Below are 72,089 nucleotides of genomic sequence, written 5' to 3'. Positions count from 1 at the left end.
TGCACAGGTGACTCTGTTCTTCCATAATGAAGCAACGGCTGCCGTGAAACGTCACGCGTCATCCTGCTGCTTGTTGGTTTACCGCATCATGATTTATGGAGACTCCGAATAAATTAAGCCACCGAGCATGCTTTATTTGCTTCTGCCGACTTTGTTTTTCTAATCTGCTGCAAGTTCTTGGATTGTATAGTCCCCTCACACTCCATGGGGTCATTTTGACCCCCATATAGTCAGCGGATATGGCTCGTGAAGCAAATGTATCTCAGCCACTACCACCCCACTGGCGCCATAGCTTGCCCCGCCATGAACTGCGCATGACGTCTCTCATATTGCCTACCATGGAACATGGGGTCTTGGATATAATCTTTACAGTTTGCTTGAGCTGTGTTGTGTGTTTGGTTTCGAATTCATATGAGAGTTACCCAAGGCAGTGTGGTGTGCTACGGTTTTTCCTTAGTTGTGTCATTGCTCTTCATGCCCTGTCGGAGCCGTGGCAATGAGCTTGGCATTATGCAGCGCCATGAGTGGCGAATGGTGGGGGCCCAGTAAGGGTTCCATTAAACAACTTATTGTAGCTTTAGAAACACTAATTGATGAATGTTTGCACTTTGTTGTCTTGCAACATAACGTCCATTTAACAATGTTTTTCACTGAATTTGATATTTTTTAAAGTTGAACTTAACATAATATACCTTTAATAAAAAAGTTCTTTCACTGAATTGTAATGTTGTTAATGATGTAAAATATAATTCCCATCGTACCCAGTTGGTATGCCCAGTGGCCACTTTAGCCGGGGAATGGCCTTCAGCAAAGCCCCATGCCGTTCAGCGCCTCCTCATTTACCCATATGACGGCCTCAAGCCGTGCCCAGGGGCCAGACTGTCGGGGCACCCTCAAGCCACACAAAGTAGCCACTGGCCATGGCATGTATTACGCCTAACCAAGCCCTGTGGCCTCTATGAACCCATTGCCGGTCCTCGGACCCTTTTGCTTATAGAATAGCCATACGCTGTACCAACATATCTTCCAGGCCACCACTTTGCCCTGAACTGGCAAATGGTTGGTGGAAGGAGCACCAGAGGGCTCCAATATATCTATTTCCAATGTTTTTGCAATGTGTATTCCAACTGTGTCCTGGGCAAAGTGACTACGATGGTTGGGCGTTACCGGGGCTCTGTGCTTGATAAAGCCCCTGGGAAAGTGGCCAGTGGGCACGGAAGGAGACTATCGACATTTGGCACAATAGGTGGCTTGGAGATACCTGTGTGTCTAGAATGGGCCTGCAGCGTATATCCAGGCAAACTGGTCACTGTGCATTGTTGTGGTCATGCCCAGTGTCCACATTTTGGCTGTAGGAGGAGCTGCATGTATGCTCTGGACAAAGTGCCCACTGGGCATGGACTACAGCTATGTCCATTCGGCACCTGGGATATCTAGGAGGTGCCAAGGACCATGCAGCAGGCATATTATTCACCATGCAGAGCTGCAGGCCAAGGCCATTGGTTTTATTGGGTGGCTAGAAGGTGCCGTGTACATGGACGGAGGCTAGGGCTAAGGCAAAGTGACCAAAGAGCATGGCCAGAGGCAGACCCAGTATGTACATTGGATGTTTATGGTATGCCTGGTGCATGGCCGAAATCCATGCCTCAGGCAAAGATACCACACGGTATGGCCTCAGGCCTTGCCCAGTGGCCTCATTCTGTGTCTGTAGGGAGCCCAAATCTTGACTTAATGCTCCAGGTACAACATACACATTGTCCATTTTCACATAACCTCAGCTATAACCTCGGCAATCTTTCACATTGAGAGAAAAACAAAAGGGCGGCTATTTCATTTTTAAAAAATATCCAGTTCTGTTAATTTAACCCAAGGTATAGCTATTTATTTTTGTGAATGGGGCACCCCCTTCTCCTCAAATATTTAAATAACTACTGCATGGAATAACCCCAAACCACAAACAGCACGCTTTTGAACGCTTTGTGCCCAAGTGGTTTTGGACCTGGTCCAAATCAATTCATCGGTTTGGGGTGTGCGCTTTGGCAAGAATTTACCTTGTTTTTCTATGGGAAAATGAATGGGGAGTAGGCTGCAACTTTGGAGAAAAAAAAACATTGTGTCTTCTTAATAACCTTTTCATTTTTTACCAAATCTTTACAAAACTGTGCCTTCTGGGGGGCCCACGAGTCCCTAATCACTTTTGAAATTTCACCTAAAATCGTTAGGCAAATCAAAAGTTATTAACAATAGAATTTGGTTTCTATGGGAGTCTGACTCACCTTTACTATAGGGCGGCTATCGACGCTCTAATATTTATATAAGGTAAATTGACTTGGAACACATGGCCGCTCACAAAGGTGGGCAGTTCTGCAATGAAAAATTATTCACTCCTTTTTATAAGTAAAAATATTAGGGTATTTAATGAGAGTGGGCCTAGCTTTGGGAAGCAACAGCGCACTTTCAAATTATAAGGGGAAGAACATGGTGAGGGAAGCAGAGAAACAAGGAAGCAGGGAGCTAACAGGGTGGGGGGCAATGCGCTGAAGGTGCAAATTCAGCGCTGCCAAGGGGGGTGCACATACCAATTACATAAGTGACGGGGGACTTACCAGGGAAAGAGAGGACTCACTTCTGAGGTGTGGACATCATTGACTGATGTGCTGTGTAACTTATGTGACTGTGCACCCGGAGAAGTCCGCAGGGAAATGTGAGATTGGGGGTACAGAGTGCGACATGGGGCAGAATAGAATGCAGGGGATAGGAATGAGGGGCAGGCCTGGTGGGTAGAAAATGTAGTGTGGCACAATGTGAACAACACAACAGCCGTTTTGGTATATAGGCCTCAAGTAAGTAAAACATTTGTCTGTTGGCATCCACATGCCTCGTGTCCTGGGTAAATTTCTTAAGCACTCAGCCACAGAAGTGCGCTGGAGAAATGTTGCAAGTTGGCAGTTCCCAGGAGATCATAGCTGCTGGGAATGGGACCAGTAGATATTTTCGAGGCAAGTGAGCCAGGCACATGGGTGCTTGCTGGGAAGTCTAGGTAATTAGAAATTATATACAGGCAATTCAAATTCAAACTATGGTGGGGTCCAAGGTTTCAAATCGCCCTAAGCAGATGAGCATGGAAAGAGGGCTGAGGGCCAACGGTGTGAGTAAAAAGTAACCAATCAACAGGAGAGTTTCAGTGTTTTGTGTCCTTGCTGATGTCCGTGATAAACCACATTGGTCGGATTCCATGTAAATCAAAAGAAGCTTTCCTTTAGCTGCACAGGAAATGCTTTACTTTTGGCTATAAAATGTCAAGCGTCAAAAAACCCATGGCTTTCTGGGTCTATGTGAATTTTAGTGCATCTATATTCAGACAAAGTGCTGCATACAAGGAACTAACTATGGGTACAGAACAATGTGGGAATCCAGATAGAAACCCGAATTGGAAAGGAAAATGCTGGCTTTCACCACATGTGTCAAAATGGGCTTTTGCAAACCAAGGAAGAAAATGCCTGTTTTTAAAGTACACATGTTGAATAAAACTGTTTCATTGCCTAGAAATGTGAAGGGCTTCTGTGATGTGAAACAGATAGGGGGTGTTTTATCCAACAGGCTTGTTTTTGCTTCAGGACAAAATAACAGAAAATAAAATAATAAAAATATATTGGCTGGATTTTGCAAGCTCCAGAACAGGTTTTTCCTGTTGGCAAAGCTAAGGCTTCTCCCAAAAGGGAACCACCATAAACGTTCAGGACACTAGGCCGATAATTACTAAGTTGGGAAACTTTGAATGACCAAGACAAAGAAAGTTCACATACTCATCAGACTTTTGTCTGGGCTGAGGCCTCTTACAATGGAACTTCTGGGACACCAACCTGTGAAGTCATAAACTTTCAATCAAACAGGGAATCCCCCTCTCCACAATGGGCTGAATTGACAGTTGGTGGTAGTGAAGAAAAATAAAATGGCCCAGTGAAGTATAAAGGATGCCCATTTGTTTCAAAATACTATTTTATTAGGAAACTTTAAAGACAGTTATTTTTGCAACAGAAATTCACAGGAATGTAAAAAGTTCACAGTTTTAATGTAATTGTGTGGGTTTTAATTTAAGATGTGGTAGCCTTCATTGCCATATAAGGAACAGAAATGGCCAGAATTGGGTATTCTAAGGAAAATATACATGATGCCATTGTAGAATGTAATACTGATATGCCTAATAATAATCTATACACATGTGTAAAGTTATTGAAGTTTAGGCTGAACATTTCATACTCAAAATGACTGAAAAGTATTAAAAGGGCGAAACAATGTCTCACAAACTGGAGGATTGGACTGCTATGCTCTACATATGTAATCTGCTCATGTGATTTGTTAAAGTGCCACAACTGTATGAATGTGTAAATTATGCTATGACTGATTTTTGGCAGAAAGGACTGTGGGAAGGCTTTTCACCTCATAAAATGCAACCTCATAAACTGAGACTCCTCCTCAAAGAGGCGATTAACTTAGGCTGACCTATCCGAGTATTGGAGGTAGGCCTAGCTCAGTTCTGCCCACCAATAATTCTGTGTTGTCACCATGCTTTATATGAAGGGTGGTTGCACAAACTCGACACACTCTTTCCTGAATTTTCTGTGCCTGCGTTCCTGATCTTCCACATTCATAATGCCAGACTCCAGATCCCAGCAAGGCCAAAGCATTGCTGACCATACCAGCAAGGTTTCAATCCTGAACCCCACTAAAAATCCCAATACCCAAAGGGAGGAGCTGTAGTATTCTTTTGGGAAGCATCCTGAAACCAGCCTGGCTTTTTTGCCCACTAACTGCATGCCCGCTCAACCCTGCCATCCAGCTGTCCTAATTATCCAGTGACCAGACCTTGGCCCAGCTGTCTTTTGCCAGGAGGGCCTGCTATCCAGTGACCAGAATCTTTTGTGATCAGAACCGGTTGACTGTCCAAAATCCAGATTCAAAAGTGGACTGTGAGTATCCCACATCCCATGACACATAGTCTAACCCATCATGACTTTTGTCTTTGCTCCGCTCTCTAAGCAACCTATCCATACCCTGATAACTTGTATAGACTGTTCTAATTCTCTGTGTGCCCTGTTCTTGTTTTCTAGTGTTAGCGCAAATCTTTCACTCATCTTCTCGAGTAACTCCTTAGTCATATTTTGAGTAATCAAACTAATTTCTACATAAAGATGTACGCTGGGGTGACAAGGTTGACGTTGCGAATCACCCTTGGATCTTACTGCATCCCTCTTTAACAATATAGTCTAAATAATTTAGTTTAAGTAAAATTTGCCTTTCTTTTAAAACCGATTTTCTCATTTTTTTGCCTTATTTTCCTAAAAACTAACCTCATTCTACCTTCCAAATCTCTCTCAATTCACCAGCTATAGCCCTCCTTTCACCTATACATTAATACTGTGCTATACATCTATCCCCCAGCCAAAAAACCACATTCGAATTCAGTGTTTTTTATTCATTTTTTGTAAAAAAACTTTTTTTATCATTTAAAGCTGAAAAAGTGTAAATGCAACTTTTCCATGTATGAATCCGGCTGCATTGGGTTTTCAATTTCAATCTGTGTTGTGAACTGTATGCTTTTGTGATACCTTACCTTATGGTTGATAGGGAGATAACATTCCTAATACTGTGATGAAACATCAGTTTATAATTATTTAAACACACATATAATTAATTAATTTAAACAAATCTGAGTGTCATTTTAGGCCTTAGCAAAGGGTTTAAAATCTGTTGTTGCCTCTTATTTTGTGAGGGTACATTGCAGGGGGAAACCTTAACATGGGTGCTCTCTATCCTCATTCAAAAAGTGCTCCATTTCAATTGTGCTTTGGATATGTTCTACTAGAAGGTTAACCAAGTGCATTGCTTTCATTTTCATTGTCATTATCACCCCATTGGTGATTGCTGCCCATTATTAAAATGTGTGTGATTTTGTGGATTTATAAAATAAATAAAATATTGTTTTTTCACCAACCGGCCTGGTTCATGGTCCATTGTGACCTGGGGTATTGGTAAAAGGGTGTGTGAGACTGGTCGGGTACCGGCTCAATTTGAATTCATTGAAATAAAAAAAGCATTCCTATTGAGCACCACATTCCAGGATAAAACCAAGTGTCCTGGTCCAGTGTGTGACGCCCATTTGGAATCCTTAACAAATTGAGGGCTCGTCCGGGATTGAGTTTGTTTATTCACCCGGGACAGCCTAACACAGCAGACTAACCTACAAGGTAGGAATACTTTGTGTGGTTGGTGGTTGGAATACTGGGTTACACTGTAGAAGCACCTCCCCAAAACAAAAATCCTAAGTACCAGGACTGTGTACAAAATTAAAGCTAAATCAACCCCAAAAATAGACAAAAAGCAATAGAATACAGATTAACCTTCTATAAATAATTTAATAAAGAAAGGACACTTTCCAAAATGGCCACAGTAGAAATCAATATAGCTAGGCAGCACCTTCTGCACAAATTATTTATCAGGGGACAATGGCCAGAACAAGATGAAAAAGTCTGGCTAGAAGAAATGAGGCAACAGGTCACCGCCATAGACATGGATACATGGCAAGACGGTGGCCTATTAGAACAAGCTTTGAGCCAATTATACATGACCCTGAAAATTAAAGAGGAGCAGATTAAAATAGTCAGAATTGCAGCCTATATGTATCCTCATATGGAGTGATGCAGGATAAGCATAAGGAAAATACAAGTCTTGCGCAAAATCATTCCGAACTTGTAACTCAGATACAGACTGAACTAAAATTAGCGGAACAAAAATTGCAAAAGAGCCAATATTTTGAGGCAGAATCTGGAAATTACATTCAAAAGCTAAAAGAGGACTTGGTTCTCCAACAGCAGAATAATGTAGACCATGAGACCCAATTAGATGCATTGAAAGAGGAGTGTAGGGAAAAGGTTGACTCCCTGCAAGAGAGTCAACAGAACTTAAATAAACAAATAAACTATAATAGAGTTTGCGCAGAGCAGATAGTTAATCTACAAGATCAGATAAAAACATTGAAAGAGGAAAATAATAAATTAATTATGAGTGACCTCCACTCCCAAGCTGAATTTGATGAAGAGTGCCAGAAATTAGGCACCATAACACAACAAAGGGATAACCTGGCTGAACAAAGGGCCGCCCTGTGTCAGTAGAAAGAGTCCCTCCACCATGAAATGTGTCACTTAAAAACCAATCTGGACAGAAGGGAGTCAGATCTTCAGGGACTGACTGGTCTAAAAAATTAATGGGACATAGGAGACAAATGGAACTCAAGTTAGAGCAGGCCATAGAGGCTCTAAATGTGCATTAAAAGGAGGCTCGCCTCCTACAACAAAATTGGCTCAGGGTGCCCAAAATATACAAGCAGCACAAAGAGATAATGACGCCCTTTGTGAGAAGAATTATGGGCTCCACAAACAACTGGCAGCTCAAGAGCAGGTCATAGAGGCCACTAAAGCCCTGGTAGCCGAGCAAAAGCCTCAGATCTCTGCCTATTATCAAGAGATAGGGGCTGAGAAAGAAAATCTAGCGAGGTTGGAGAAAGAGCATCCTAGATCTAATACAAGCTGGAGGGACCCCAAACAGGAAGAGGGACAGGGCAACCCCTGATCATAGTATGATTACCTCTGTACTAAGGGACTCAAACCCATGTAATACATTAAACACTGCAGACTTCATTTCCACTGGTCCATATGAACCGGAAACCATGAGGCCGGCGGAATTAAATCAGTCTAGTATGATGGATCTGGTAGGTCAGTGCCCCCCAGAAATTGATGGGCGGGCGTCCCGGTATAGGTACCAAAACATTAAGGCTGACTACTCTGACAAGGAAGTCTCTGGTGAGGGGAAAGTCAGGGAATTAGATCTACACAAATACTACCTGCCAAGGGACCAGTTGGGTCAATTTGATGAAAAACCGAATGAAATGAGGCCCAAAAAGAGCATTTTGAAGACCTCCACCCAATCATGGCAGTGGGGGAGATCCTACCCAACCCTTGAAGCAGGGAGGAGTCAGAAGACTACTCTCCTGTGTGCCACAGGGGAGCAGAAACTAGGCCCCACCATTTTGCGAGCCCCTCTCAAGCTCACAGAATCAGGGAGTGTCTAGATGATCACGAGGTGACCTCAAATAGCAGCGTCTCTGAGTCTGAGGGGGAGTGGACTCAGGTCACTCGGCGAAAGAATGTAGATAAACCAAAAAGAGTTCTGGTAAATGACCCCATTAGGCAGATTAAGGCCATTAGGAGTTTCATAACCCCATACTTCAAAAACACAAAATATTCTGTCGGGGAACATTTGGAACTCTACGAGCAAATGATGGACACTTTTCACCTTAAAGACAACCAGAACTGCATAGCGTATGCTAAGTGGACGTTCTCTCCAAAGTACTCAAGCTTCTTTGCTGGACTGGAGGACCAGAGCCATTCAAGATGGTCCAGCTACAGGGCATCCATCTTGAAATACTTTTCCGCCCACAGAAACCCCCAAAAGGCTTGCAAAGCCGCCTACAATTTGCTGTGCATGGAAGATCAGGCCACACGAGAATTTGTGCAGGAGCTAAAACGAGCCTTTGCACAAACCACTAGGAGGGTGCGCACGAATAGCAGGGAGTTTATAAATACCTTCTTTCATGCACTTCCAAAATATATCATGACCCAGATGGTAAGGGATTTCCATGACAAATGATCTCTAATGGGTAATAGAGCAGGCGACCTGCATTTATGAAGTCCAAAAACCTGCAGAAAATAAAACTCTGGGTAAAAACTCCAAGCCAGCCAACACCCCTGCTGCTGCTAAGGTGGCGGAGGTGAAGGTTGCCCCCATTTTAGACCTAGAGATGGCGGAGCCTAAAAATGCACCAATCCCAAACCAGCAAAACCAGATGCCAAGAAGGCTTTCAGGCCAATCACAAACAGGTGGCAGTCAGGAAGGTAATCCCACCAATGGGACCCCTAACTCCACTGATTATATAAGTTCCAGATACAAGGCCACCAACCTATCTTGGGGTATGTATGGACTCCTCCAGCCCAAGGGCGGGGTCCCACCAGGTAAGTACTCCCCCAGGAAACTTCCCTCCTAACTTCCCTCAGGAGAGCAGTAATCTCCCAAATTCCAGGTTAAGTGTCTTTCCCCAGTATCCTCAAAACCCCAACCTGCAGGGCAACCCTCCCTTCTTTCCCTGGGTTCAGAAGCCCAGACAACCCAATCCGGGAGAGGAGAGGCCATGGAGGGAGGGCTACCAAAATCCACCATGTCCAGGATACTACGGGAGAAGGGATAGTTATCCTTCCCATGAACAACCGAGGTATGAGCAAAGACCCCTGTAACAGCCAGAACAGGTGTCTCAACTAGAGCGCCAGGTCCAGAACCTTACCCAGGATCTGGGTTGCATGTTGAGGGCTCAACAAAACCCTCAGATGAACTTGGTGGCTCAGAACCCCACAAACCAAGGGTCTGCCAGGAGAGAACCCCGACAAGTCCCCGGTCCCAGAGGAGGGGGCACGGGGGGAAGGGGGGTGTAAAGCCCTATAGGAAGCTTCCTTCTTCACCCGTGAAAACCCCCTGGACACCCCAGAACCAGAACAGAAATCTCCTGCCTCTGAAAATCTACAACCCAGGGAACAGAGGGTGGGTAGGAGAAATAAATACAGTAAAAAGGACCATTTTGGGGAGGAAGTTAGTGTGCTCCAATTTGAAGGGGAAAACAATCTTCTCCTTAAGGAAAAGGGAATTCCTCCCAAAGAGAAATGGGTCTCAAGAGATCTAAATGAAGACTGGGTGGGTGTGTGGACTGATGCAGAGTCACCCATACCTGAACCCCAGAATTGTCATCCTGAGAAGAAAATAGTAATGAAGGGATACTCCCCACAAAATGGTTGTAGTGACTGCTACCCGGTAAGCGGGGGCAGCACAGAGCTAAGGGAAAGAGGGGATTCCAAAATCTCCACTATTTGAAGATGTAACATTTTTATTACAGAAAATGACCACCCAGTCTGCCCAAAATGCACATTACCTTTGCCCGCTTGAGGAGAAGGAGGGTATATTTTATGCCCCGGTCCAAGTGCAAGGGCAATGTACATTTTAAGCACTGGTGGACACTGGATCACAAGCCACTCTTCTGTCAAAAAGGGCCTTTGATCAGCTAAATTCAGGAAGGGGAGAGAGATACCAGATCCCTCTCACCCCTCTTCCTGAACAATTCCAGAACTTCAACGGGAATAAAATTCCTGTCAAGGGGAGAGTGGATTTGGAAATAAGAATTGGGTGACACAAAGTGACACACCCGGTCATAGTCGTGACTCCAGAGGGCACACCCTGTCTACTAGGGAATGAAATCCTGTGCAGGTTGTGCTCCCTAATAGACTGTGTGAACAAGGTCCTCTGGACTCAGACTAACAGGCCAATAAAATTAAAACAGAGTGTCAACCATGTTAGTTTAAATGGCACATGACAAATGGTTGAACAAAAACCTGATCATATTGAGTTTCATTTCCAGAACAATCAAATCTCTGACATGACAGTAATTGTTGTAGGACAATAAACTGGTGATGGGAACCCCTCTCAGTTCCTGAAAATCAACCTTCCTTCCAGTTTTAAGTGGCATTCCACAATGGAAGGAAATACTTTGAAATTTTTTACTGATTCACAATCTGAAAACCCCAATCCTATAGCCAAAAGTGATGAGAAACCAGCTCAAAGTTTTGCTGATATTCAGAATATTCGAGAACAGTTGTTCATCCCTATTCAGTTAAATGAGGGAAGGAGTTAGTTCTCGCCTGAGTGTGCATTAACAACAGTAAGAGCTGCCTAAGTGAAGCCATGTTCAGGCAGCTCCCAAAAGTTCCAGCTATTCCCACATTTAAATTGATCAATAGGTGGGAAATGAGCCTGGAAACTCCCAATTCCAAACATCTTCTGCCTAGCAGGTGTATGCTCAAAATTTCTATAGGTAACACAAATATAGAACATAATTGTTGGGTTGTGTGAGATGTCCCTGCTACATTCTATTTAGGCTGTGACATTCTCAATCGGTTTGCCATTAATTTGGACCTGATAAATTACAAAGCCTGGTCCCAACTAGGGGGAAATCCCATGGACTTTGATGATTCTGAAAAAAACATTTCCGTCAGACCAATTGATGTTGTATGCAGTTGAAGTTAAAATTGGTGAGGAAGTCACCATCCCAGGATGGACATGACTATTCCCACTTGAATTAAAAATTAAAAGAGGACAGAAACTGCAAAATCCTGATGCATATGTACACCTCAATGCCCACCTCCAACAGCCTGGGTTGGGGTTAAACCCAGCACCATTAGTCAATGTAGAACACAACACCATTCCAATATTGATGGATAACAGCGACCCTAGGAGTGTCACTCTGGGGGCGCAGGCACCATTATTGGAATGGCGGTTGATGACTGACATTTTTCCATGAATCTAGGTAATGAAATGATGGGACCAATCTCCAATGACTGTTTGGACAATGACATTGACAATGACTTACCACCAGACAGGATCTTCACCCGGCAAAGGGGGAATTTCCTTGTGTACTCTTCCTGCCCTTACAGTGAGGAAGAGGTGACTTGTGATATCAGGCAGGATGAGGTGATATTCCAGGTCAACAATGACTGACTCTCCTACCTGAAACCCTCTGTCCAGGTCAATACTCTAACCAGAGACCTCTCCACCCAATTGGAGGAAGCCGCTGAGATAGCAAAACTGGAAGTCTTTCCAGGCTTCAGGCAAATGGTTGAAGAGTGCGACAACCTAGCGGATACCTGTGAGACTCCGGAGCAAAAGCAAAAGTAGAAACAGGGGTTCTTAGATTTTCAAGATCTCTTTGCGGTGGACTCGTACGACTGTGGTCGCAGCAAAATCCATACTGCAACAATTCCCACAGACCCTGAAATGACTCCTGTGTTTGTGAAGCAATATCGCTTGCCTCTCGCATCCATGGAGTCCTTGACAAAAATCATCAGAACCTTGAGTCCCGTGGGATAATTTGTCCAGTCCAAAGCACCTTTAATAATCTGGTGCTGGGGATTTAAAAACCAAATGGCCAATGGAAACTCTGTGCAGACCTTAGGGAGCTAAATAAATGGGGCCACATGTCCCGATGGCCTCTCCCCTACATTGTCCAATGGATGGCCCAGATCCAGGGGTCAAAAGTATACACTGCCATTGACCTGACAAATGGGTACTGGACTGTGCCCGTCAGTAGGGAGGACCAATACAAGCTGGCCTTTACCTTCGGGTGGCAGCAGTACAAGTGGACCTGGACTCCCTTCGGATACATCAACTCCGGCAACAAATTCAACATCTTCTTACATAAGGCCCTGCCCAACTTGGGTGAAAGGGGTAACCTGGCCTATGTGGATGATGTTCTGATAAAAAGCTCAACTGTGGAGGAACATATAGAGGAAATCCGTTATGTTCTGACCCAGTTGAGGGTTGCCGGAGCAAAACTATCCTTCCAAAAGGCACAGTGGTGTAGGACCCGTGTCAACTTCTTGGGGCATGAGGTAACTCCTGAGGGTCTCTGTCCCCAGGAAAAGAAAATGGAAGCACTCCTAAAACTGAAAGACCCCAAAACACTGCGTGAGCTAAGAAGCCTCCTTGGACTGACTAATTACAGTAGGAAGTTCATTGAAGATTACGCAGTGGTCACAAGACCCCTGATCCATCTGTTGAAGGGGGGGTCAAGTGGGAGTGGGATCCTGAACAATCCGAGGCAGTAAAGCAACTCAAACGAAACCCCTCACAAGCGCCTTGTCTAGCTTAGCCTGTCAAAAACAAGGAGTTCTTCTTGGAGACAGGGTTCTCAAATACATGCTTCACAGCAGTATTATATCAAAAGCATGACAAGGTCAAAAAAAGTCATCTCCTATTAAAGTCAAATCATATTGAGTCTTCCTACCCTCTGCAGACCTTTCCAGATTCCGCAGAGCATATGCAAAAGCATGTTGAAGGTGTTTTCTTAGATTCTCAAAATACTCATGAGTTGTGGAGGCATTTATCAGGGTCTGCTCTTGTGTTCTGTACAGCAGATTCCGGGGTAGCAACATCATTCGCCCAGTCGTGAGCTCAAATGGAGACATCTTGGTCACAGAAGAAGGTGTAGATCTGATGGCCATAAGGAAAGCGGTAATCGGATGTCCCAACTTGGCCCAGAATCAGCCACAAACTTTTTTAGAATGCTCACAATTGTTTTGTTGTACCTCTCAACTCCCCACTAGAGGATGGGTGGCATGCAATGTTAAGTTTGTTTTTTATCCCAAGTATCTCACACATCTTTGTCATCAGTTCGCTGGTGAAGTGACTTCCTCAGTCTGACTCAATCCTTTGGGGTAGGCCAAATAGCGAGAAGATGTGGTTGATCATCAGGCCAGCTGCTGTTTCTGCCTTGCAATTTGGGGCTGGGAGACATTCCACCCATTTGGTAAATAAGCATGTTACTGTTAACATGTACTTGTTCTCCCTAGAGGAGCGAATCATGGGCCCGATGGCAGGGTCATACCGCTCTTCTGGAGGGGAGCTCAGTGTGTGAGTGAAGTTGGCTGAAATTGTGTACACACAAGACACCCCTTCAAGTATTGGTCGAGATCCTGCACCGTTTGTGGCCAGTATGCAACCTCTCGTAAGATTTCTAAAGCAGTTTGAAACCCCTGATGACCGGGTGTGGGCACGTCATGGACATGACTAAGAATCAGGCTTCGGAATGAGGTCGGTACCACCCACTGGTCACAGCCAGAGATGGATCTCCTTACCAGCAAACTGTCTTGGATTCAGAACATTTTTGGACACTTCATCCACACTCTGAGGTCCTCTTTCCCAATATAATCAATATCCGTCAAGGGAAAGTTCTCAGGGTCCTCAATGTATTGATAAAATATCCCAATAATTGGATCCCCTTTTTGTGCCATCATTAAATCATCATCTGGGGTATCCCTACTCCACTGGGCAATTGAGAGTTCATTGTGAGCATTTGTCTTCTCCTAGTGACAACAGTGACCTGGATTTCCGCCAACAGGGACTTGATCTCAAGGAGATCCCCCTGAATGGCTCTGGTTTTGGCCAACTGATCAGCTAGGTCATTTGCAGTTTTGTCTGGCCCCTCTATTCTGGAATGACCCTTGATCTTCTTCCAATAGATGGTCATCCCACTAGAGGTGACCAGATCATCTATATTTTGGATTAGCTTGCCATGTTTCAGCGGTTTATTATTAGCTCAGAGCATGCCTCTGATTTTCCAATTAACCAGGTGCTCCACAAACCCGTTCCGGACATAATCTGAATCAGTGATTATGAACAGTTTGTGAAGTTGGTGTAGGGCGGCAGTGAGGATGGCCTGATGAACTGCCATCAACTCTCCCACCTGACTACTGTGGTGCCCGATTTTGTACCCAGCGGAAAGTTGCGAGGCATCATTCACCCAGGCATTCCCAATGACAGCCACCAGTTCCTTTTCCCCGTTGTTGCCAACATGGTAGAAGCACCCGTCCACATAAACTGTGGGTATTCCCTTGTACTTTTCTTCTTCATAGACTTTGTGCAGGAAATTTAGGTATGCATCCATGTTGTCCTGGGTTTTCAGACTTTCGTCCTCAAGACAGTTTTCTCTGGCACAATCATGCAAGTCAGCCAGACCTTGCGAGAGGGGACTCTTCTTGTTTTGGCCATAGGTGACCTCCACAGGAAAGCTTTGTATTGACAGAATCCCAGAGGTAATTCTGGAAATACTCACATTTCCGGCCCAGATTCTGTCACTTTGGAGGTATTGCAAAGGCTGGTGTGGAGTCTCCACTATGATGTGCTCCCCCTGGATGAACGGGCGGTAATTATTCAATGCCCACACCGTTGCCAGGAGTGCCTTCTCACAATCGTTGAATTTTTCCTCCACAGAGTCTCCCAGCCCCAAATTGCAAGGCAGAAACAGCAGCTGCCCTGATGATCAACCACATCTTCTCGCTATTTGGCCTACCCCAAAGGATTGAGTCAGACCGAGGAAGTCACTTCAAAAGTGAACTGATGACAAAGATGTGTGAGATACTAAGGATAAAAAAGAAACTTAACATTGCATGCCACCAATCTTCTAGTGGGGGAGTTGAGAGGTACAACAAAACAATTGTGAGCATTCTAAAAAAGTTAGTGGCTGATTCTGGGCCAAGTTGGGACATCCGATTACCGCTTTCCTTACGGCCATCAGATCTACATCTTCTTCTGCGACCAAGATGTCTCCATTTGAGCTCATGACTGGGCGAAGGATGTTGCTACTTCAGAATCTGCTCTACAGAACACAAGAGCAGACCCTGATAAATGCCTCCACAACTCATGAGTATTTTGAGAATCTAAGAAAATGCCTTCAACATGCTTTTGCGTATGCTCAGCGGAATCTGGAAAGGTCTGCAGAGGGTAGGAAGACTCAATATGATTTAAAAACAACCAAAAAGGAATACCAAGTAAGAGACAGGGTTCTACTTGTACAATTACCAAAGGAACCAGACCAAAGAAGTACATTTTTGCCAAGTTGTCATGGTCCTTTTAAAATGGTAGATAAATTTCATCTGTCACCTATAGAATCTGCATCCCCAAAGGAGAACTGACAGAGGGAAACGGATCCATATTAATCAGATAAAGAGTTGTCACCCTAGGCACACTTTGCAGCAAATTGAGGAGCCCAGAGAAAACTAAATAGAGGAGATATGTGGAGAATAAGAAGAAGAAAACGAAAAACTAGAAGGGGTCAGATAGATGCATATGTATACTTATTTAACTTCTACCCACATCCATAGTATGTGTGTCTTGGGTGTGAGCATTTGTCTTGTTATCTGAATATTGTCATTATTAAATGTATGTGTTTCCCACTGCTATCAGGGAGGGCAGTCAGTGGGAAAGTGTAGTAACTGGTACTTTATTTTATAGATTTGTACTGGTATCGCCTATTCATAACCAAGGAGGACCTCCTCGTGGCCTGGGAAAGGAAAGAGCCAAGGAGTAGCTGGAGGTGTCGGTCCACACTACAACGAGAGACAATGGGAGTCTCATGGAGTACCACTCCCTGATGTTGGAAGAAATCCACTTGATGAACCCTGTGTGGTCCACCTGATGAATCCCATTTTGCCCTACCGATAAATCCCACTTTGCCCTACTCCCCCTTGACAAGCAATGTCAGAAGAGTCAGGGGGAATTTGTGGGATATAATTACACACTCAGCAGTACTTCCCCACATCACCAAGCTGCGTTTCAGCAGAAACAGCATAATGGCTGCGCTGGCTCCTTTGAGCACCACTGCCTCACACCAAAACTGCGTTTGGCAGCAACAAAATGATGGCTGCACCATCTTGCCAAGCACACATTGTGCAGGATGGAACAAGGGGGCACACTGAAAAATCCTGCCCATGTGTTGCTTACATGTAGAAAATAAAGGGAGTGAAATAGCACCGCTGCTTTGCTGCAAGTCCAAAGTTCCTATTGAAAAAGGGAAATATTTACATTTAAAAATGCTGCAGCTCTGATGCTCTTTCCCCCTGATTCCTCATCATAATACTTTTATTAATGAGACCCTGGCATGCCCATCCACATTCACATTGTGCTCCAGCAGACAAGAGCAGTATCCCTGAATGACAGGCTGTTGATAAGATCTGATGAAATCAAAAGAAGCTTTCCTTCAGCTACACAGGAAATGCTTTACTTTTGGCTACAAAATGTCAAGGATCAACGCGTCAAAAAGGCCCTGGCTTTCTGGGACAATATCAATTTTAGTCCATGTATATTCAAACAAAGTGCTGCATACAAGGAACTAACTATGGATAGAGAACAATGTGGGAATCCAGATAGAAAAACGGAATTTGAAAGGAACATGCTAGCTTTCACCACATGTGTCAAAATGGTCTTTTGCAAACCAAGGAAGCAAATGTCTGTTTTTAAAGTACAAATGTTGAATAAAAACATATCTTTGCCTAGCAATGTGAAGGGGTTTTGTGCTGTGAAACAGATATGGGATGTTTTATCCAACTGGCTTGTTTTTGATTCTGGACAAAATAACACAACATAAAAGAATTTAAATATATTGGCTGGATTTTGCAAACTCCAGAACAGGTTTTTCCTGTTGGCAAAGCTAAGGCCTCCCCCAAAAGGGAACCACCATAAACTTTCAGGCCACTAGGCTGATCATTACTAGGTTCTGAAACTTTGACTGACCAAGACAAAGAAAGTTCACATACTCATCAGACTTTCGTCTGGGATGAGGCCTCTTACAATGAAACTTCTGGGACACCAACCTGTGAAGTCATAAACCTTTAATCAAACAGGAAAACCCCCTCTCCACAATGGGCTGAAGTGACATTTGGTGGGAGCTGAAGAGGAAAAAAATGGCGCAGGGAAGGACAAAGGATGCCCATTTGTTTCAAAATACTATTTTATTAAGAAACTTTAAAGCGGGTTATTTTGAAAACAGCAATTTGCAGGAATGTAAAAAGTTCACAGTTTTAATGTAATTTGTGGGTTTTAATTTAAGATGTGGTAGTCTTCACTGCCATATAGGGAATAGAAATGGCAGAGAAATGGGTATTCTAAAGAAAGTATACATGATGCCATTGTAAAATGTAATACTGATATGCCTAATAATAATCTATACATATGTGTAAAATTATAGAATTTTAGGTCGAATATTTTATACTCAAAATGACTAAAAAGTAATAAAAAAGCGAAACAATGTCTCACAAACTGGAGGATTGGACTGCTATGTTCTACATAGGATATGCAATCTGCCCATGTGATTTGTTAAAGTGCCACAACTGTACAAATGTGTAAATTATGTTATGACTGATTTCTGGCAGAAAGGACTGTGGGAAGGTTTTTCACCTCATAAAATGCAACCTCATAAACTGAGAGTCCTCCTCGAAGAGGCGATTAACTTAGGCTGACATATCCGAGTCTTGGTGGTAGACCTAGCTCAGTTCTGCCCACCAATAATTCTGTGATGTCACCATGCTTTATATGAAGGGTGGTTGCCAGAATTCGACACACTCTTTCCTGAATTTCCTGCGCCTGCATTCCTGATCTTCCACAATCATCTTGCCAGACTCCAGATCCCACTGCAAAGCCAAAGCATTGCCAGACTCCAGATCTCAGCAAGGCCAAAGCTTGCTAGCCATCCCAGCAAGGCTTCAATCCTGAAACCCCACAACAAAATCCCAAAACCCAAAGGGAGAAGCTGTGGTATTCTTTTGGGAAGCATCCTGAAACCAGCCTGGCTTTTTTTCCCACTAACTGCATGCCCGCTGCAACCCTGCCATCCATCTGTCCTGATTATCCGGTGGCCAGACCTTTGCCCATCTGTCTTTTGCCAGGAGGGTCCTCTATCCGGTGACCAGGTTCGTTTGTGACCAGAACCGGTTGACTGTCCAAAATCCCACATTCAAAAGTGGACTGCGAGTATCCCACATCCCATGACACATAGTCTACACCATCTTGACTTTTGTCTTTGTTCCATTCTCTAAGCAACCCTATCCATATCCTGATAACTTGTATAGACTGTTCTAATTCTCTGTGTGCCCTGTTCTTGTTTTCTAGTGTTAGCGCAATTCTTTAATTCATCTTCTCGAGTAACTCCTTAGTCATATTTTGAGTAATCAAACTAATTTCCCCATAAGGCTGTACGCTGGGGTGACAAGGATGACGTCACAAATCAACCTTGAATCTTACTCTGTCCCTTTTAACAATATAATCTAAATAATTTACTTTAAGTAAAATATGCCTTTCTTTCAAAACCGATTTTCTGATTTTTAACTGCCTTATTTTCCTAAAAACGAACCTCATTCTACCTTCCAAATCTCTATCAATTCACCAGCTATACCCATCCTTTCACCTCTACATTATAACTGTGCTATACATCTATCCCCCAGCCCAATAACCACATTCGAATTCAGCATTTTTCACCCGTTTTTTGTAAAAAAACATTTTGATCATTTAAAGCTGAAAAAGTGTAAATGCAACTTTTCCATGTGTGAATCCGGCTGCACTGGGTTTTCAATTTAAATCTGTGTTGTGAACTATTTGCTTTTGTGATACCTTACCTTATGGTTGATAGGGAGATAACATCCCTAATACTGTGATGAAACATATGTATATCATTATTTAGACACATATAATTAATTAATTATCAAAATCCGAGTGTCAATTTAGGCCTTAGCACAGCGTTTAAAATCCGTTGTTGCCTCTTATTTTGTGAGGGAAGGTCGGATTTTGATTCTGTTTGCTGCCTCTTATCCCTGACTACCTGCCGCTTGTGGGTTGAGGGAACATTTCAGGGGAAAACCTTAACTTGGGTGCTATCTATCCTAATTCAGTGTTCCTATTCAATTGTGCTTTGGATATGTTCTACTAGAAGGTTAACCAAGTGCACTGCTTTCATGTTTATTGTCATTATCACCCCATTGGTGATTGCTGCCCAATAATAAAATTTGTGTGATTTTGTGAATTTTAAAAATAAAGAAAATATTGTATTTTCACCAACCGGCCTGGTTCATGGCCTGGTTCATGGTCCATTGTGGGGTATTTGTAAAAAAGGGGTGTGAGACGGGTTGGGTACTGGCTAAATTTGAATTTGTTGAAATTAAAGAAAAAGCATTCCTATTGAGCACCACATTCCAGGCTAAGACCAACAGGCCGATTCATGGAATAATTAGCGCGGCGCAAGTGGGCAAAAACGTGCGAATCGCAGTGCAATTGCGAAAATCGCACGAAAAGCAGCGCACGTCGATTCATGGAAGGCCGTGCGCGAGAAAACCAGCGGATGTGCGATAAAAAAGTGCGCGGCGCACGTTGGCGCACAGGCCATCTAACAGCGTGCGCCAGGTCACAGCGAAAATCGCACAGGCCACAGCGAAATTCGCACATAGCGCGGCGCACGCAACAAAAGTAGGCGGAACACGGGCGTAACACTCGGAATGGGGAACAACTTGCCAAAACGTGGGCGTCACGGGGGAAGTACAGGGCACAAGTGCGCGGAACGCCCACACGCTCGCCTACAACACGTATTCATGGAATAGAATAGGGAAAAAAAGCGCACGCTCAAACCAGCGCACAGGCACAAACACGACCGCCACAAGAAAGCAGGCGGTAGCGTCTCTGCGGCTGTAAGAAATGTGCGCCAAAAGGTGCGCCAACAAATAGCACCTATATACTGCCATGATGAATGTCCCATACTGTGGCCCTCCAGGAAAAATGACGTGCAAAGGGGTACCCACAAACACGGACACCCGCTGACAAAAAATACGTGTGCGTGTATACCGGGGTGCGCGGGAAGTCTAACACGCGATTACAGCAGGGTACGTGCATCACAGGGGTTCGCGTGAAGTTATTCACGCGATCGGGCCTAGGGGAGTGTGCTACGTGTATTTCAGGGGTTCGCGTGAAGTTTCACACGCGATCGGGCCTGGGGGAGCGGGCAACGTGTATTACAGGGGTTCGCGTGAAGTTCCTCACGCGATCGGGCCTGGGGGAGCGTGCTACATGTATTTCAGGGGTTCGCGTGAAGTTTCACACGCGATCGGGCCTGGGGGAGCGGGCTACGTGTATTACAGGGGTTCGCGTGAAGTTCCTCACGCGATCGGGCCTGGGGTAGCGGGCTACGTGTATTACAGGGGTTCGCGTGAAGTTCCTCACGCGATTGGGCTTGGGGTAGCAGGCTACGTGTATTATAGGGGTTCGCGTGAAGTTCCTCACGCGATCGGGCCTGGGGTAGCGGGCTACGTGTATTACAGGGGTTCGCGTGAAGTTCCACACGCGAATAGCCTGGGCGCGTGTATTTCAGGGGTGCGCGGGAAGTTCCACACGCGAATAGCCTGGGCGCGTGTATTTCAGGGGTGCGCGGGAAGTTCCACACGCGAATAGCCTGGGGGCGCGTGTATTTCAGGGGTGCGCGGGAAGTTCCACACGCGAATAGCCTGGGCGCGTGTATTTCAGGGGTGCGCGGGAAGTTCCACACGCGAATAGCCTGGGCGCGTGTATTTCAGGGGTGCGCGGGAAGTTCCACACGCGAATAGCCTGGGCGCGTGTATTTCAGGGGTGCGCGGGAAGTTCCACACGCGAATAGCCTGGGCGCGTGTATTTCAGGGGTGCGCGGGAAGTTCCACACGCGAATAGCCTGGGCGCGTGTATTTCAGGGGTGCGTGGGAAGTTCCACACGCGAATAGCCTGGGCGCGTGTATTTCAGGGGTGCGCGGAAAGTTCCACACGCGAATAGCCTGGGCGCGTGTATTTCAGGGGTGCGCGGGAAGTTCCACACGCGAATAGCCTGGGCGCGTGTATTTCAGGGGTGCGCGGGAAGTTCCACACGCGAATAGCCTGGGCGCGTGTATTTCAGGGGTGCGCGGGAAGTTCCACACGCGAATAGCCTGGGCCCGTGTATTTCAGGGGTGCGCGGGAAGTTCCACACGCGAATAGCCTGGGCGCGTGAATTTCAGGCGCGCGTGAATTTCAGGGGTGCGCGGGAAGTTCCACATGTGATTTGACAGTGTGGGTCCTCCCAGGTGTACCCTGTACACCCTCCACGGCCCCTGCAGGCAGCCCACACCACAGGGGACTACCCTGCATCCCTGGTCATGTCCCGCAGGCAGCCCACCCACCATGGGCATGCCCCCCAGCAAAGGCACATGTCTCCTTGAACTAATGAACACCAACTCATGTCCCCTTGCACCCCCACCCCCCAGCACTGTGGGGCACCTGCCAGCAGGCCCCCACCCATGTCCAACTCATGTCCCCCACCACCCCCACCCCCCAGCACTGTGGGGCACCTGCCAGCAGGCCCCCACCCATGTCCAACTCATGTCTCCCACCACCCCCACCCCCCAGCAGTGCAGGGTCACCCTCCACCAGGCCCCCACTCATGTCTCCCACCACCCCCACCCCCCAGCCACCAGGGGCACCCTCCACCAGGCCCCCACTCATGTCTCCCACCACCCCCACACCCCAGCCACCAGGGTCACCCTCCACCAGGCCCCCACTCATGTCTCCCACCACCCCCACACCCCAGCAGTGCAGGGTCACCCTCCACCAGGCCCCCACTCATGTCTCCCACCACCCCCACCCCCCAGCCACCAGGGGCACCCTCCACCAGGCCCCCACTCATGTCTCCCACCACCCCCAAACCCCAGCGGTGCAGGGGCAGCCTCCACCATGCCCCCACTCATGTCACCCACCACCCCCACCCCCCAGCCACCAGGGGCACCCTCCACCAGGCCCCCACTCATGTCTCCCACCACCCCCACACCCCAGCCACCAGGGTCACCCTCCACCAGGCCCCCACTCATGTCTCCCACCACCCCCACCCCCCAGCAGTGCAGGGTCACCCTCCACCAGGCCCCCACTCATGTCTCCCACCACCCCCACCCCCCAGCCACCAGGGGCACCCTCCACCAGGCCCCCACTCATCTCTCCCACCACCCCCACCCCCCAGCAGTGCAGGGTCACCCTCCACCAGGCCCCCACTCATGTCTCCCACCACCCCCACACCCCAGCCACCAGGGTCACCCTCCACCAGGCCCCCACTCATGTCTCCCACCACCCCCACCCCCCAGCAGTGCAGGGTCACCCTCCACCAGGCCCCCACTCATGTCTCCCACCACCCCCACCCCCCAGCCACCAGGGGCACCCTCCACCAGGCCCCCACTCATGTCTCCCACCACCCCCACCCCCCAGCAGTGCAGGGTCACCCTCCACCAGGCCCCCACTCATGTCTCCCACCACCCCCACCCCCAGCAGTGCAGGGGCAGCCTCCACCAGGCCCCCACTCATGTCTCCCACCACCCCCACCCCCAGCAGTGCAGGGGCAGCCTCCACCAGGCCCCCACTCATGTCTACCACCACCCCCACCCCCCAGCAGTGCAGGGGCACCCTCCACCAGGCCCCCACTCATGTCTACCACCACCCCCACCCCTAGCCACCAGGGGCACCCTCCACCAGGCCCCCACTCATGTCTACCACCACCCCCACCCCCTAGCCACCAGGGGCAGCCTCCACCAGGCCCCCACTCATGTCTCCCACCACCCCCACCCCCCAGCAGTGCAGGGTCACCCTCCACCAGGCCCCCACTCATGTCTCCCACCACCCCCACCCCCCAGCAGTGCAGGGTCACCCTCCACCAGGCCCCCACTCATGTCTCCCACCACCCCCACCCCCCAGCCACCAGGGGCACCCTCCACCAGGCCCCCACTCATGTCTCCCACCACCCCCACACCCCAGCCACCAGGGTCACCCTCCACCAGGCCCCCACTCATGTCTCCCACCACCCCCACACCCCAGCAGTGCAGGGTCACCCTCCACCAGGCCCCCACTCATGTCTCCCACCACCCCCACCCCCCAGCCACCAGGGTCACCCTCCACCAGGCCCCCACTCATGTCTCCCACCACCCCCACCCCCCAGCAGTGCAGGGTCACCCTCCACCAGGCCCCCACTCATGTCTCCCACTACCCCCACCCCCCAGCCACCAGGGGCACCCTCCACCAGGCCCCCACTCATGTCTCCCACCACCCCCACCCCCCCAGCACTGTGGGGCACCTGCCAGCAGGCCCCCACCCATGTCCAATCCATGCCCCCCTGCACCTGGGTCCCAACATTCCCCAATCATGTCCGTAATGCCCATCCTCCCCTGCCAAAAGGCCCAACCAACTATCACACCCACCCACATATCAAAGGCAATTACATGTTACACCCCCAATTTAAATAATGCAATTGAACACATGTCTGTCACACACAATGGCTGCAAGTGAATGACAAAACACCCAACATGACATGCCTGAAAGCAATGAGATGATACGACACATTGAAGAATAAAAAAAAATATGTATTGAACAGCAAGTACAATGGAAATGAAATAAGAAAAAACACAAAGCAAATCAAACAAAACAAGATGAATGTCCAAGAAAATTATCTGAAAAATTAAAATAAGCCAATGAAGAACCATGAAGAAGATCATCCTGGGTCCATGAGCCCAACCAAATTAAACCTAACTATGACTACTAACTAAAAACTGAACTATATACAAAAAAGTGGTGCATTGTCCAATCGCAACCAAAAAAAATTCAAAAAAACAAAGGAAACCTAACCCTAACTATACAACTATATACAAAGGCAGCGGGCTATTCGGATGGCTCACTGGTTGTTGTCATGGGCCAGGGCATCATCGAACTCCTGGTCAATGGCTTGGAGGCGGGCATGTTCCCTGGCCCCGAGGTCCCGCAGGGATAACGCAGTGTCAAGCTCAAACTCCCTGCGAAGACCCTCGAGGCACTCAGCCCGCCTCAGCGCCCTCCGCATGGAGTCCTCCGCCCTGACCATCGTGAGCCGTTCCTCCTCTGCCCGCTGCCGCTCCGCACCTATCCGCTGGCACAACCGCTCCCACACGGAAGCCACTCCCATTCCAGGGTTCTCCTGCCCTCCGGCGATGCCTGCACCCCTGATGTTGATGGCCCCGAGCCATGATGCCTCCCACGTTGAGCCTGCTGCTGCCTCCGACGCAACTGCCTGTGCCAGCACGACGGCATCCAGGCTGATGGAAACCACCGATGCCGTCGTGCACGTGCCCTGCCCGATGATGCCGTCACATCCTCCATCTGCTGGGGTCCAGTTGCTGTGGTGTCCACCCCTGCTGGATCTCTGACTCCCGACTGTGGCAGGGATGGGATCCCCACCGAGCTGGCTGCATTGGTCGGGGCAGGTCCACAGGGGGCCCTGGTGGCATCTGGGCTGGAAGACGGCAAGGAGAACGACTGGTGGATAGCCTGCACAGAGGAGGAGAGGGCCGCCACATTGGCCAACACATGCAGGAAACCCCCGAACATGGCCGATCCCAATTGGGCCACGTCGGCACGGTGCACTTCGTGATGACGTGCGTGCTCCTCCCGGGAAGCACGCACGGCATCACGAATCACAGCCGTGCGCATCGCGACCCCAATCAGGACCTTCTCCGCACGGCCAGGGGTTCCCACGTCCGCAGGTGGAGGGGAATCAGGTGACATGGACATCCCCTCTACCTGCGGACAGGCCTGGGACGGGGCATCCCTGCTGGTGCATGGTGGTGCACTCACAGGGTCAGGGACAGCGACATGCACAGGCCCCTCCACGGTGACCTGTGCTGCCTCCTGGCCCTGGACTGCACCACTTGCACCAGCAGGGATGCCCCCACCAGGCCCCATGTGTGCCCCAGTGGCGGCCTCCTCCTCCTCTGTGCAAACCACCAACCTGGATGGCTCCTCACCGTCTCCCACCGTAGCAGGCCCCTGTGGGGGCTCACCCACCCCTTCCGCTGCAGCCGTGGGCGCATCCCCGCCGCCTTGCTCCACAGCGCCGTCTCCGCCCTCTTCTTCACTAGCCGCTGCGTAGAGGGAGACAAAGAACACAAGCATCAGGGCACTGTACAATGGTCCCCTAGACAGGAAGCAATAGCAGATGAGCACCACTGTCAAAGTACACTTCCATCATGTCCCTCCACAACACATGGGTCAGTCCAGGCAAAACACACACAGTAACAGGCATGGTGCATGCCATGGACATTTCCATGCATGTCCAATGGACTCTTGAAACATTCAATGATATGTAACTCACATGCATCATGGCTCATGCCTATCACATGCACACACTTCACCTCAGTCACATCCATCTGGCCCCAAACACACCAAACACAGCGGATACAAGGGTAATTTGGCTGCTTTACTGAATCTGTGCATTGTCACACACATGTGTCATGCATCCATGGCATGCACAAGTCACAGACACGCAGGTCAGGCACACAGACATGGCTACCATATATGTACCTGGCATCAGCACCCATCCCTCACCCCCACCTATGTCCAGGTACAGAGAGTGGCATGCTCTCATGTTCAAAATCTGCATAGGGCTCCCCATGCGGCATTTCAACACATGCAACAACCATGTGCATCACACATCACTGGTCGCACATGCATTACCATGATGTCCCTGCACACATACATGCATACATGGCCTATGGCACACATACAGGCAAGTATCATAGAACCAGCACACCGCAACATGCCCTGTCTCACACAGTAATGCATGGACACTTACCGCTCAACTCCAGACGGGCCTCCCTCTCAAGGATCTGGGCGTGGAGCGCTGGGCGTACGCGTTCCAGGACCCTCATCTGGATGGAACTCATGCGGCCCCGGCCCCCCTCCACGAGGCGCCGGGCCTTCACAAGGGTCCTGGACCTCAAGTCCTCCCAGCGCTTCTTGATCTTCAGGACGTCGCGGGTTGCCACCCCCTCCGCGTTGATGGCAACCACACAGTCGGCCCAGATCCTCTGCCGTCCTTCCTTGCTGGCGCGGGATGATCCAAAGAGGGCATCATACTGCCCCAGGACATGCTCCACCAGGACACCAACTTCGGTGTCAGTGAAGCTGGTGCCCCTCTGGCCTGGGGTTGCCACTGGTGCCAGATGTGGAAGTGCCCGACATGGCAACCCCAGAGGCAGGTGTGGGTGGGCAACTGGGTCCTGGGGCTGGGCTGTGGAGCGATGTAATCCCAGTCGGGAGTCTTCAGTTCCAGCAGGGGTGGACACAGCAACTGGACCCCTGCAGATGGCTGATGTGCAGGCACCAAATGGCAGGGCACGGTGGCAGCAGGCAGGCAGGCAGGCAGCAGCAGATGGCACGTGGGAGGCTGCTCGGGGCACTGGGGGGCAGTAACTCGGCCTTCTGGGCAGGAGCGTGGTCTTCCGTGTGTTTTCGCGTGGCCAGCTTGATACGGAGTGATTTGGCACGTGAAAATCGTGCACGTCAGCGTGAAATCCGAGGAAAGGCCCTTAGCGCGTAAGCGCGTCCGCACGCATACGCGATTCTATTGGACCAGAGTCCCTCAGCGCATAAGCGCGTCTGTGACGTGACCCGCACGGGTGTTCCCCACTCAGCACGTGATGACGGGGCACACGTGGAGATACTGCACGTCAGAGTGTCACCGCGTGTAATTGGACAAAAGTGCGCGTACACGCGATTGGCCTATGTACGTGTATTTAATGGGTGCGCGGGCACTTACACATGCAAGTACGTCAGCGAACCTGTATCCCGTGGTGCGTGTGAATTTCCACACGCTATTGGACTGGGAACTGGATTCCAGGGGTGCGCGGGTCACACGCTGTATCCCGTGGTGCGTGTGAATTTCCACACGCTATTGGACTGGGAACTGGATTCCAGGGGTGCGCGGGTCACACGCTGTATCCCGTGGTGCGTGTGAATTTCCACACGCTATTGGACTGGGAACTGGATTCCAGGGGTGCGCGGGTCACACGCTCGCCTAGAACACGCGCAAAGCATAAATTTGCGGACTTTAACAATAACAAGCTCAGACGCCAGGATGAACATACCGTTCCTAGCAGCAGTGGCAGTGGGCTACCAAAGGAGGAGGAGGAGGATAGTCAGGGCCAGAATATTCACACCCAGAACCAGCCTTTTCGGGATGCCTGATGACCAGGTGTATGGGAGGTACAGGTTTCCACCACACATTATACTGGACCTGGTGAGTGAGTGGGAGGATGACCTCACATCACCCACCCTGTGCTCCCAAGCACTCAGCCCCCTGGAGAAGGTCCTCAATGTACTGCACTTCTTAGCCACTGGATCATTTCAGCGGACAAGTGCCATAGTGGGTGGGGTGTCACAGGCCACCCAGTCACGCTGCCTACACCAGGTCTTGAACATCATCACTGCACGCCCATCAGTCCGCAGGCACATATACCTGCCCAGAACACCTGCAGAAAGGCATGCTGCCGCCCTGGATTTTTACGCTGTGGCACGATTCCCCAAAGTGCTAGGTGCCATCGACTGCACCCATGTGGCTCTACGTCCCCCCAGGGCATCTGAGCACATCTATAGGAACCGCAAGCACTGGCATTCCATCAACGTGCAGGTAGCATGTAATGCCAAGGGAATCATCGCCTCAGTATATGCCAACTATCCCGGCTCCACCCACGACAGCTTCATTTACCGAATGTCCACCCTAAGCCGGGACCTAGAAGCTGGGCAGCATGGCGATACATGGCTGCTTGGTGAGTATGTATGCCACTGCACATGCATGCATGTTGGATACTGAGCAAGGTCACAACCCCACCAATGATACCAATCACCACCTCCACAGGGGACAGTGCCTACCCTCTCAGCCCACACATGATGACGCCAATTCGGAACCCCACCACGCCACCCCAGGTAAGATATAACACAGCCCACATTACAACCAGGGGCATAGTGGAGCGCACATTCGGAGTGCTAAAGTCACGCTTTCGCTCCCTTGACCGTTCTGGCGGGCAGCTGTTATACGCTCCCCCAGTAGTGTGCAGGATCATAGTGGCAGCATGTGTCCTGCACAACGTTGCAACACGCCGGGGCCTGGCCGTGGACATGGTGGTGGCCCCACATCCCCAACCACATGCACAGCCGCTGCGCATGGGAGGGGAAAGGGCACGGGGGGAGGCAGCCCGTACACAGCTAGTGGCTAATTACTTCACATAGAAAGCACACCCCTGTGGAGTGCACACTGCCCTGGCACATTCCATCTGACAATCAATGATGACTCAACCTGACACTGATCCTGAATGTCTGGAGAATGAACCGGGAATACCATGTCAGCCTGAGATTGTTCACCTGGAAGTGTCACAATGTGTGCATCCCTACCCACACAGACACCACCAATGCAGTTTTGTGAAGTTACACATTGAAGCAGCTAAAATGAATACCCACTTGCAAAATGCAACAAGAGGACAGTGCCATGTCAGCCAACCCAACCCCAGCACCGCCACACGACACACTGTGCCATGTCATGCTAATTGCAGGTAAACAAAGTAATCCCCACAACATGACATCAGTCTCACTATGTACAGTGGCACTATTAGAAACCTGCAACACCTGAAATGCTCACAGCAATGCCGGACCAACAACATACTTGAGCACGTAGTACCATTAACATGACATCACAAATGTTACATATTAGTAGTCTCACCACCTGGAAATGCCTGCACTCCCACCACTACCAACTGTGCAGTGTTGTCGCCATGTAGAGTTGTAGGTGCACTGCTGCCAACATGGACCCCATCTCCAGACTAGAGGTCCTTGTGTGGACATGAGGAAGGGACCTGCAAATTGGGAGGTAGACACAGAAGAAGAGTTACACATCAATGCAACATGCAGTGTACAACACAACAGCAATATGCACTAGGAATGTATACACAGTATTGTCTACAGACTGGCCACACAGCTCATGGGAGTCCAACGTCACTGTGTAATTCACTGTCACTTGGGCACACCCTTTGCAAGCCCATGGAAACGGGAAGCAGGAGGGGTGTATGTGACTCAAACCCAAGCATCTGAACCAAATACATTACAAGCCTGCATGTGCCCAGCCACAATGCAGCGTATGCCCACAGGAACCACGGAAGCCAACAGATCATCCCAAAAAAATTGGGAATAAAAGAAATAAAAATAAAAATAAAAATAAGAAACAATCAAAAATGGCCATTGATGGGCCCGGGGGGGTTGGGGAGGCCACCCAGGAGGTCCGAGGACAGGATGCACACCAGAACCCACCTGCGTGGATCCTGGGAAGATAAAACACCTCCATGGGCTCATGGCCCACACGGCTACCCTATTGTGGGAGTATCACTGCTGTCACTATTATCACCCTGTGCAGCTGCATCCGGAGGTGGTTGCACTATGGGAGGCAGCCCACGCAAGGCCCTAGTCTGCTCCTCCATGGCTGCAAGCATGCGGGTGTGGTAGGTCTGGTTCTGGAGGATGAGTGTGCGGAGGTCCCCATGCAACAACTCACGGGATGCCCGGACCTCCGCCCTCGTTGCCTGCATCTCAGCTGAGAGCGTACGGGTGAGACGCTCCAGCTGCTGTTCTGTCCTTTGGTGTGTTGAAGCCTCAAGCTCAACAAGAGTCGTCCTGAGGTGAAGGAGCTCCTGCCTCAGGGCTTCCCTGTGGCCCTGGGACTCAATGGAGATGGCCTCCTGCAGAGTCGCCAGTGCCGCCCGCCTGTCCCTGTTGGACCCCAACATGTCCTCCCTGTGTGACTGGCAGATGGAGTCGGTTGCCTGCTCTAGTCGCTCCATCAGCCTTTCTGGGGGGACAATGGAAGTGGCCACCCTATCCATGGCCTGAGCCATCATCTCGGATGATGCAGCCTGTTGGGTTGCCATACCGTAAATGGATTGCTCCCATGCAGTATTGCCGGGTGGCGTACGGCCACCACGTCGGCAGGCACCACACCTGTCTGGGGCAAGGCGAACTGCGCCTTGCTGTGCCGGCACTGCCTGAGGCTGCAGGACTGCATTCCCCCTCTGATCTGCTGGCCCAGGAACAGGATCAGATGTCGCGGAGTGTGACCCTGCATCCGTAACCACCGAAGGCGTAGCTGCCAACACTGACATCCCCATGGAGGGTTCTGACCCTGGTGCAGGTGAGTGAGACAGAACATAATCTCTCCCTGGAACACTCACCTGCGACGGCACGTAGGTCTCATCCGAATCAACACCTGAGTACAGCTCGGGGGAGGTGCAGCCAGAGACACCCCTTGAGAGCACTACCTGCAGCACTTGTGGGTTCTCCCCCACCACCACACCACGTCCCTCACTGGTGGTTGGTCGGCCCTCGGACCCCTCCTGGGTCTGCACCATCTCCACAACCCCAGCAGTATCAGGTGCGTCTTCCCCTGCAAAGACATGAAAACAAAGAAATGGAAACAGGCATTAGCACCATGGCACACATTGAGGGCTGAGAAGCAAGAGAACCAGTACTTGATTGACACATGTCCCACATGACTAAAACCCTCCCATGCATGCACCCTCACTGCGTATGAAGTGCAGGCAAATGGCACACACTGATGACACCAAGATGGAAGATGAACACATTTTCTGCATGCTGCCTGGCAGTGGCATCACACATTGGCCTGTGATTGGCAGGTGAAACACACATGCCATCACACAGATGGCATGTACCATTGCTATTGAGTGAAGATGGAGAGGAGGGCAGCACCTATTCATTCAGTCCAGTTCCCGCATGTAATTGCTTTTCTAATTCTAACAGGTCAGATTTTTCACCTGGAGCTGCCAGTCTGAAATGGTCCAATTGCACAGGGACATGTGTGTACTAATGATATCCAGGTAACAAAGTCACTCCACTTTACCATACCCATGTCAGACATGTGACTAGTGGACAGCGACATGCCTAGTGAAAGTGGTGGAATGCAAACAAACTGACTGAATGAACAGTGAAAAAGAAGCAAATATTTTGTGGCAAGGTGACACTTCAAGGGCAACTGGCGTGCAGTTGGGCTAGATGTCTACTGTTGGCAGAAGGGATACTGCTATGGCCAAATGCAGCTGCGCAGGAAGGATTGCATGAAGCACATGGCTGACCCATACGACTCAGGCGCACACACTCTCACCTGGCACCCGAACAGAAGCCCTCACACACACACCATGCACATGGATGACACACACATGCATGTGCACTCACCGGACAATGCCTCGTAATCAGCCAGATCTCCCACGCCTTGGATCTGTTCCTCCGTGACGTAGGTCCCAGCAACTGACTCATGTGGAGTGAGTTCCATGTCTACTACTGGAGACCCACCTCCAGTCACTAGAGTTGCGGCATGTCTTGAGGCCAGCTTACTCTTTGCCCTGCGATTTAGGTCATTCCAGCGCTTATAGCAATCATTGGCTGTGCGCCTCACGATTCCAAGGGCACTTACGATGTCCGCAACGGTCTGCCAGTGTGCCTGGCGTTGTGCAGGTGTGGTCTTGGATCCTGCAACAATGACCATCTCGTTGTCATGTCCGGACACATACTCGACAAGTGCATTCAGTTCGTCATCCGTGAAGCTGGGCTTCCTGGACGTGCCGGACTGTGTAGCCGTGTCTGGGGCATCAGCCTGTGCCGGACGAGCACTCTTCCTCTTCCGCTTGGAAGGTGGTGGTGATCCTGAGTGTCCTGCGCCGCTCTGGACACTAGGGGCAGGAGCCCTGGTGGACTCTGTATCAGGAGTGTGGGATTGCACACTCAGCATGGGAGTTGGTGCAGGCATTGGCTCTAGTGTGATGGTGTCAGGGGGAATGTCAGCAGCATGGACTAGGACCGACATTGTCCTGGCTGGGTGTGTGAGGGCTGGGGTGGATGGAGCCGCAGCTGCCCCTGCAGCCTCTCCGCCCTGCCTCCTTGGTGCAGCAGATGACCTTGCTGCCCCAGATCCGCGTGGCATGATGGCATCAACGTGCACCAGCGCACGTGTCGTAGCCCTGCTGACCTGGAAGTCAGCCATGGAGTCAGCCAGGTCTGGTGCCAAATTGGGCTGGTCCAACAAGGGCTGAGCATGGATGGTGTCAGCCACATCAGCCTCAATGGGAGGGGGGGGGGATTATGGGTGCCCGTGACTGGTCCTCCACACATGGGGGGACAGGCTCACCCTGCAAGTTACGACCACGTCCCCTACCGGATCCACCACGGCCACCACTTGTGGCTCTTCCACCTTTGCCACCCTTACGGAATCCTCGCCTCCCAGCCATGGCACTGATGTTAATGTGCGTATGGGAGTGGATGTCGACTATTGTCCTGGGCAATTGGGGGTCAAAGGGGTTGGGTACCAGATGGTAATTGTACCCTAGTGCTCTAGCAAGGCTGAATGTAACCCCTGGGGAAAGATGACGGGTCACGCAACGCACAGGAGGCCCAAAAAAGGGAGATGACGTGCACGCAACCCCTCCTAGACCACGTGTGCAGAAAGAAAAACCTGCACTACGCTGTGGCACCCAGAAACACAAGAATGAACGTATGCGTGTCACACGCAGCCTAGAATGACCTCTGAAGGGGTAGGCTACACACGGGGCAAGCACAGATGTTAGATACGTGCGTGACTCACCGTCTGCCTGGTAAACGAGCGTGTAAAAGGAGCACGTTTGGTTGGCAACACCCCCGCCAAAAGAAAATTTGTCCGCTGTCTGAGGAGACAGGACAACAGTAGAAGGGAACACTGTTTGAGGGAACAGGCCCAGGTAAACCAGTAAAAGAGAAAAAAGAGAAAAAGCTGTCAGAGGTAACAGGGAATACGAACTTGAAACGCTGTGAAGTAAATCGCGTTTGAAACGACAAGAAGTACAGAATTCACCCACTCGCTCTCCACGAAAAGCACGTACAAGGAAAACGTGTTCTACACGTACCTTTTATGCAGGCCCACACGTCCAGCGTCACTTACGCGGCGTGTACGCGCTAGGGCCATTTCCACCTATTACATGCTTTGTCACTTCTGCGTGTAGGGCCATTTCCACCAATTACACGCTTTGTCACTTCTGCGTGTAGGGCCATTTCCACCAATCACACACGATTACACTCTGACGTGCAGTCTTTCCACGTGTGCTCTGTCATCACGTGCTGTGTGGGAAACACCTGTGCGGGTCACGTCACAGACGCGCTTACGCGCTGAGGGCCTTTCCTCAGTTTTCACGTTGACGTGCAGGATTTTCACGTGCAAAATCACTCCGTACCAAGCTGGCCACGCGTACGCACACGGAATACCACGCTCCTGCCCGGAAGGCCGAACTACTGCCCCCCAGAGCCCGAGCACGCTCCCACCTGCTGCTGCCTGACTGCCTGCTGCCCCTGCACTGCTGGGGGGTGGGGGTGATAGGGGACATGAGTGGGGGCCTGGTGGGGGCTGCCCCTGGTGACTGGGGGGGTGGGGGTGATAGGGGACATGAGTGGGGGCCTGGTGGGGGCTGCCCCTGGTGACTGGGGGGGTGGGGGTGATAGGGGACATGAGTGGGGGCCTGGTGGGGGCTGCCCCTGCACTGCTGGGGGGTGGGGGTGGTGGGAGACATGGGTGGGGGCCTGGTGGAGGCTGCCCCTGCACTGCTGGGGGGTGGGGGTGGTGGGTGACATGGGTTGGGGCCTGCTGGCAGGTGCCCCACAGTGCTGGGGGGTGGGGGTGGTGGGAGACATGAGTCGGGCATGAGTGGGGGCCTGGTGGAGGGTGCCCCTGGATGGTGGGGGGTGGGGGTGGTGGGTGACATGAGCAGGTGTGCAGGGTAGTCCCCTGTTTTGTGGGCTGCCTGCAGGGGCCGTGGAGGGTGTACAGGGAACACCTGTGAGGACCCACCCAGCCTAATCGCGTGTGTAACTTCCCACGCACCCCTGTAATACACGTACCAAGCCAAATCGCGTGTGAGAATTCCCGCGCATACCTGAAATACACGTACCCTGTTGAAGTCGCGTGTAAAACTTCCCGCGCACCCCTGAAATGCATGCGCCCAGGCTATTCGCGTGTGGAACTTCCCGCGCACCCCTGAAATACACGTAGCACGCTGGGAGACATGAGTGGGGGCCTGGTGGAGGGTGCCCCTGGTGGCTGGGGGGTGGGGGTGGTGGGAGACATGAGTGGGGGCCTGGTGGAGGGTGCCCCTGCACTGCTGGGGGGTGGGGGTGGTGGGAGACATGAGTGGGGGCCTGGGGGAGGGTGCCCCTGGTGGCTGGGGGGTGGGGGTGGTGGTAGACATGAGTGGGGGCCTGGTGGAGGGTGCCCCTGGTGGCTGGGGGGTGGGGGTGGTGGGAGACATGAGTGGGGGCCTGGTGGAGGGTGCCCCTGGTGGCGGGGGGGTGAGGGTGGTGGTAGACATGAGTGGGGGCCTGGTGGAGGGTGCCCCTGGTTGCTGGGGGGTGGGGGTGGTGGGAGACATGAGTGGGGGCCTGGTGGAGGGTGCCCCTGGTGGCTGGGGGGTGGGGGTGGTGGGAGACATGAGTGGGGGCCTGGTGGAGGGTGCCCCTGGTGGCTGGGGGGTGGGGGTGGTGGTAGACATGAGTGGGGCCTGGTGGAGGCTGCCCCTGCACTGCTGGGGGTGGGGGTGGTGGGAGACATGAGTGGGGGCCTGGTGGAGGCTGCCCCTGGATGCTGGGGGGTGTGGGTGGTGGGAGACATGAGTGGGGGCCTGGTGGAGGGTGCCCCTGCACTGCTGGGGGGTGGGGGTGGTGGTAGACATGAGTGGGGGCCTGGTGGAGGCTGCCCCTGCACTGCTGGGGGTGGGGGTGGTGGGAGACATGAGTGGGGGCCTGGTGGAGGCTGCCCCTGGTGGCTGGGGGGTGGGGGTGGTGGGAGACATGAGTGGGGGCCTGGTGGAGGGTGCCCCTGCACTGCTGGAGGGTGGGGGTGGTGGTAGACATGAGTGGGGGCCTGGTGGAGGCTGCCCCTGCACTGCTGGGGGTGGGGGTGGTGGGAGACATGATTGGGGGCCTGGTGGAGGCTGCCCCTGGATGCTGGGGGGTGTGGGTGGTGGGAGACATGAGTGGGGGCCTGGTTGAGGGTGCCCTTGCACTGCTGGGGGGTGGGGGTGGTGGAGACATGAGTGGGGGCCTGGTGGAGGCTGCCCCTGCACTGCTGGGGGTGGGGGTGGTGGGAGACATGAGTGGGGGCCTGGTGGAGGGTGCCCCTGCACTGCTGGGGGGTGTGGGTGGTGGGAGACATGAGTGGGGGCCTGGTGGAGGGTGCCCCTGCACTGCTGGGGGGTGGGGGTGGTGGAGACATGAGTGGGGGCCTGGTGGAGGCTGCCCCTGCACTGCTGGGGGGTGGGGGTGGTGGGAGACATGAGTGGGGGCCTGGTGGAGGGTGCCCCTGCACTGCTGGGGGGGTGGGGGTGGTGGTAGACATGGGTGGGGGCCTGGTGGAGGGTGCCCCTGCACTGCTGGGGGGTGGGGGTGGTGGGAGACATGAGTGGGGGCCTCGTGGAGGGTGCCCCTGGTGGCGGGGGGTGGGGGTGGTGGTAGACATGAGTGGGGGCCTGGTGGAGGGTGCCCCTGGTGGCTGGGGGGTGGGGGTGGTGGTAGACATGAGTGGGGGCCTGGTGGAGGGTGCCCCTGCACTGCTGGGGGGTGGGGGTGCAGGGGGACATGAGCAGGTGTGCAGGGTAGTCCCCTGTTTTGTGGGCTGCCTGCAGGGGCCGTGGAGGGTGTACAGGGAACACCTGTGAGGACCCACCCAGCCTAATCGCGTGTGTAAATTCCCACGCACCCCTGTAATACACGTACCAAGCCAAATCGTGTGTGATAATTCCCGCGTACCCCTGTGATACACGTGCCCTGGCTAATCGCGTGTAAAACTTCACGTGTACCCCTGTAATACACGTACCCTGGCCAATCGTGTGTTAAACTTCCCGTGTACCCCTGTAATACACGAACAAGCCAAATCGCGTGTGATAATTCCCGCGCACCCCTGTAATACACGTACCTGGCCAAATCGCATGTGAGAATTCCCGCGCACCCCTGTAATACACGTACCCAGCCGAATCGCGTGTAAAACTTCCTGTGTACCCCTGTAATACACGTACCCAGCCAAATCGCGTGTGATAATTCCCGCACCCCTGTAATACACGTACCCAGCCGAATCGCGTGTAAAACTTCCTGTGTACCCCTGTAATACACGTACCCAGCCAAATCGCGTGTGATAATTCCCGCACCCCTGTAATACACGTACCCAGCCGAATCCCGTGTACAACTTCCTGTGTACCCCTGTAATACATGTACCCAGCCAAATCGCGTGTGATAATTCCCGCACCCTTGTAATACACGTACCCTGGCCAATCGCGTGTTAAACTTCCCGCGTACCCCTGTAATACACGTACCCTGGCTAATCGCGTGTATAACTTCACGCGTACCCCTGATATGCACGTTACCCGCTTTGCGTTCCTTGTTTGGAAGCCCTGCAAACTGGTCCAGGGTTAGCGCAGCCCTTTGCGATGATTTAGCGATTTTGATGGCTTTTCCTTGCGCGAGGGCGTTCTTGGGGGCGTTACTGGCGCTGCTGCAGGGTCGCTGCGATACTCTGCGCCACGGCTGGTTTGGGAGCCTAAAATCCATGAATACGCTGTGCGCGGAAATCGGTTTTAGCGCACGTGCCTGGCGCAGACAATCGCACGCGGACACTCTGCGCCAGCCGCTTGCGACACTTTTCTGCGAAATTCTATGAATTACCCTGCAAGTGTCCTGGTCCAGTGTGTGACTCCCGATTGGAATCCTTAACAGTTCAATGGGAACTGATCAATGGCAGATTAATAAAGTTCCAGTGGTCATCACAATCACGTAATGCTTTGTAACATAGTTGTGGGGTGGTGGGGGAAGGTTTGTGATGTCACGATGAGTGGTTTTGTACAGCTGGAGCAAGGGAGGCATGAACCAATTACAATCATTGAATGCATTTTTGATTATAGGGAACTGATGCAGTCCCACCAATCAGCTCTCGCAGGGTTTACTAAAATGTTTCAAATGGTGTGTATGCAAATTATGTTATGTATAAAATCTTTGCCCACTGTGGGCGGCTTTAACAGCTCTCTTCAATCAATTCAGTTCCACAGTGCTGTTTAAAATGTGCTTTCCCAGCTGGTTATCTAGGCTGAAATAAATTGTGTTACTTCTTGCTTGGTGTATGCTCCTGTTTGGAATGCTGTGGTGTTCCAGGCCTTACTTGCCAAGGATGTCATCTTCTACAGCAGTTTGGTAGCAAAGGATCTACAAGCAACCTGAGGAGGAAAGACTGAGGAGGGGATCACACAATCAGATGACAAAGAAAGATAGAACGTGAGTGCAAAGAACACTATTTTTCACGGAACTGTCATCACACTTTTACAATGATACAAAGCCCCTGAAAGAATTTACGTGTTCAGTTACTGCCTAATCGTGATCTAAAGACCATGTTAAAGACTGTGGTATAGAATGGATAGCCCAAGGATGAAATATGTTGCATAATCAAAGATGGATTTGATATTAAACTCATATTTATTTTTTCATATGTGTGTCTGTTTTCCATGTTCTTACATGGGTTCATGTTGTGAAAGTATGTTAACCGTGTATCATTATTGTGCGTTTCACTCCTTCTGAGTGTGTACCTTGTAACAGTAAATGTACAATTATTGGTGAATCTAGATTAGGACTTTTTTAAATCCAACATCTGCTTTGAAATCGAATTTTATCTTTTCATACCTTTCTTTCTTGCAATACCTCTTTGATGCCTGCCACTAACATTAAGTCTATGTCTTACTGATTATGTTAAGTTGTGCTTGTGCTGTAATTATGCCACTCATGTGAAACCACTTCCCAATTGGTAAAATGCAATACAATATAGAGGATACCAGAAATGGTGACTGACACATAGATCTTAGGTTCTGCACTGTCAATAAAGAGTTTAATGTTGTCATCACTGTGGTGGTCCACCAATTAACACAACCTACATAAATTGCAACACACTGCTCTGCAACCCCTGCGACACACAACACTGGCACCCATATTTTCAGTAATTCCCAAAAATGTTGAACTCACCATATACAAATTCGTTGACAGCTGCTTCAATCTTAGCCACTTCCCTGGGGATGTTAATGTTAAAGGATATTTGTACCGCGCACTATCACCACCGGACCGGTCCCCTGGGGATGACTTAAATGTCACCATATCTCACCTGAGCACAAGACCTGTGCAGTGTATGAAATGCTGGCCAGAATTCTCTGACATCTATTCACCGAATACACCCTGGAAAATGCTGCTGAATGTTTAGAGACGTGCACAGTTCCATCTCTCTGCGAAGGTTGTTTCTTAACAATAATGAGGCGTAGCAAACTAATGGCGGCCGTCGCTGCCGCTGCCCTGGGTGCCATATTTCTCTGCCTGGTGAAACAGTTCATAAATGTGTCGGAAACGCTTGTGGGTTCATGCGATCGCTCACATTTACACATGTGCGGGTTCCCGCTTTGCAAGAAAACCATCGCAATGGAATACATGGAGATTGGAACATGGCATGTGTTTAAAATGTAAGATCCTAAAGCGGTATGAAATATCAAAATTGTCACATTGTCAGCAACATGTGCACCTCAGTCATTTACTCACTTGAACACACAGCCCTAGGGCGGAGCCATCCTCAAAAGTATGGGGGAAGGAGGGCTTGCTCACAATTTTGAAAGCTAGTCATGAGTAGGTCAATTAACCAATTGGGCTATCGAGCACCCCATTTCCCCTGAGCCCAGGAGGCTGAACATCCATTGCGCCTTCCTTTGGGCCAGTATGAGCACCTTTCACCCCAATGTTTAGGATATTTAGTTTCACAAAGAGAAGCTACTCATTGGTGGCTTGGAGCATCTGAAAGCGGAGCCCAATAGTTAAGCCTCATCATAGTTGGTGTATTGATGGTGCCTGGGAGGGCTTTTCTTCGCTGTCCCTGTACTGTTTCTGCTGCGGCCCCATTAATGATTGTTATTGTGAATGATGATAGCATTCCTTATATATCAAGCATGTAATAGCTGTTCAGGAACTAACACTGATCAGAAGATTGTAATGAAAGCAAGTATAATCTGATTGCAGCACATTTGTTTGTCTACCATGCATCATTTTGCTAAATGTTTTGACGTTATGCATTATTTAATTGAGTAAATCATTCTTAAATTGGTCAAAAGTACTAGGACCGCTTTTTTGAGTAGAGCGCATGAGTCTTGGAGGTTAATGATTTACCAGATTAAATTTGAAAAGCAGTTGTCATGACCAAAGTTGAATGTCCTGTGCACATTCAGCAAAACTGAGGGGATCCATGCCAGCCAATGGTCACTGTGACCCAGGCGCCGTATAAAATAAACATGGATATGGCACAGACAAAGGTCTGTGCCCTCTGACATCTCCCTGCACACACCATGGCTCTCTATGTTGCGTGAAGTGAGCATAGCTGAAAGTCATGCCTTTTGTGCCACACATACACATAGCATGCCTTTAGGCCATGCCCTCTGCATGCCTTGCATGTACACATAACAAAGACAATGAAGAAAGTAGTAAGAATGAAGATTATGATTGATATTGAATCTGGGCTGGAAACCAAGGAAATGACTTACGAACAGATCAGAGACTGTATAAAGGCCAGTATCCATGCACATGAAGGGACAAAGTTCCTTTAGCCGAGAGACGACAAGAAGTACGTGGGAAGATGGATCTACTGCAGTCTAAGTGGACAATGCAAGGTTATGACCTGGAGTGTTGATGACTATGTAAAATCAGCAGGATCTTTGAAGGGTGTGATGAAGATATGGACCCTGAAGAAGCAGTTCTTCAAGAGAGGATGTCTAAATATGGAGACAGGTGAGAGAGTGGTTGATGAATTAACTAGAGGGGGAATGTAGAGGAGGAGCCAAAATCCTCTACCGCAAAACTGCACCTAAGTTGCCTATATGTTGGGAACCGGAAATAGTGACAAGCGAGACACCTGTAATGATGCCAATAATAAGAGCAGCCTTTGAAGCCAAGTATCCATTTAAAAAACCTTTCTTTATGTATCCTTGAAGAGCTGACAGCCTCTCAAGAAAGATTCCTGAAGTACGAGAGAAGGTGGATGAAAGAGCTAACTGATGACATCACATGACGCAAAGTGGCACACCAAGAAGAAAACAGAAGAGAATGTCAAGAGCACATAGAGAATTTGGTGACAAAGTAATAATTGAGTAAACATTCACATGCAAAATGCAAATTACACGTGTGAAGAGCACAGAAGAAAATACAAACCATTTAATAACTGTACAGATTCTGGAAACGCAAGTAGACTAAGTAAACATAAAGGCTTGCAATATATAGTGAATAGATTGTGGTGATATGCATAGGAAATCTGGATGTTTCACATCATGTTTTAGCAAACTGAGACCCCATGAGCAGAGAAGCCGAAAGAGTGGTGCAGTTTTATAAAAGTAGCTGACGAGTAAGAAAGAATTCAAGAGGGCTCGGTTGGCCCAGTAGCAGAAGGCCACTGCAGCCGAGAACTGATTGTCGAGCTTCAGGAGATACAATGAATTCAAGAGACGGGCTGAGCCCCTGCCAAGGTACAGCAAAAAGGCAATGAGTGCCAAGTTTCCATTAATTGCAAGAGAAGAAGCTCGAAACATGGTCTCCAGTCACGTGACCTACATGGAAATAGACTTGGGCAGACGACGCTGAGTCGAGAAGATGAGATCATGCTCAGACTCCCATTTCATTCCCTGGAGTTGTGAAGTTTGCAAGGCCATGTTCAAAGGCCAATTGAATGGCAGAAAATAAGAGTGATGACAAATGTTAGGCTAATTGGATGGGGAGGCATGGTCAAGTCCAACCCACATGTTACCCTTGTCTCCATTACCAGACACTGTATGTTTTCACCCATTTCTCCACCTACCGGCATAACAAGAACAACATCGACAGGCTAGGCTGCATGACTATGGCCTAGTCACACTCTCACTGTAGGTTAGACAGAGTTGCTACAGCACTAGCATCACATCTAGTACTACAGTCACATCTTTCATGGCATACTAGAGTATTGGACAGGACCTTCCTGGACACGTCTGGCCTGTAATAAGCTCCTAGCTGGTAGTGTCACAACACTCCAGCATGCCGCTCCACATCCTAGTGCTACTGACATTACACAGCTCTTCAAAGCGTCTAGGAGCTGTCAGCCACAACCACCTAGGACCCTGTCAGAGCATTTCCACATGCGTTTATATCGCCTTAAATGCACAGGCGAGAATGTACCCTGTAGGTGGCCTTTTTTGCGCACACGCGCATTAGGAAGCGTACCATGGGGCATCCGAAGTACCATTCCTCCAAGCGCACACTACACTTCTGTAGTGATGCTACCTCACACATGCGCACCAGAACGATCGGCTCGGGAATGGATTGACTGCACACATGCGTGCATTTAATGCATTTCCTCATCGAGCCGGTCTCCACAGCAACCCGAACACACCTCAGGAAGCAGACCGGCTCGACAGACACTGTATTCACAGTTGGGCATCATTCAGGGTGCCCAAACTCGCTTGGTAAATTCACCTAAATGCACACAGGATTTGGCAGGTCCTGATCCTGCCCCTGCGCTAGCAGCCAGGAGCCTTAGCACCCGAGGGTTCAATCAGAGCACACTCTCTGCAACCCTTTCCAATGCTTAGTCAACAACCCTAGTAATGTTACTAGAGCAGTATTTTTATGCTTTCTTACCCTTGTTTTTATTAACACCCTCTCGCTAACCCTTGATGGTGTTTTTTCTTATTTGCATTCACAGAGGCTCCAGCACATTCTGGGCCCCCGCGTGGCAGACAGTGGTTTTTGCTTTGGAACCTACCTCAACACAGGCTCCACACTCTGCGTGACATCTTAGGCCAGAGGTAAGTGCCACGCCGCATGTATTTCCTTCTCTCTAGTCCTTTACCTGCCTACTCATCCAGGCCTCACTCTGCCCTCTCCTTGCCTCCTCTCCAGGCTTTCCTTGATTTGAATACTCCAGCCCTATTCTGCAACTTCACTTTCTGGATTTCGTGAGCCCTGAAGTACAGTGGCTCTACATAGTAGCACTACAATTGGGGCTCTTTCTCTCCAGTGAATACAGAAGCCCCCCTTTTCAAGGTGGGTGTAGCCAGCTTTAGGCATCCTTGCCACCATATGTCTTTTTAATTACTTTTGGATGAACCCTCCCTCGTTTAGTACATGACCCCCTTACGAAAGGTGCAAATATGTTTTCCTCTCCTTGTGCCCATTCTTTACTCAGCGCCCTGTTTTCCTTTTTTTAGAGCGACATCCGTAGGTCCAGATAAAGGTAGCCTTCATTGCCCGCCGAAATGTCTTTGGACACGCAATCTAATTGTGGCCCACCACAAAACACCAGGAATATATCTACCGACGTTGACCTAGAACTGGTCTCTACACACCCACAGTACCCAAAAACGGACTCTTGAGTCCACCAGGACATAAGCTCTTTCCTTCCTTTTGAACTGGTTCAATATTAGTAGCAGCTTATTTCAAGGCCATAAGACTAAAACATTTATTTTCTTATTTACCATTTTCCAAGTGGGTGGACTCCTGTGGGTGGTGAATTCATTTGTCTTCGTACAACACACATGTCCACGACAGACTTAGACCATCTTTTATTTTTATTTTTATTGATATAATTGATGTACAACTTTTCAATAGTTTTCTTATTTAAACATTTCATTATACAATGTTAAAAAAACAAAAAAGAAAAAGAAAAACAGATAGAAAGAAAGATGAAAGTAAAATAGAAGTGCTACAAAATATATCATTTCATTTCAGACTTAAAAAGGGCTAAAAAAGTAAATAAGGAAAACAAGATAAGTCAAGTAAAAAGATAAATCAGTTTCAAAAGTTCAAAATAAAAAAACTGTTTCATGATTACAACATAATTTTTAGGACGGGTGAATATTATAATATTACAATCAAGTAGTCTAAGAATATAACATACTTAAAATGTTATCAACATGAATGCTTTACACTATAAGTCAGAAACTCTTGATTCTTGTAAATGGGGTTATCCCATTAATCATGGCACTAGGCATAGACTCATCTAAATGGCACAAGATTTAGAGTGTGTATTATGGGCCATACATGAACTGGCACAGTTCATTTGCAGTGTAAAGGCTGGCTTGATTTTTGTTGAGATAACTAAGAATCAAGATCAAGTAAAAATATATATTTCACAATTGCAATTTGCAAGCGAACTGATTTTGTGTGGAAAGGTCTTTTCCAGAGCTCCTCTGAGGTAAGAATTGTCTGACCTTGGAAATGTGTCTGGAATAAAAGAATTTGTTGGTTTAGCAAAGAGGGGCACTCACTCAATACATGTTGTATAGTCTCCTGAATTGATGTATTAGCACAGAATCAACAGAAATTCTCTTGTCTAGATAACTGCTTTCTAGGGGCACATACATCTCAAGTAAGACAGAGATTTAGGCAAAATCGTAAAAATGTATTTCTCAAGTTTTGGTGTGGAAATTTTAGTAAGTACATTTCAGTCGTCTTGAATTTCTTTACTTGAAAGGGATTATTCTGAAAGTTTTTATATAGTTTACAACCAGCCATGGTACTACTCCAATCAGACCAGCATAGCTTCAATTTTGCTCGTATGGGATTTTGTTTCAAGAGAATTTGAGAGATGCTTGCTGTAACCATCAGGGAGCTTATTTGATTGCACCATGATCGAGGGTATGCATGACAAGACTCCAACATGTACTTCGCAGGTTTTGATATTAGTAAGTCAGAATTAAGATCAGGCATGAGTATAAACTTACGATATAAGGGAAGTAGTTTCCAATTGGCCATACTGTATAAGGATGGAAGACCTAATTCATGTCTTAAAAGGCACATTGGTAGACTCTTGGGCAAGTTTAGGACTTTTTTCCAATAATTTCCCTCGAGTTTGGTCCAAAATAGCAGTTCCTTATTGGTTTAGTTTCACTCCCATACAAGATTATCACAGACACTTTCTGCATATAAAAGGTGATTGCAGATTGGTAGGAAAACTTCCCATATTTTCCTTGTATGTGAATCGCTTGCGAAGCGTGAGTGGAGGATTTTCTCTTTAGCTGAGTGACATATGAGTCATCATTCAAATCGTTGTTAATGCTGACACCTAGATATCTATATTCGTTGACAATTTCAAGTGAATTACCATCTAGATGCCATTTAAAAACTGATGACTTAGAAGGTTTTTTATTTGACAGGCATAAAACTTTAGTTTATTTGTGTTTATTTCCAAGCCATTTGTTTGGGCATATTGCTCTAGTGCAAAAAGTAGTTTTTGGAGACCAATTGGGGTCTTAGACAACAAGATGAGGTTGTCCGCGTAAAGGAGCCAGGAGACATCCTCAGTACCTAAACGCAGGGGGTGGGGTCTGATGTAAGATGTAAGAAACTACATCGTAGTTCATGAATGAAAAAATTAAATAAAATTGCTTCAAGTACACAGCCTTGTTTAGGCCGCGATACCTCCATATTGGAGCAGACAGGAAACCTTGCATGTTTAGTCTTACACAAATTGACGTGTCAGAGTGGAGTTGTGCAATCAAGTCCACAAGAGTCGCTGGGCATCGTGCGGCAACTAACTTATCTAGAAGAAGTTCGCAACTGACCGAGTCAAATGCAATTTTTCCGGTATCAAGGACATCTGTAAATATGTAATTCAAAATCATAGCCCACAACTTGGGGTTTGATTTGATTATTACATTTGACAGGCCATCTGGGCCTGGAACCCTTGACAGTTTGAGCTTGGAGATGTAAAATTGTATGTCTTCACTGTCAAATTTTAAATCTAGGCAGGGGCCAGGAAACCACCTCTCCTTTATAGATAACAGAGTTGCATTCAGGAGTGCATATAATTTTAAAAAGTGAGTTGTCCATTTCTGCTCACTTACAGGGTTAGCTTGTAAGGCGAGCTGAGGGGCTTGGGTAGATTTATTTAATAACAACCAGATTGCTTGCCAATTTTTAGCAGAGAGAGCCCTCACCATATTTTCGCTGTCATTTTGGAATAAAAGGGATCTCCTTGCAGTTATCCAATTTCTATAGGTTGTTTTTAAATATCTAATCGTGGTCAGGTATCCATAAGATTTAGACTTTTGCAGAATTCTTATTTCCTTCCGCAGAATGGACTTGCAGAGTTTTAATTCAGGATCAAATACATGTTTGTGTGTAAAGGATACATTTTTTGGGCCCTTGTTGGTTTCCACAAATAATTGAAGAGCATCAACATATGACCTCTCATTCATCAATGTGGGACAAGATTGGGCAACTCATTCATCAATGTGGGACAAGATTGGGCAACCCTACATTTCAGGCAATAGAAAAGGCTATGTAAAGAATCATCCTTCAGACATAACCTATTCTGTCCACTATTGATCACATAAGACGTTTTTAGGTGTTCTACTTGGGTCATCGCAATACCATAGGACCATGTAAAGATCAATTGGTCATGATCACTTAAGGTTTGGACTTGTACTTCAAACTTTTTCGCTAACAAGAATGTCATAGAATCGACATATATGTAATCTATAGTGGAGTTTTGATTTTGGCGGTGCCATGTCGGACGATGCAGGGTATCACCTTCAATAGAACGATTTGCCATAAGTAGATCATTATTCGCCATAATGGCTGACCACCTCAGAATGATATGTGATTCTTGTTGTGAATTTTCTTGAAAATAATGAAAATTTAAATCACCCACAACAAAAGTCGTGGAGATGGTATTGTCTAGAGCAATTAAGTTGAGTAGAAGCTGAATATCAGCAAGAAAGTCAGCAATTGGCATCGCCACGTGATTCCAATAAACATTAATAAGTGCAATATTATAAGAGTTAGTATGAATTTTAATTAGATGCACATAGTCATTAGGAGTGGCCCATTCAGTAATTGCAAGGCCTGCTGACTTTCTTACTGCTGTGAGCAACCCTGCCTTCGGTCTACCCTTAGCTTGCTTTACTGCTTTCAGGGCTACAAGTTCAAAATTATCCCAAATGGAAATTTCTGTCAACCAGGTTTCTTGTATAGGAATAATATCATAGAGGTGCAAGCCAGATTGCTTGTTATTGAAAAGGGCAGCATGACCTTGCGAGTTCCAACTAAGAAGTGTCAGTTGGGGTGTCATGGCAGGATGCAGGGATCATGATCATGACTCATTACCTGGGATCCTAGAAGACACTAACTCAGAAGTTGTCAGTTTTAAATTTCTTTGATATGGATAAAATTGTGTTTTTTGATTGGCCAGTTGATTCTGATAGGTTTCATACAATAATGTGAATCCCAACTCAAAAATTACCTGCCTTGCTTGCCAAATCAGGTTTAAGATAACCCCTGATTTAATCCACAACCTTGCACTAGTAAGCTTTGAGTCATCTAGAAATTCCACTCTATCAAGTGTGGTACAGCTTGGGCATTCAGACCATAGGTCATTGTTTGAGGGTGTAATGTCTCCAGGGGTCTTGTATCAGAAACCCTGGGGTGAGTCGAAAGAAGGCTTAGTGCACCAGTTTGGCGATCAGAATCAAGGATGGCTGATGATGATTTATGTAAAGCTTGAGAATGTATGGATTTTTCTAGATGTTTGAGACGGCTTTCTATGTCAAATGACTGGTTATTTGATGTACCATTTGGTAGTATATTAAGCTGTGCCTGCGAGGCAGCTACAGAAGAGCTAGATTGTTTGCTTTGAGCATCAATAACATCCATAAAATCATCTAATGGTTGATGATCATTGACACTTTGGGGTTTCAATGTTGAGCTTCTCGAGTAAGTAGCTAATTTAGTAAGCTTAGCATATTTTTTTGTTATAGCAGTCGAGATTTCTTTCAAACCTTTCTTTGGTTTTGTTAGTTTTTTCAAAAAGGCTTTCATAGCGGCTTGCTCAGATGATTTTGTATTCTTCATATTTTTAGACATTCTCTGAGCTGGGGAAGGAGCAAAGGATATCGTTTTCTTAGCAAGGAGCTTGTAAAATTTGCTAATATCCTGTACCAAGTTTGTGTTTTCTGAGGTTTTTTTTTTATTTTATTACTAATTTGCTGTAAATTGCTTTTTTCATTTTCAGGAACAGTGAGATCTATTACAACTTTAACAGGTAAAGCACAGGAAATCACAGCAGGTTGGTGCAAGATATCATGATCCATCACATCAGAGGGACATAGCGGTGCTATACATATATATAATTTTAGTTGGGTTTTGATCTCAGTAACAAAGGATTGAGTCAGAGGGAGGTGCCCAGAGATGTTTGGCACAGTGGCCGTTCGTTCGGCAGGAAGCTGTTCTTTATTCAGTAGTATTGAAGCTAGCGAGTCATAAGAAAGTGATTGTTGATGAAGTAAATTTTCAATTAAATCATTTTGATACTTTAGTCGAGCATCCAACATCTCATATAGCCTTAGAAGTGATGTAATTGCCACATTTAGTGAGTCCAACGTGATTTGTACCAAGGGCGGAATATCCAATGCCGGTACAGCAGGCACATTTAAAGGCGATAGAGTTCAACTTTGGGAAGGTATATTCGAAGTTGAAGAGGAGCGATATTGGGATGAGCTCGAAAACATCACAGGAGATTGTGATAAATTAAAGTGCGGGACGTCTTGAGTTTTGAAACTTCTTTTCTGGTAATTACTCTGCGTCGATGCTTGGAACGAGGTGCCTGCCTGCATAGATATATTAGCAAAGCGGGCACCCTCAGCCTAAGCATCATAACACTTCGCTTCAGTCGGAGGATCAATATCTATTTGCCCGTGAATAGAATCACATGGCATATTGATACTACTTGAAGGAACATCTTGAGGTAAATCATGTGTAAGGCCTTTAAGAGGTTCAGGTTTAGATGTATATGAAACGTTGGCCATACCTAACTGAGAAGGGCCAGCCAACGGAACAGTTACCATAGTCATATCACTCACTAAAGGTTTGAATGGCTCTGTGAAGTCAGCCTGTGAGGCTGCCAAGTCTATAGCACTAACTTTAGGCATGGACAGCTTCCCCGGGACAGGGACATAAAACTTGCGGATATCAGCAGAGCGCAATTGAACAGAAGGCCGCTCACAAGCTGACGTTATTTTATGGGAAGAGAGTGAGTGGTTAATAATCACTGGTGTATTCTTGAGGTGTTGAACTAAATTCAAGATCTGACGCATAGGCGGCATGTCAGTTGTTAACCTATAAGGTTCGATAGGTCTAGGGCTTTAGGAAAGCATTAAAAAAAACAGAAAAGAGTTCAGCAATACCAAAGCTAACAATTATCTTTAAATAATAAATTAAAGTAAATACCAATATAGCTGTGGTGGTGGCTAGGCCCTATACAGCCGTAACAGCCACAACAGCTCTTGCCAGAAAAGCTCTTCACGGAAAAGTGCACGCGCAAAAGCGCGTGTCTCGTGAAGATATGGACTTGTGGGTAATAGGGGAGGGTCTTTGGAAACGAATACAAAAATAAACGTTTCTTTCTTCGCTGCAATGTTTCTTTTCTGCTGATATAAAACAGAGAAAAAGAACTGAGTACTTTAGAGCAGGTATCCACAAGTCCAAAGGAGGGAATTGTCAGCGTACCAAGTTCGTAGCAGGTTGACACCCGAAATGTAATCCAGAGAGCCCAGCAGCACAACAGCTCTTGCCAGAAAAGCTCTTCACGAAAAGCGCCTTAGACCGTCTAATGTATCATGTTCATAGAACAAAGGGTGCTGTTCTAGAGTTGTGGTTTTTTGTGTATTTGAAATTAATCTGTTTACAAATACCTTTCTTTGTTACATTTGGGGCATTGTTTGTGACACTTGATTTGTTCTAATCAATGCCTATATGAATTTATATGTTTGTTCACCACCTGTTGGTAAAAACATTTTCGAACTTAATATGTACACCACCTGTCGGTGAATACCTCTAATTTGTAATTGTCTTACATCGATATATGTTTGCCTTGTTTGTACATTTCAAATTAAATAATGACTACTTAGTCAATATAGTAGTCAGCCAGTGTTATTACTCAAGCACTCCAGATTGGTGTCTTTGGGCCTCATTACACGGTAGGCGGTAGGGGTTTACCAGTACCGGTAAGGGCACCGGTACTGGTAAACCCCTACCGCCTTACTACGAGTTCCCTTTGCGGGACCCGACTTTAACGGCTGGTTTTACCAGCCGTTAAAGTTGGGTGCCGCAAAGGTCCTCGGAGCTAATTACGGTACCGCAATTTGCGGTACCGTAATTAGCACCTTCCCCATTCCCATTATGCCCTAATGGGGCAAAAATGGGAATGGGGAAGAGCCTTGGTGAATGGGGAATTACCGCCCCTGCTCACCTTGGAGTAGGGCGGTAATTCCGCCATCCACCAAGGCGGACACAGTAAGATACCGGCGGCAACCATGGCGCTAATAGCGCCATAGTTACCGCCTAACGTGTAATGAGGCCCTTTGTCTCCAAATGGGTCAGCCAAGGATATAGACTTATAGAAATATCCAGAGCTTTTTTCTGGGTTCAACATTTATTTCTCGTGAAGGCAAACTTTATATGAGCCTCTCCTCTAACTAAGTAATCACACAATAATAGGTAGGTCAGTTCTCCCCTTGTGTACCAGTGTATGATGCCCTTTTCTGACCTCCCAAGTTTATATCCCTTTTGTTTACCAAGCCCAACCCACCAACACCTGGGGTACCAGCTTGCATGCTACTAGCAAGTGGAATATTCCAGAAGGGTACCCACGTGCCAACCAATTATAGAGGACCACATATCAAAGAGCTCTATAGTTTGTGAACCAATAAATCGGTGTGTATTTTATGACGATGAAGATGACTTGCACTAGAGGAGGGCTTAGTTGTCCACCTGACAATAGATGTCCTATCACAACCGCACACCCCATAGAAAGTATATGTAGATATTTCACATAGACCAACCACAATCCAATTTAAGTTTTACAGTTTGTCACCTAGTGTGACATCAATAATGACGACTATATATATGTGGGTTTTTTGCTGAGATCTTACTATGAGACACCTGTGGATGTCCGCTGTACTCCCTGTTTTAGATAATTGTAAATAAAACAGCTTACATTTTGTCAACTTCATGAGTCGATCTTCTTATTGATGTTTGAGTAACTTCTGCATCCCCATCCATCCCAGAAGAGTGCTACCTCATCTTAGAGGGCTCATACGGGTTCAGGAAAGATCAGGAAAAAAGAAGAAGATTTGGGTGTTGTCCATGAATACTTGGTACAAGAACCCAAAGTAGAAGATTAGTGCCCAAAGAGCAGAGGTGTAGGGTGTAAAGAGGAGTGGACCCAAGCAGAGCTTTGTAGAACACCAACAGTTAGAGGACATGAGTTGAAAGTTGTTGTTGCTCAAGAAAACAGAGAATTGGTGAAGTGTGAGGTAGGATCCAATCCATGCAAGGGCTTGATCGTGAATCTCAAGAAGAAAGAGAATATTAAGGAGATCAGTGTGATCGGCAGTGCCAAAGGTGGAGGACAGTTCAGGAGAATTAGGATACAGGATAAGCTGAAGTGTTAGGCTGAGGTGATGAATTTGGAGACATTGATGAAAACAGTATTTGTGGTGTGACAAGAGGCAAAACCTGGTTGTAGGGGGTCTCAAAGGTTGTGGATGTCTATGAAATTGGTAAGACGGTTGGACACAGCCCTTTCAAGCACTTCGTAGCAGTGCAGAAGAGACACAGGGCAAATGTTAGCTGGTAGGTTTGGGACATCTCCTTGCTTTTTCAGGAAAGCAATGACTGTGGATGTTTTGAAAACAGAGGGAAAGCGGGCAAAGACAAAGGACAGGTTGAAGAGTTCAGTGAGGTGAGAAGCCACTAAAGGGGCAATAGATTTGACTAGCTTAGGGCAAGAGGATCTGATGGGGCACAAGAGGGGTTAGCCTTCAGTAGAGATAAAACGTATTCAGTATTACTGTGACTAAAGTGAGAGACAAAGGCAGAAGGTGATGGTAGGGTAGGCAGAGTGTAAAATGTAGGAGGAGGAAGTGTAAGGAAGGTCAGAAGAGGGACTCTAATTTTTGAACATTTTTGCAGTGAAGTATTCAGCTAGGTCATTAGCTCTGAGAGTGGAGTTGATAGTCATAGACTTAGGAGAAGTGAGTTTAGGGTGCCTTGCAGTCAGCAAGGATGGTTGTAGTATGAGTCAATCAGGTTTAGGTAACATTCCCTTTTTGCTCTATCAAGAGTGGACTTGGGAGAGTACAGGACAGAGAGGTAGAGTTGCAGATCCTCACGCAAGTGGGTATGCCTCCTTTTGCAGAGCAGCCAACACATGTCTGTGCGGAGAGAGAGTATTTGGAATGGGGTGACCCATGGCTGAGGATGCTGAGACATAGGGGTGAAATTAAGCAGTAGGAAGTGAGAAGAGAATGAGTTATATTGTAGGCATTGTAAGCTGGAGAAGGCATGGTTGATGGAAGAGGCATCGGGTGTGGAAAAGGAGACTGAGGACTGTAGGCTGGACCGAAAGGGGGGAATGGCAGAATGTTTACATTTAATTTTAGTAATAGGTGGAGCAAGTGGTGAAGAAAGGTCAGAGGGTGGAAAGGAGATGATGGTGGAAGCAAGTGAGTGATCAGATATGGATGGTGCGACATTCGTATTAGTGCCTGAGAGAGAGGTATGATATGATATGACATGGCATTTATAACACACCTGTGCACAAGTGTTTCTAGGCACCACAAGACAAGGGAGGTAAGATCGTTTGATCGTTTACTTTGTCCTCCTGTGATGTGAGCTGTGAGCCGTCTGTAAGAAGGAGCCTATGTCACACGGAAACGCTGACAACTTCTTCTTTAACTTGCAAATCTCCACCTACGAGCCCAACCACTAACATCCAGCCATTCCCATAAAAGCACTGGTGCACGCGCATCTCGCATGCTCATCCGGAAGTGCTTGGGAAGTGTATGGCTGTTGGGCTGGAAAATGCTGCCTGATCGTTTACTTTGTCCCGCTGTGCTGTGAGCTGTGAGCCGTATGTAAGAAGAAGCCTACGTCACGCAGAAACGCTGACAAGTTCATCTTTAAATTGCAAAAGTCATTTTGGACATTGTGTCTTGTATAGACCGTGGGACTTGGTCTTGGACTTGTGTGTGTCTTGTGTGAGCGTGTATTTTTGATACATTTACACACGCTAAAAAAGTCTTACTTTCCTGCTTTACAGCTCCACCTACGAGTCCACCCATTAACATCAAACCATTACCATAAAAGCACTGGTGCACGCGCACCTCGCACACGCATCTGGAAGTGCTTGGGAAGTGTATGGCTGTTGGGCTGTTAAGCGGGTAGGTGACGGTGCAGGTAGAATGTATAAGTTGGTGGCTAAGTATCATCTTCTATTGTACTAGCTTTTGGTAGGTTCAGTGCACTGTTGACATTGTCTTTCGCTTGTCTAATTATAAGAATTATGTCATGCTCTCATGGTTGAATTGTATCTAAAGTGGTGATATGTAAAGTGGCCATACGTTACTCTGAAACACTGCTCATGCAGGTTGCATTTTGCTGGGGCTTACATCTTGTATTGTGGCTTGTTTTCCTTTGTGAGTTTATTTCAACCTTGGCTGGGTATTATCAAAGTGCTGCAACATTGTATGCAAAATGGTTGGTACTCTATGGAGCGGGAAGTGCATTGCGGAAACAAACATGTTTCCGGGGCTGAGCTTTGCGGTCCCGATCCAACTACATGATTCACGTGAAGAGTCCTCTACGCTTATGCCACATGACTTGCTGTTAAGTGAAAGTCAAATGCAGGGGTGGACTGGCCTTTAGGGAACTCTGGAGATTTCCCGGTGGGCCTCTTCACCCTGGGCCTCTTTTCTGTGGTATTTCCAAATTTTCTCATAGGAAAAGCATTGGGCTTGCTGAAAATGTGTCATATAGGGCCACTTTGAACTTTATTTCCAGGGCCTCTTTCGGTCCCCAGTAATTATTTCCAGGGCCTCTTTTAGTTCCCAGTCCAGCCCTGGTCAAATGGACAGAAGTACTGTCCCGTTCAGTCAGCAATCGCGTGCGGTTGAGCCAAATGACAGCATAAATGTGCGAAAGTACCCTCCATCCCCACAGCTGCATATTTCGGGCAGCACTAATGGTCATATTGCTAAGCAGCATTCCGCTGTTGCGACAGGTACATCGCGGACTGGTAGATCTGCTACACGTATAAATCTTAGAATGTGTGACACTTATAACAAGTGCATATCTGACGTTTCCATTCTTGCACCTACGCTACAAAACAAATGTGGGAAAAGATGCAGAATCTTGTTGGATCCTACCTCTCCTGCAATATTCCTCCCATCAGAAGTGGAGAATATATGTTTACATAACACTCCGGGGGGCAACCAGCGACCCTCAACGAGTTTGCGTATGACACACAATAAAGAGACGGGCTCCAATAGTGATTCCACAGCTCACTCACTTAAAAAATTATATAATCCTGCCGAGAGTGAAGGGGGTGATCACTATGGTATAGTCAATGACATGAATAATTCCATTCCTCACGCTCCCTCCTTTCCATTAATAACCAGTATTTTGAACTTGCTAGACAAAGGTCATGACTTAACACATGTACACCTGGATAACTTAAAATCAATGAGAGGGGATCTATCCTGTATATTCAGTAAACTTGAAGGTTTTATGACTAAGCATGTCCTTCACCAGACTGAGAAAATGGGTATGCATGATTCTCTGATTGCAAAATACCTTATGTCTATTGATCCCAAGTTGTCTTCCAAGACTACCCAAACATGGGTCGAGGATGTTACTGATGAGCCACCAATGCGGACCTATGCTAATGTAGTCTCTGTTGGGGTGATGCCTCTCACTCCAGCCCCTGAAGCAGGTTCTTCCACACTATTGGAGGCTATCCAAGTAAATTCTCTTAAATTGGATGACGTCTTTCGCTATTTAATCACTTAAAGATCAAATCCTTATGACAACAATCAAGGCCATCCTGCTATGGTCGTAACTGTTGAGTTGGCAACTGACACCATTGAGGAGCATTATAATAGTCCAACTCCATTGATCAAAGCCATGGAACAAGCCGCAAGTAGGATTTTAGCTACTTCCTCGGTTTCATCTGTACCACAAGTCTCTAGTGCTCTTGAAATTGGGGAATCAAACCATTCCTCTACGGAGAACCCCTCTAATTACTTAGATATACTTCTCTGCTCACGGAAAATGAGGCGTGCCCATGCAAGAGCCCTTAAACGAAATTACAATATGAAAAACAAAAATAACATCACCTCTCAAGACTCAAATCTGCAAAAAGAAAAAAGAAAAAAACTAAAAATCAGGTTCTTGAGAAAAACTGTGGTCAGAATTCCCATGTCAAACACATCACCAACATGTCAAATAATGATGCTATCATCTATCTCAACCATCTGAATGATGAATCTAAACTAGTGCTTAACTTAGACACACAGGGCCCAAGGTTGTTTTACTGAATGATACTGTAGTTTATTCTCGATCGGAAATGCACAGGTATGGCTCTATATCTGCCCCCATTTGATCTCTCAGTCTCTTAAACAAGGACAACTTTCTCATTACTACACCATGACTTCTAACAAAATTACTGGCAATCCATCTGGGTGTTGTGACAACACACATACTCCTAGAGAGGCGTCATTAACGGGTCTAGCAGCTTCTGCTTCTGTACTAATTGACTCAAATGCGACCCTGGATGCATTTGAAATGCCGCTGTTAAATGCCAAAGTTGTTCTTAATGCCCAAAATACAGCAAAGGAAAGTGATAATTCCACTCCCATTGTCTACAGCATCAATGATAACAAGCTGCCTTCTACTGTTAACGGTAATCCTCAAATTGAGAATACACCCAAGCCCCACCACGTGGATGTAAACCCAAATCACATCTCATCAAAGGTAGTCTTCTGTGTGTGGGGTGTTTTAACCCACTTCTGCTCTGCCATGCGGCATCACTGTGTGTGTGTTCTGATGGTGCCAAAATAGTAAAATGGCAGCAAAACCCTTGTGCGCACCAAAACCTCTGAAGATTGCGCTCTGCAAGAGCACAAAAAGATGACTGCCCAATCTGCCACCCATGTGTCAGTGGTGGAACAGAGATCTCGCTCCTGAAAGATGTCACTGGGCTCCACAACAGGTGAAAATGGAGTACAGAAGTAAAAGCAGTGCTTTGCTAAATGTAATCCCAAAATCTTGCTTTAAATCTCTTTTTCTTTGTTGTTGAAACTGCAGAATGCCGGTACAAAACACCCTCAAACATCCAAAATTCTTGCTGGGTGCTACAATACACTTAGTGTAAGAAATCATTGTGAACTTACAATGTCCTGAAAAGCTGAAAGCATCAAGGGATTTCCACAGCAAAAGTGGCCTGCCTGTGGATCTTTCAAAATCTGGGTGCAGTACCCTGGCTGCCTGGATGACAGTTGTCAGGGCCCTGCCTGATTAAACTTTAAAAATGTATAAACTGAAATCAAATGTTTGCAGTCTAAGAGGCCTGTTATTGAGAGTAACCCATCTGGTAATTGTTTTGATTCCATGGTTAAAATCTTGAATAAGTATTTAGCTGTGATTTGATCCCACAAGTTTGTTGTATGCTAAGGGAAAATTCAACAGAATTAACAGTTAAAATAAGATGGCTAAAGCTACCAAACTGGAATAACAGCTTTCCTCACAGAAGCAAGGCCTCTCCCTCCAGCTCCCTCTAGCAGGAAATCACACCAAAGGGGTAATTATAGGGTGTGGGAAGAACCTGGTTTGCAGTGGGGAAGGAAACAATGAACAGCTGCAAAGCAGGAAATATGAGGTGTGAGGACTGTCGTAAATGGCCTCTGCAAAGAGCAAACAGGGAGGAGATGCTTCTGGACTGAAGGGAGACAAAAAGAGGCGGACCCAAACAGCCATCTGTGGCTGAACATTCACAAAGAACATTTTGTTTAAAGATGTATAACTTGCCACTTAAAATTGTCAAAAATACAAAAGTAACAGATTTGTGAATCTAAATTTTGGCTGCACATTTCAAGAGGCGGCAAAATCGTGTGACATGTTCTGGAAAGAAACAGCAGGAAATGTGATTGTACTCCAAATGTATTTCTGCTAGAAGTATGAACCTTTATACACTTATGCCCATGTTATACGCGCACACTTATAGAAATTAGCTGATAAATTGGACATTCCTGATGAAAATGGCAAAATTTGGTGAAAAGCTGACACAAGATCCCACAGCGACGGGGTTTTGAGGAGCAGCTGCTATACAAAATATGTAATCTGTATATGCGATTGTTATAGAGGTTGCACACATGTAAATATGTATTGTGTCAAAAGTAGATTTTGTGTTCAAGAGGCTTGGGGTGGACTCTAAGCCTCATAAACCCACACCATAAAGGTGACACCCTGTTTCTCTCCTCCTATCAAGGCAGAGAGGAGACTCTGACCAATCACCTGTCAAAGGGGCGAGCTTAGGCTAAACCAGACACACACACCATTTTATCATAGCATAAATAGAGACAGCAGAGGGCAGATAAAGATACACAGATTCACTCACTATCCTGATGCTGGCCGAGCACCCTGCTGCGGAACTATACATCTTCCATGCTCCAGCAGAAAGGCCCATTGCATAGCTGAACTATTTTCAGCTACGCCTTAAATTCCAGAACCAGAATCCCACCACCTAAGAGGAGCATCAAAATACAGCTGGGCTTAGCTGTACTGCTTTCCTGCTGAAATAATTATCATCAGAACCAAAAAGGGCAGATCCCATCCAGTCCTGTGTCGTGCTGTGACCAGAGCCATTGCAGATCCAGTCCAGTCCTGTTCCATGCTATGACCCGAGCGCCTTGCCGATCGCTGCCAAATCCGATGTGCCCAGCTGTCTGTCCCAGAACCAGATTCCCTTCCTGACCAGAATCCTGACATCCACTAAAACGTCCATAACTTCCTCAGTTGTTTTTGCTAGAAACAAATGTTGAACTTCTGCTAGTAGCTAACATCCACAGCTTTAATTTGCATCTAGAACTAGAATTTGCATTCCAAATCCACCCGGTACTCCCGTCATCGCAATTATCGCACATTAAAATGTTTGCTGTGAATTTTAGTTTAGGGAAATTCTTACACATGTAAAACAGCTTTTGATTGCTTCCAACTTGAATTTTAAGATTTCAAATTGTTTCTTGGTATTAAATCATTGCTTGTGTTTGTTTGCAACTATCAAAGCAGCTCCCATAAGAATGTATAGCTATTTTAGCAATTTTGACCATATTTAGTATTTTTGTCCAGTCCATTTTAGGGATAACTTTATTCTGACAGCTTGACAGTCAATTCCGTTTTTCTTTTGTGTTTGCTGGAGGACAGTGGGATTGATATTCTGTTTGAATTCTGCCATTCCTGAATACCTGCTATCTCCTCCTATCTCTTTACATTGACTATTGGGTATTGAGGAGTGTGCAGGGGGAACCTCTAACCACAGTGCTATCCGATCTGCACACCCACTCACAACAGTATTATTTTTGTGCTGAATTGTTTGCTTACTATTACTCCTCATGTATTAAAGAGATTATTTATTGTTACATCACACCATTGGTGATTATTGTGTACCCATTAAACGTAGTGTGATTAAATTGTAAATACATAAAAAAATATTTTAGCTTTGCAAACCAGCCTGATTCCTGGTTCAGGGTGACCATGGGGGTTCCAGGAGAAGGGCGTGATATGAGTGGTATATCGTTCAGAATAAAGAATTTTTAGACAAAAATAAATAAATATTTCAGTTGTGCATTACATGCTAGGCGTTGACTAAGGTATTTGCCGGATTGAAATCACTTACAGTGATACCACCAAAAGAGAACCAGAGGGACTTGAGTTTACATGGGATACCCCTTGTATTTTGGGTTGGTGCAGCGATTACAAGTTCAATGGTCTATAAAAAAAATAATCGGTCCTTCCTTTTAACAAAAGGTAGCCCCCAACTTTGCAGACTTCATTGAGATGACATTGAATGGATTAGGTTGGCTAATCACAATAATTATAGAATGATTTGTGCTCCTCAATCAGTGATCGTTCTTAAATTATTATGGAAACACAGCGAAGATTTTGCAATTGGTGGGTTATCGCTTGAGCTATTTTGTTCAATTGATGAGGCCACAGATTTTGTAGAGGCTCCACTTCCAGCCGCACCACCAACTTTCAAACAGTCAAAAACTCCAACGATGGCTCCATCGAGCATGCTGATCTACTAACGCAATTATCTGTATTGCTGGTAGTCAGACCCAATGTTACTTGGTTAGCCCCTCTTCTATCTATCATAGAAATGTCCAAAGTATCTAAATAAGCCGAGTAGTGCCCCAATTAACATCCTCTCTTGGGATTGTTGTGGCCTCAACAATTTTACGACTTGGCTAGGCGCTACCCAGTCTGGTGATTATCCACATTGATTTTTTCTTGCAGAAAACGATGTGTGCTAAACAAATTGTATGTGACGGCTTTACCACCTATTGTGCTCCTGCAGTCCAAGGCCTCTTGGGCAGACCAACATGAGGGATTGCAATTCTAATTAAGAATGCCTTCAGTAATCAGTCTGGAGTGATATATTCATCAAATCAAATAATAGCAATTGAATGTACATTCATAGATGATTCTTGGGACTCTCTCTTATTGATTTGCACTTACTGTTATCCAGCGACCTCCCAGCTGGACGATTGTTTTAATCTCTCGATGGAGTCTTCGAAGTCTCGCTGATCAACAACCCAGATTTGCATATAATTCTGGGTGGAGACTTAAGCTCGGTGTGCCTTAGCACGCCTCCTAGAGTAAAGGGTAGTTCCGACAGGATTCATCGTGGGAAAGTGCTACAAAGGGGCCAGCGTTTGACTTGTTATTTGTTGCAATGGAATATTAATTTGCAAAATTTTGAGCTGTGACCTCAACAAGGTACTTGGGCAAGAGGAACAGCCTCTTCCTTTATTGATTATTTTTTTTGTTTCGACCGGGCTAATCAAACTGGTAAAGCCTGTAAGTATTCTGGATTGCCCATTAAGTGATCATGCCACTATTTTGTTACAGGTGCATCACATGATCGCATCGCTTTCCTCTGACCCGACGTTGATTGTCATCCCAGTCAATTGGCATCCCAGTTTATGTCGACAATTGAAATTTTTGGTCAACAGGGATGTCAGGCGAGTCCAGAACTACCAGTTTATGTCACATAACGCATCCCTCAAGGAGGCATGGAATTCCCTCATTATTCATAAACACATTTTAGAATTAAAGTGTAGCTCATAGCCCGCACATTCACGGTGCAAGCTTCCATCTAGCTACTCCATAGATGCCTTAAAACAAGCAAAAGAAAATCTCCCTTAGATTACTTATTCAAAGTTCAAAGTGATTTCGATCACATAGTGAATACTGTTGCCATGTATAAGACCCAGCAAGCCTTTCAGAACGAAACGAGAGTCATTAAATACCAGACGCATCATAAGTGAAACCAACAGATGTTGTCTCTTCTTGTAAAACATGAAAAGCAAACGATTTGGTCCATCCTCAATGGCAAATATCTAAACAATGCAATTTAGCGGCCTTCATCTGCTCTAATTGCTGGGAACGCTACATTGGCTTAAAGTTTAATCTTCCACAGTGATTTATTGCATTTGACTCTGGGATTTTAAATATGGAGTGTTCCAAGCAATTGGCATTCTCCCTGTAGGAGATTCTTTTGGTTATCAAGAATTTAAAGTTTTCCAAAGCCGCCGGGCCGGACGGGATCCCTTTGTGGATCCTTAAGTCAGATCCTCATTTTTGGGCAGCCGTATGGCATTCTAAATTTGATAATATCATTCGTTCCAACATGATTCCCAGCTCATGGTTGAATGCGATAATTATTCCTATCTTTAAAAAAGGAGACCCTCTAGATCCAGTAAACTTCTGCCCTATAATCTTAATGGTCACAGCAGTCAAGGTGTGTGCCATACTCCTGTTGAAACATCTGAATTCCTTCATAGACAAACATAATATCTATTCCAAACATCAAGTAGGTTTCCGGAAAAACATGGGAACTTCTCTAAATGCTTTCCTGGTTGCCCTTATCCACGCTAATTCCAAAACCACTAACTCTGGCCCGATATACTTAGTGGCATTAGATTTATTGTGTGCATTTGACACGGTCATTCGAGAATTACTTTGGTCCAAACTTCTGGCTATGGGTTTTTCCCCAAGTCTTGTGCAACTAATTGCAAAGCTACACGCCGATACGACTTTTCAAGTAAGAGTCACTCAAGACAGTGTTTTGGTGCCTTTAATTCCAACTAGGATGGGAGTTAAACAAGGGTGTAATCTTGCCGCAACCTTGTTCAACTTATACATCTCCGATATGGACAAGGCTTGGCAAGATGCATCTATGTATCCAGTGGGACTAAGCTACATTGGCTATGTTTCGCGGATGATATTATTTTGATGGACAGGATACTGCATGGATTACAATTAAAGCTTGACAAATTTTATGAATACGTGAATAACCACAACGCTAAATCAAAAGTTATTATTTTCTGCAATAATAAACAGATCAAATCATACTACTGGCAGATTGCTGACACATGAATTGAGAGGGTGCTTAGTTTACGCTACCTTGGTTATACCTTGTCTGACGTAAACTCTAAAACAGCATGGGCCATGGGACTTAAAGAAAAAGCTTGTCCTTTGATCTCTATGATGAGAATTCTATTCAGGAAGCGCTGTAAGTTTTCTTTACTTCCGGTCATTGATTTCTATATGATGAAGGCTGAACCCATTTTACTTAATGGGATGGATTTATGTTTGCTTGAGTTAGATGATATCCTAAACAGCCTCCAGGCCCAGATGTGGAAACGCACTCTAGATTTAGCGTCGGAAGTTCCAAACTCCATAATTTTACTCAAACTTGGCCTTTCATCATTGGTCTCTAGGTGGACCTGGCGCAAATTAGTCAGATATATATAGAAATATTGGTACCACCGCTTAACTTGCTCTTCGTTGATCTCCATGAGATGATGTATGAAAGCAAGTTACAAGCTATGGCTGCATTCATTGAACAAATGAATGCAGTTCTAGTAAAAAATCAACGCCACAATTGAGGATTTAAGCCTAGGTTTACCTAATGGTAAAATCAAATTATATGCATTTGACTGGATAAGAAAAATTGACTCTAATAACTCATACAAAGCATATTCTGAATATGCTCTATTTTTGAGAAAGCGGGAGTCGCGATCGCTTATATTATAAAATGTCCCTGTGAGAAAGCAAGGACTGCCTATTTTAGGTTCAAGTTGAATCAATACCATACACTTGAGCACACCAAATATTGGTGTAAATTTGCTTCTGGGAATATGGAGATGACTTGTCGGTTCTGCAAAAATAATGTCCAGCCGGAATCTTTAAAACATCTGGTTGTCTATTGTCCATCCTTCGACTCTATTAGATGACAACAATTGGGTATATACTAACCTTAAGCAACTGATCTTGCACGAAGAAGATTTTGGGATAGATGTATGCGGGGTGATAGTATTAGCTTTGTTGTAGCATGAACAAGAGTGTTATTTAAAATCCATGAAGCTTTATTTAGAGTAAACAAACTGGTTACCTAGTGTTGCCTTGTTAGCTCAATTTTGTCATAACCTGATTTGTGAATAAATCTGTCATAATCTGACTTGTGAAAGCTTCTGCAATGTATTTTCTTAATAACAAATACTGAGGTTTTCTGGAATTATCTTTCTCGAGAAGCAATGTTCACATCTATGTAAGTGGGTTGGTTTGTTTCCCATTTGAAGCGTTCATATGAGGGCATAAATGATTATTCTTGAATTAGTGCATCCCATTGTCTTCTCTCATAGTTGCTGGGCTGTATCCAATTGTACCGAGAGACCCCCCGGCTGGCCCATAGAGTCGGGGTTTGCTCTACAGTACTTTAAGACGAGATAGCTGCACTTTGAGATGGATGGGGGTGCAGGTTTTTCTTACTCCAACACCAATCAATAAGGACAACTCAATGGTTTGGCAAAGGGGAGTCTGTTTAATGACAAGTACAAAAAATGGGGAAACATGGAAATCGACAGTGGTGAGACAGCCTGTCTCGCTTCAACTCCCTCGAACTTCATACAAAACATAACTTTTATACCACAAACGCGTCATAATCTGACATGTAACACTCAAAAGTTAAAATGCAATTCTATTGGTTGGAAAAAGGTAACTTTAATGTAGATGCTATATCTATATATGGTGACGGAGTGAGGGGATTGGGAAAATACTGTCAGGTGGGCATCTAAGCCCTTCCTTTAAAAATGACTACTGTAGACGTCACTAAAAGTACGACGTCTCCTTGGTTTACTAACTATAGGACCCTAGATTATTTGGTCCATTGTGATTGGGTTGGCATCAACCCCATGCATAAATCTCCACTTTGCTTAGCAGCATGCAGAACAGTCAAGCAGGTGCAGGGTGTCCCCCAATTCACCCTGCCTTCTTTTAATCAATCATCAATTTATTGGCTATGTGTCAATTAGTTCACTGTGGTTGGCCTCGAAACTGCATCTTCTGTCTGGAAAAAGTTCTGATATCTCTGTCTGGGTGGGTGCCAAGCATAGGTGTGAAACTGTGCCTCGACTCTCTTGGCTGGTCACGTGCTAGCACACCATGGATTTGCCTTGTTTCTCTCCATTTGTGCATTTGATTTTCGTTTCACCCTGCCACCTGCCTACGTCTTCTTAACTCGTTCCTTCAGTGGCAGGATCTTGTGTTCTTAGCTTCAGTTAGACGTAGCTACTGTTCATAGCTTCTATTGATATGACCTTGTCTTCCCCGGCACACATTGCCTCTGCCGAGTTTCGATTCAGCCTTTTTTGCTCATGTTACTAGAATATGAAACTTCTTGCGTTTTGCCTATAATAACCTGGGTTAGTTCTGCTTTTCATGCAAAGTGGATTTGCACTTGGGTAATGTGCTTCATTTTGGGGTAGATTGTGTACAATGGTGCTTGCCGCTCTATTCTTCTACTTAGCAAAGCAAGCCGCACCTTTATGGTAGCTTTCTTGTGGTTACAAGCATATGTACAGGCGTTAACTGGTTGAATATCTTCATCCTTCTTTCAGGTTAAGGTCCCTTGTATTTCTACAATTTTCTCTTCTTTTAGTTTCACAGTATCTGTATTCATGGTCTTTCATCTCTTTGTGTCATCCTTGGGTCGTCATCTCTTCTCTGGGTGTGTTAGTTCAGACCCTCGTGTCGTCACCATTCGTCTACCATTAAGGAATTTTTGTGTTCTTCCTGCACAGTACTTAAACAATCTTCATTTTGTTTCATTTGCTGGTAGGGTTTTCTTAATGGGTACCTTACTGCCCATAGGTGTCTGGTTATTGGTACTTCAATAGGTGTCATTCTTCTATTAGGTACTGGGCAGAGCCCTACTGTGCTTTCTGCTGGTTTAATTGCTCCTCATACGTCACATATCTTGGTGTGAACGTTCCTGGTACTTCGAAATGGGCGACTGGAGTGTATGCTATATTTGGGACCTCCTCTACACTCCCCCCTCTGGTTGATTCATCGACCACTTCCACTTCTTCCTTTGGATTAATCTTAATTGGTTCTTCTGTATTCATCTTCAATTTATCTTCTGGGTTCTTTACATGATGGCTTGAAGAAGTGCCTTTTTGGAGTCCATATCTTTATTACCCCTCTCAGGCTTCCTGCTGTCTTTACATGTTCTTCTTTGTTCCATGTAATCAGCTGACATTGTCCATTTGGGCTGCAATGAATCCATCTTCCCACATAATTCCTGTGTTTCTTGGAATAGAGAAACTTTGTACCTTCTGGTGTGTGCTTGCTAGCCTTCACAAAGTCTCTTATTTCTTCATCAGTCAGATCTCTGTGCTTCCATCCTGGTTTGACATCAATCATGATCTTCATTCCTATGGCCTTCTTTGCAGTTTTCTGGCATTGCGAGATTATTATCTTGATAATGCAAAATCCTAGTGATATCATCACTAGCAAGGTTCCCAGGAACTTGAATATGTCTGCCATCCATTGTGGGACACAGGAGAATAGTGATCCAAACCAGCTGTTATCATCGAGTTCGTCAGTTTTGTCGATCATCTGGTTCTGTAGCTTCGTCGGCTTACCTATTGCTTCTGCTAAAGTTCCATTTTCCTCATCGTGAGAAGGTATAAATGTGCAACATGATTCTCCTATTTTCGCACAAACTCCTCCATCCATAGATGTGATCATGTCAAGTACATATCTGTTCTGGAGAGTCATCAGTCGATGGCTCTTAGCTCTTCCTTGATTGCATTGAATCCTTTTATGGTTTTGTTGATCATCTGTCGTAACTCCCAACTGGTTATCTGCAACCATTTATTATTTGCTCCTTCTTGGAATCTTGGCATCAGAGTTGTCGTGAACACTGATGAGGTGAGGCTGAACAGCCTGTGTTCATAAGGGATTGCATGAAAAGCTTCTTCTGATTTGGCAGAAAAGTAATTCTCTCTTTTCATTCTATTAAGCAGTCCCACCGATCTCTTCTTCCTCAGGTGAGCATCTGCTTTCAGAAAGCTGTTGATGTTTAGGTCACTGTTTGGGATCACTAATGCTGGAACATGGACATTCACAATCATGCATATGCCTCCCCAGTCTCTTGGCAGTCTGATGTATGCTTTAGATCCACATGCCCAATAATGATCCATAATCACTACAGTTCCATGCACCATCCCTGGAGCATCAAAGAGTTGTCCACAGTTCTGATTCTCCCCCATTTTTCTTGTGCCATTGTTCCTGAATCAGAACTTTGGGCTTTCCAGTAGGACTATCTGCAAGGGTCCTCTTCTGTCTTCATCCCATGTCAGTAATATTGCAAGTTTTGGCCATAATGGCGTGCAGCCATTCTGCACAATATCAACAGTTTCTTTGTAGAGTCCAGTGATCATTCATGCTCTTCAAATCTCGACTCCTTTTTCCCATCCGTTTGGCAAAAGCACTGTTCCCCAAATCTGCATTTGAGCTCTGTTCTTCCATTCAAGCTTCCTCTGGAGTTTTTCCTTGGACATTTAATCTTGGGTTCACTTCCAATCTTATTTGTGCTCCTTTAACTCCAGGCTTCTCGTATCTGATCACATGATTTCTTGTATGAGCTCTGTTTTTCGTTTTAATGTCTTGAACATAATCTTCTTCATCGGGATAGGCTGTTTCAGTTGCCCATATTAGGGAAGCGTCACTTCCCATAAACTGGCCTCTAGTTTTGCACATGGCTACATGTGACAGACAGTGTGCTGTCTGGACATCAATTTCTACAGCCACGAAGATCTTGGACTTCCCCATGCTGTACAGTAAGAGTGCACAAACGAGGCATTCTCCTTCAGAATTTCGTCTTCCAACTTCCTTCATGTGCTGACACCAAATGTTGTTTCCTAGGTGTGCTGTGCTATCCAGGTAATCGTTCAGTTCATTGTCATCTTCATGCATTCTTCTCTTGATTCTTAAGGTTTTCATGTAGATTGCTATCACTACTTCTCTGAATGCATCTGTGTGGCTTTTTATTGCTGGAGTGTTCTCAGGTATCCTGGTCCATGGTGCAGGCTTCTTCCTCTGTGCCATTTGAGTGGATAGGAGTCTGGCAGCTCTTTTCCTTTCTTCATACATTTTTTCTCTGCTGCGTGCAAATGCCCATGACAACCAGCCTAACACTGGTCCGGTATATGACTGTACTGTGGAACTGGTATTTGTCCCTTGTGCTGGAACATATATGCATGGCAATACAGTCTCTCCGGTTTATTTTTCAGTTCCTCATGCAGGTTCCTTGCTCTGGCTATGCACGGGAATAGTAAGTCTACTAATATTTGTGTCCTTTCGGAGAGTTTTTCTGAGTTTGCCCTTGTTTTCTCAAGAGGTTCTGATATGACTACTTCTGTTTGCTTTTCTTTTAACTCTTCTTGTTTTCTCATGACAGCTTCTGTGACGTCTCTTATGGCAGGCAGTCTCTTCTCTTCTGCTGCTTTAGTTTGTGGTTCTCGAGTCATAGGTGCTAGGCCTGTTTCATGAACATTCAGTGTTTGTGTGCGTATAGTCATAGTGTAGTGATTTTACTTCATTAATTTTGTGCTGACCCTGTCTCCGGCTTTCCTGCTCATTCGTTACCATAAGTGTGAGTGTGTCGTTGCAAATCACATCCATTTCGAGTTCACTCACTCCACCATCAGATCTTCTAGGGACTGGAATGACTATATAAGGTCTGGGTGCTTTTGTGGGTTTCATGCGTGTATCATCAGGTGAGTGCACTGAAATCGGAACGCTTTGTGCACCAATATAGAATGCAGTTCTAATTGTTAATGACAGTAAAATAATGATAAATACAATGCATAAGTACATTATGGTTCGATAAGTGAGGCAACAGCATTTCCTTCCAGAGAAGCCAGGATGCCTCTCTTTTTGTGGGAGGACCAGGTTGCTGCTCTGGACCCCCATCTCGATCATTCACCAATTGTTGATGTTTGTATTTCCTTATTCAATGTCATCCTTCAAGTTCTGAGTTTATGAGTGTCAGGAGCTCAAACGGTGTTCTCCTTCCCTTTCTTGCATGTGACAATTGTCTTTTATTTCAGAATACAGTTCTTTTGCTAGACTATGAAAAAGAAATCAAATTAAGTAATACTTCAGTGTGTCCCTTTACTGTGCATGTTCAAAGTAGGTGAGCTCCTAGTCCACCCCCAAATCTGCTTCAGTTCCTGAGGACATGCTGGACACTGGTTAGTATGAAGCAGAGGCCTCCAAACAGTAGATCGCGGGCGACTAGTAGCTCGCCTGAGCCTCTTCAGTCGCCCGCGCTGGAAATACTGAAAAAAAACACTTTTTTTCAGTTAATTTATTCAATGCTGTGTTTTGCAGCTATTTTCCTTGATCAGGATCGGAACCCTAGTCGTCCCAATTGCAGGCAGGGAACTTGGCTGCTGTGCCACATGGAACTGCTTGTAAATTCCCTGTCAGATGTCAATATCACAATCTGCTCCTGCAAGCCGTCTGTAGTACCAGAGTTGGCCTTGTGCGCCCCCCGACACTCTCTTGCTTAAGCAAGTTGCTCTTGTTTGCCAGAGATGTCAGAGGGGCTGGGGCAGGATCATTGTGACCATGTAATGAAAATATCACAGTAGCACTGCCTCTCGCCTGGAAATGTTCAAAATAATATTTAAAAAATTGTGCCATTTCTTTCATGTGGCTTCTTTCAGTAGAAGCCTACCAGGGTAGCTCAGCAGGTTGACAGACCAATGCTGAGATGTTATATATTCAAAACTAAATGCTGTATCATATCATATCATAAGTGTTTCAAGGCGCGACGAGGCAAGCGAAAGGGAACAAAGAGAAGACAGACAATGATCCTACTACTCCAGGTGTCATTCAGATCGCGCAAGTGCATGGGAAGAGGCAAGGAAGAAAGCGTGGGGCGAGGGGAAGGGGACAGTGCAGTACATGGGATAATAAATAAATAATAAGTAGCGTCCGGCCAGCTGGTGGCAAGTGCAAGGGTAGTGCAGACATCAGGTGTCAAGTGCTAGTGGTGGAACTGTAGGGGTAAAGAACAGTGCCTAAGTGCGGGGGTTGCCAGGAAGCCAGTGCAGGTGTGCGACTGGGGTGGAGGGCCTGGGCTTGAGAGCAGGGGGCGTTGCCAGGTGACCAGTGCAGTTTCAGTATCGGCCAGGAAGTCAGCAGGGGAGAGGAGGAGAAAAGGCAGAAGCAAAGAGAAAGGTTTTAAGGTGCTTACGGAACCAGAGATTATTCTCCTCAAGTTTCAGAAAGGCAGGGAGGCTGTTCCAGAGGGAGGCCCCAGCCGAAGAAACAGATTTACCACCAACTCATTGCTTGGAGAAGCGACTGACCCTGAGAGAGTTGGAGAAGGATGAGCGAAGAGATCGAGAAGGAAGATATTTTGAAAGAGAGAGCTGAAGGTATTGAGGCCACAGGCCCCAGAAGGCCTTGTGGACAATACAGAGGGTTTTGAACTTAATCCTCACAGCCACTGGGAGCCAGTGCAGCAATTTCAGTCCTGGAGAGATACAATCCCTGGGCTTGAGGCCAAGGAAAAGTCTTGCAGTCCTGTTCTGGATGAGTTGCAGAGGGCGGAGAGTAGAAGCATGCAGATTTAGAAAGAGGCTGTTGCAATAGTCCAGCCTAGAGAGAACCAGAGCTCTGGAGACAGTGAGCTTCTGGCAGAAGGAGAGGAAAGGAAGAATGCCTCTGTGGAGGTGCAGCTGGTAGTGTGACTTCTTAGAGACGTCAGAGATGTGAGGAGAGAAGGAGAGAATGGAGTCGAAGATGACCCTGAGGTTTTTAGCCTCACAGGTGGGAGCAGGAGGAGGGCCAAGGAAGGCCGGCCAGAGAGTGACAGGAAAGGAGGCAGCAGGTGTTCCAATGAGGAGAATCTCAGTCTTACTGGCATTAAGGCAGAGATCATTGGCAGCACACCTATCTTGGGTGGCGGACAGGCAGTCTGAGATGAGGGAGGGAGAAGAGGTGGCTGAGCTTAGCCTGAAAATGAGCTGAGTGTCGTCCGCATTGCACTGAAAGCATAGAAAAGTGCTATAAAATGTGTTTGGCCAGGGAATGGGTTGGGCTGGTTACTTGCTTATATTCAGGACGGAGGTGGGGATATTTCTGCCCCTGTAGTGAAAATCAGAGGTTTATAAATATCCCCACCCCAATATCTCCCGCTAGTAGCTCTCCACTGTTGACCTCCACTACAAGTAGCTCTAGCTAACGTAAAGGTTGGAGACCCCTGGTATGAAGGAATAGGGAAAAAAAAACAAATGGAGCTCTCAACTCTGCTTCCTCGATCTGTCCCTCGGTGGGAGGTTTCACGATCTTCTCAGGAAACTTCTCTGATAATTGAAAGTTCCACTTGGATCATGATCCCATGCAGCAGCGTTCCCATTTGTACAATATTTGTTGGATCTCTGATGAATGTGAGAACATCAACATCGATGGCCTCCCCACCAGCTCTGGAAAGTCAGTAACTAGGCGAAACAGAAAATTATGAGCCAGTCTGCTGTCCTCTGGTGACAGGGACATTTGTTCGGCATTCGTTGGGTTCAGGGTTATATGTTTTTTCCTTGATGTAAACAATGTCTGCACTGTCCGTTTGCGTGGAGTGCAACCGAAAAGATTATGTTGTTTAGGAGACAACTTAGATTCTCTGTATTCGTTGGATCTTGAAGGAATGTTAATGTATCAGTTTTCTCCCGACAATAGATGGACAATCTTCAATTATGCGAAAGAACAGCGTGTTGATGAGCTCATCTATTTCCGCCTATGTTGGGAACATTTGCTTCTTTCTCACTGTACTCGGGGAGTACAATGAATTATTCTGCAATGACAGTAAGCAGTTGTCTTATTATTTTTTCGTTTTCAGGATGTTGGAGAAAGTTTGCGACACTTCTGCTCCTTCCTACCAATGACGGGTACGATCTTAGCACTAGGTTGAAATATGTGGCCACGTCCTTTGTGATATCTCTACTGTGGGACACCATAAGTGAGAACAATTAGGGTCTCGGTGTGGAAGGAATCAGGGTACTGTGTGATCTTCCAATTTATGTGTCCTCAGTCAAAATTTGGCATAGGGCCTCATTATGAGGTTGGAGATAAGGGGTTACCGGCACCAGTAAGGATGCCGGTGCCGGTAACCCCTTACCTCCGTATTCCGAGGTCCCATAGTGGGAGCCGCTAAGGGACCATGTAGCTAATAACAGACCGCTATTTGCATGCCCATTATTAGCTCCTTCCCCATTCCCATTGAGCCTTATGGGGGCTCGAATGGGAATGGGGAATGGTTTTCAGAATGGGGACTTACCGGGTTCTCCAAGGTTGGAATGACACGGAAAGTCTCTATTCCGACAACACGGACCCGGAATGTGGTAAGGGGGTAGTCATGGTGCTAACAGCACCCTGGCTACCTCCAACCTCGTAATGAGGCCGATAGTCTTTCTAAACAAGGTTTTAGTGTGTCTCAGTCCAAAGTTCAAAGTTAAAAGACTATGTTGTGGATTTTAGATGAAATTTTCTTGTTCACCCTGCAACTAGGATGCACAGAGTGTCTTGTTTATGTCCTTAGCCCCTTTTCTGCTTAAAGGAATGTCCAAAATGAAGCCACAACCTTTTGCAAAAAGTTCTTTGTCTTTTACTTTGTTGGTCATGCGTCCTTCTTCCTCGTCATGGATCTCGTCTGCACATGCTGTGATTCTTCCCCGTTGCTCGTCGATTACTCTCATTGGGGTGCAGGCAGGGTGCCTTCTCTGATGTAGGGCTTGATATCACTGAGAAAAATCCACGCTCTCCTGCCCTGTAGTTTCACAGCAGACGGAGTGCAGTCCTCTATGATGAAAGGACCGTTGAATCTTGGTTCGTCCCACTTTTTCCTTGTATGATTTCTCACCAAGACGGCATCACCACTGCACCCTTTTCGTCATCGCTGCAGCTTGTCTGAAATTACAGTAAGGCAAGATGTCATGCAGTTCAGATAGTTTTGCATTTCAGACCCTAAAACCTCTCCTGTCAAATGGGCATCACATCTAGCTCTATCTCGGGGTGTGAGGGGAGTTCTGATTCTTCTTCCTGTGACTCGTGTCTCGTGCGGCGTAAGATGATGGTCGGAGCCAGGTTGGTTCCGAAGAGCATGCAGTGGGACAGTGCCAATGGAAGGCAGTGCAACCATCCCCTTTTTAGAGTAAGCTTCAACTTGGCTATCCTTTCCTTTAACAAGCCGTTGAGCCTCTCACAGATCCCATTACCTTCTGGATGATACGCCGACGAGAGCTTGTGCTTTATACCAAGCAGCAAGTGAATCTGCTCGAACACTGTATTAACAAAATGAGCCCCATTATCTATTTCATGACTTCACACACCCCCACCTGGGGAACATTTCCCTCACTAAAAATGTGGCTGCACTGGTAAAGTCTGGGTGTGTACATGGACCTGCATCAATCCATCTGGAGAATGGACACACCACAAAAATTAAATACCTGTACCCATTGCATACTAAATCATGTTGACGTAATCGACATACAAGTGCTGAAAAGGCCCATTTGGCCTGGGGATAACTCCTCTCATAACTTTTAATGTGTGCCCATTGGTGAATTGTTGACAGTTCATGCAGTTCACCATAAAAAATGCCACATGCTCAGCTAAATTCAGTACGAACTAGTCTTCCGTGAGCGTTGCTGCTAGATTCTCTTTTGTCACATGCGCCGGGTAATGTAACTGCTCCAGCGCTATTTTTAATAGGGCTACAAGCATTACTGGTTTACCAGTGCTGTCTTGTCACCACACGCTGTCAGAGGGGATTAAAAAACACCCTTCACTTTTCCACAGGTTCTTCTCTTCCTGTGGTGCCTCCCCTTGGAGTTCCATCAATTGTGTTTGCCCAAGATCGTTATAGGCTTCCGATGTTGCCCGTGCAAACATCATCCTTTCATTGGTGCACGCCACTTCCATAATCTTCTCACTTTTGGATGCCATACATTTGGCTTCTGTGTTTGCTGCTTTTTTCCCAGGTGAGACAAAATGTGTCCCCTTGGTGTGGGCGGCGCATTTCAAGACCGATATGCCCACTGGGAGCTGTAGTGTCTTAATCAGCTTGTCCAATAAGGCTGTGTGCTGCACTGGCGTGCCGTCTGCTCGGAGGTAGCCAATCCTTTTCCAGCGCGATAAGCCTGCATGCACTTTCGACGTCACATACGCGGAGTCACTGTACACTGTTACTTCTGGTCTGCGTGATT

The sequence above is a fragment of the Ambystoma mexicanum genome, chromosome 2q (assembly GCF_040938575.1).
Source record: "Ambystoma mexicanum isolate Mex_15411 chromosome 2q, UKY_AmexF1_1, whole genome shotgun sequence".
Lineage (NCBI taxonomy): Eukaryota > Metazoa > Chordata > Amphibia > Caudata > Ambystomatidae > Ambystoma > Ambystoma mexicanum.
This window is presented reverse-complemented; position numbering follows the sequence as displayed.